Raw genomic sequence first — 72,089 nt, forward strand, 5'->3', positions numbered from 1 at the left:
AATGCGTTTATGTGCATTTGCGTTTAGAAGCGTTTTTTAAAGATAAGCACAAAAGAACCTCCCAAATGCACTCAAAAGTGGGAAATTATTAACTATTTCAGACTGTTTCATTGAAATACAGAGAGTAGAAGCAGACACAGCAGTATGTGTTGAGATTAGCTTAGGTGGGAGTTGCTCATTAACATTTCTTTTGTTTCCAAGGGTGGGAAAAGTGTCTGGTGGAGGGAGTCATTAAGGTCACCTGGCAGGGGGTCTTCATGAGGAATTTGATGTGTGAATGGTCATTAACATATCTTTTGTTTCCAAGGGTGGGAAAGGAGTCTGGTGGAGGGAGTCATTAAGGCCACCGGGCATGGGGTCTTCATGAGGAATTTGAGGTGTGAATGGTCAATAACATATCTTTTGTTTCCAAGGGTGGGAAAGGTCTGAGGTGTGAGTTGGTCATTACAATGTGTGACAAGCTTGGTAGGAACATCCTGTGTTCAGTGTTTTGTCCATTTGAGTACCTTGAAAACTCTTTGCATGCATTTTTCATTATGAAAAAAGGCTCTGGACAGCATCAGGAACTTGAAGAGTTACAAAAAATTTTCAAACGCAAACGCTTATAAACTCGATTTGCCTCGTTTAGCCACGTTTACAAGCACTTTGCGTTTGAAAAGCTGATAAAATCGACTGCTGAATGCAAGTTTTTTGCATTAAAAAAAACGACTGTAAACTCAAATGCTTGTAAACGACGATGTGTACATGGACACATAGGAAAACATTAGGGTGAGTTCAGGGGCTGCTGAAAAAAACACTGAACAGGTCCTAAATGTGAGTTTATCAGCTGCAGTGTACATGAGCCCTAACTATGTAGTGTGTGCTGAAGCTGCTACCCGTTGTCTCCATCATAAGCGTGTGTGAAAGAATGACTACGCAGGTGAACTAGTAGTCAGGGACAGAAAGAACTGGGAGTGTTGTCATCGGAAGTACCTGAACGAGGACTCTCATGGCAGGATCACCAGGTATTATTTAAATGCAAGCTGCATATTTAAAATGACTTTTGAAATGATATTACCATGATAAAGCTTATAGAAGATTTTATTCATTGACTTTACATCCACCGTAATGTAAGGGAACAAGAACATAGTGTTAATAGGTTGAATTTAATTATTCCAAGAATTGATCTTTTAAAAACAAGAAGATGCTTTTTATTAGTATCAGATCCTTCTCCAGGATTATACCGCTAGCACTGCTCTGGAAATCATTAGTATGTAGTCATAAAAAAATCAATTTACAAGTCAGAAAATACTGTAATATAAATCACATTATATAAAAATATTGTCCAGTTCATGATTTGAACAGCTCTCATTTATTGCTGAGGGAAACAATGGAGCGTCCACCATAGAGATACCCAGATGTCTGATTGAGTGTCAAACTCTTAGGCTCCATGTACACAGAACACTTCTGAACGATGGAAACTGACTGCTGGAAAACGTAGGTTAAAAAATGTCTGTTTAGCCACGTTTGCATACCACGTTTATGGGCGTTTAGAAGCGTTTTTAACCCCTTCCCACTGGCGCCTCCCGGCCCTTTAAGAGTTTCAGACGCTGGGAGGCGGGGCGTGGTTTAGGAAATCATGTGACCGCCGTGATGCGTCGTCACAGCGATCACATGATCAGCAAAGGTCCCGATCGAAAGAGCAGACCAGGACCTTTCCGTGAGTACCAGACATGTGTGCTGGGAGCGCGCAAGGCGTGCGCTCTCAGCACATATGTTTTTTCTTACCTGAACGCAAATGTGCGGCCACTCAGCGTCTAGGCCCAGATGCCGGGAGGCCACACATTTGTGTGCGGCCGGCATAAAGGGGTTAAAGATAACCTCAGGAGACCTTCCAAAATGCCCAGAATGCACTGAAAAACAGTAAAAAATTAACTATTTCAGACATTTTGAGAGAAATAGAGAGAGCAGAAGCAGAGAGAGCAGTATGTGTTGAGATTAGCTGTCTTTTTCTTTTTTGTCTTTCGTGGTGTTTGGATGTGTTCCAGCTCATTTCTGTGCAGAAATTATTACAGCAGTGTCTAACATATTTTGTTTCATGCGAAACCTCAAAGTATGGTGTGCCGGGTCCATTTGAGCCGGGAAAACGCTTTGCATGCATTTTTCATGATGAAAAAAGGCTCTGGACAGCATCTGGAAATGGAAGAGTTAAAAAACATTTCCAAATGCAAACGTTTATAAACGTGGTTAGCCGCATTTACAAGCGTTTGGCATTTGAAACACTGATAAAATCTACTCCTGAACGCAAGTTTGGTGCGTTAAAAAAAAAAACAACTGTAAACTCAACTGCCTGTAAACGACTCTGTGTACTTGGACACATAGGAAAACATTAGGGTGAGTTCAGGGGCTGCTGAAAAAAGCGCAGAAAAGCTCCTAAACGTGTGTTTATCAGCTGCAGTGTACATGGAGCCTAAAATGCTTAATTAATGCACATTCAATGGGTGTTTAGTATAGTGGCTGGCTGGTAGTTGGCAAGCGTTCACTAAGGGCTATGTCACACTAGCGATTCAGTTGCCAGTGACAAATCTCTAAGACTTGGATCACCTCCGGCACCATTGAGGTATTGCTCCATCATGGCTCCATCCACCAGTGGTTAAAACAATCAAATCTTCATGATCTTGAACAGCACCATACATAAAGAAGAAGTTGGTGGCAGTCTCATCACGCCACAGCTAGAAGACCTGTCACAATGAAACAGTCACCACCAAACAATATATATAGGGATGTTTAGTACATAGAGTAGGCTGTGCCATTTCTCATGTCTTCAGATATGAAATACGAGTCCATTGGCATTTTGATGCATCCTGATGATTCTTTCTGGTAAGAAGAGCCACTTTACTAAACGTCCTTCAGTCGTTAGATAAATGCGACTAGTTTGGGGCAGTTGGCTCTGTTGACTCTTATTGTGTTGACTATGGTCTACTATACTGTGTTTTAACAGCCAAGCTTTTACTTATAGCCCAGTGCTCTGCTTCACAAATACTCGGTCCTAATCTATTGAATAGGTGAATTTGATTACACCGACACAATTACACGTGGTGCTTGCAAAAAGTTCAGATCATTTCATTTTAGTGCCTTTGTGAGTCCACCTGTACAGCCAACTGAAGGCATAGGTATAGCCTTCAATCTGACCACAAGGCAGAGTGGTTTCATATACATGAACCTTGAACGATCAGTATGGAAGGCCCTCACTCCTGTGATTGCATGTAGACACCTACTGAACTGAACACTAGCAAGTTGGATATATTAGCTTCATTTTTTTTTTCAAGGTGATATGAACAATTGTGTATCACATTTTTAGGTTTCCATTTACGTTCCTCTCACATCTGTTTGACCTTTGATAGTATTGCCAGCCCACTTTTGCTTAGAATGAAAATCCCAACTAAAACATAAGTTGATGGGAGATCACAGCACATTACAAGTGAATTATAAGGGGATATTTCATGCTACCCGCCATTACTTCTACAGTATGTGTGCATTTTGCAACTGCTGTTGACCAGGAGCTGAAAGTGGAGCTTTGAAGGCACATCGGACAAAAGCTGTATGACAGCAGTAGTGTTCATCTAAGTGAAACATGCCAAAAAGAAAAATCGCAACTTGCACTAAGTGTTGGGTTTATGTAGTCATCCAGCAGTCCTCATGGATAATATTAAACATCTACTCTGCTTTCAATCAGTATATGAGTTGAGAACACAAAATTACATTTTGTCCAGCATCATTCAGTTTATTCATCAAATATGGCAGATTCAGTAGGAAATCTTGGACTTTTCCTCAAGTGGATACTTGGCATCATGTCTTAAGAAAGGTTGACCACCAATATAGTACATAAAGGCAGATGAAGAGGAACACTTGAGGAATCTTTTGGTAAGACATCAGTCCAAAATATATTGTTTCCAAAATTTTACAAGACCAGTGTGGGTTAAAAAGATGGTTTTATGTCATTCCAGTTATTTCTTAAATCTGGAGAAGAAGCTTTTCTTCTTATTGATGTTCTCCAAAACATCCTCCACAGTGAAAAGACAAAAATTGATCTCCTCATAAGCATTCTCGGTCCCACTCTCAAATAAGATGGCAAAGGTATTGGCCTCATGGCACCTGGCAAGATCAGAATAAGCTGCTGGGCCATCGTGAATCACCCATGGCTTGGACCAAGCTTCTGATGTCAGAGGAGATTTATTTAAGAAGATGCCAAGCTCTCTGCGGTCTTTCTTAGCAGGGTGAGAATATAGAAGCCAGTAACTGCCTTCCTCATCTGGTTGGTCAATCCCTGGGAAGCTTACAATGCTCCCGGAGCATCCTCCATCCCCGGTGTCTTTCAGCTTTCGACTTTTGTCAGTCATTTTGAATTCACCACCAGCGTTCAGTGTCAGTGCCTCCACCCTGTACTTGGATGGGGTTTTAGCATTGCAGTAGAGCATCTTCTGTTTACCTTCGCAGACTATTTCTGCAATCTGACATTCGGCACACTCAAACCTGCTGATTCTTTCTGATACATTCCACCTGCTGCCCCCATCCTTACTGTAGAGGTAAAACGAGTGGGATTTTGTGCAACAGTACTGAATACACCAGCATTTTGCGACGTAGACGTAAGCAGGGACTACCATTATTCCAGAATCTGTCTGGATACCGTGGCCAGGAGACAAGAAGAAGGTGGCCATGTTGTCAATGCCATTCAACACCTCTGTTATATTGGTCACTAAGCTCCATGTCTTCCCGCAGTCCTTACTGGTGGCGTAGCAGAGTTTGCTGGAGTTTCCCCACTTCTTCATGCGTTTCTCGGTTACCCCACTGGGTATGGAGTTAAAGAATAAGAACAGAACTTGGTTTGTCTCATTATAGACAGGACAAGGGTTCATCATGCGGTGATTCTTTGGGCAGAGATCATGCAGAGTTTGGGTACCTTCCCACTAGAAAGAAGAAATATAAGACAATGTAATTATACTTTTCAAAGAAGCCCCATAGTGATTGCGGCAGTAGCTTCAATCAGTACTTTCTGTGTATACAAGACTTCATCAACACTGCTCCAAGCCCTCATTGAGTTACATTCAAAGGTGTTGAACCCTATCTCTGCTCCTCGATAATGCAACTCATGCTCAATGCCACCACACGTGGATATCCATAAATCCACTTTATAAAAAGATGATCAAGTGACACCACCTCCAGCTTCTATAACTAATACTGAGTAACTGGGAGGGTTCAGTTTAATCACAAGTGAGGGAAATCAGATCATGCTACCTGATATATATATATATATATATCAGCTAGCATGATCTGATGTGTAATTGTAAATGGAGACGTGTTTAGAATTTTTTACTCACTTGTGTTTAAACTGAACCCTCCCAGTGACTCAGCATCGGTTATAGAAGCTGGAATATATAGAAGTATATATATATATACACGAGGTGGTATGAAAAAGTTTCAAGACTAGTTTTGTAACACGCCAATAGATGGCAGCACAAGGCTGAACGCGCAGTCACAGGGACTACCGACCTTCACAAGTCACTGTGCCAGAAGACATCGTCCTGTGTAAATCGGGAGCTGTGCAACTGACGCTATTCTGACCACGTGCATTACCACGTCTGCTATTTTATCATGGAACAAAGAGCAAATGTGAAACTGGGCAAATCTGCCACAGACATTTAACATGTTTCGGCAGGTTTACAGCGATGCTGCAATGAGTCGTTCAAGGTGTTTTGAGTGGCACGCACATATCAAGAGTGAAAGAACATCACTGGAAGACGATGAGAGATCAGGAAGACCTTCAATGAGCACAACCCCTGAAAATGCCCTCTTCCCAAAGATGAAGATCCAGCTCACAGGTGACTGTTTTGACAACATTGTGGAGATCCAGCGACTTGCCCAGTTTCACGCAGAATTTCACATTTTCTTTGTTCTTACTTGCTGTCCATGATGAAATAGCAGACGCAGTAACACACTTGGTCAGAATAGCACCAGTTGCACAGCTTCCGATGTACACAGGACTATGTCTTTTGGCACACTGACTTGTGAAGGTCGGTGCTCCCTGTGACTGTGCATGCAGCCTTGTGCTACCATTTCTTGGCGTATTACAAAAGTAGCCTTGAAACTTTTCCATACCACCTTGTGTATCTGTGTATATATATAAAATTTCAGACCCATACCAAAGGGTTATTCATATTGCAGTTCCCAACAGTTCATCTTTTGAGACAAAATCACTCCTGTCCCTGCTACTCCTCAAATTGTACTTCTTTTGGTCTGTATAATTAACAAAAGTGTTATACTACACAAGGAGTCTCCAAACTTTCTAAACAAAGTGCCAGTTTACTATCCTTCAGACTTTAGGGGGGATGGATGTTGGCCATTGGTACCATCATTGGTAGTGGGAGAAATTGTACCTCATCGTTGGTATCAGTAGGAGGAATAATGCCCAATCATCGGTGTCAGTGGCAGGAATAATGCCTGATTGTTGTTGTCAGTAGAACGTATAGTGCCCCATCGTTGGTGTAAGTGAGAGAAATAGTTCCCCATCGTTTGTGTCAGTGAGAGAAATAATGCCCCATTGTTGGTGTCAGTGGGAGAAATAGTGTTCAATCGTTGGAGTCAGTGGGAGGAATAGTGCCCTATCATTGGTATCAGTGGGAGGAATAGTGCCCCATCATTGGTATCAGTGGGAGGAATAGTGCCCCATCATTGGTATCAGTGGGAGGAATAGTGCCCCATCGTTGGTATCAGTAGGAGGAGTATTGCCCCATCGTTGGTGTCAGTGGGAGGAATAGTGCCCCATCGTTGGTGTCAGTGGGAGGAATAGTGCCCCATCGTTGGTATCAGTGGGAGGAGTTTTGCCCCATCGTTGGTGTCAGAGGGAGGAATAGTGCCCCATCGTTGGTGTCAGTGGGAGGAATAGTGTCTCGTATCAGTGAGAGGGACAGTGCCCCAGGGGCTGGATAAAGGCAAGCAAAGGGCCACAGTTTGGAGACCAATGTACTACACTAAACTTTCTAAAAAAGATTACATTTGATAAGTTACAAAGTCTGTATAAAACCCATGAGAGGTGAAAAAAGCATTTGTGGGTTTCACGTTATTTTTGTGTATTAATCTTTCATGGTTTGGGTAACTGGTGGTGCTGAAGAAGTGTGTCCTTTACCTACACAGATTGTGCTAAAAGGAGTCCCACTTTCAGAAAGTTGGCAGTTGTGGTCACCTGACTGAACAGGCTGTGTACATAAGTGGAGAGGCTGCTGCATGGAGCTACATTGTATATAATGGCTAGTTTACCGTCAAAAGCTGTTGCCAAAACCTTTGGAAAGTGATGTCTGCATACTCTCTCTAAAACCCAATTTCTGTGGACCTACCATCACATAGCCTATCTTGTTGGACCTACCGTCACATATCCCGTCTTGGACTTACCATCACATATCCCGTCTTGGACCTACCGTCACATGACCCATCTTGTTAAACCTACCGTCACATATCCAGTCTTGTTGGACCTACCGTCACATATCCCATCTTGTTGGACCTACCTTCACATATCCCGTCTTGTTGGACCTACCGTCACATATCCCGTCTTGGACCTACCATCACATATCCCGTCTTGGACCTACCGTCACATAACCCATCTTGTTGGACCTACCGTCACATATCCCGTCTTGTTGGACCTACCATCACATATCCCATCTTGTTGGACCTACTGTCACATATCCCGTCTTGGACCTACCATCACATATCCCGTCTTGGACCTACCGTCACATAACCCATCTTGTTGGACCTACCGTCACATATCCCGTCTTGTTGGACCTACCATCACATATCCCATCTTGTTGGACCTACCGTCACATATCCCGTCTTGTTGGACCTATCATCACATATCCCGTCTTGGACCTACCATCACATATCCCGTCTTGGACCTACCGTCACATAACCCATCTTGTTGGGCCTACCGTCACATATCCCGTCTTGTTGGACCTACCATCACATATCCCATCTTGTTGGACCTACCGTCACATATCCCGTCTTGTTGGACCTACCATCACATACCCCGTCTTGGACCTACCATCACATATCCCGTCTTGGACCTACCGTCACATAACCCATCTTGTTGGACCTACCGTCACATATCCCGTCTTGTTGGACCTACCGTCACATATCCCATCTTGTTGGACCTTTCGTCACATATCCCGTCTTGGACCTACCGTCACATATCCCGTCTTGTTGGACCTACCTTCACAAATCCCGTCTTGTTGGACCTACCGTCACATATCCCGTCTTGTTGGACCTACCGTCACATATCCCGTCTTGTTGGACCTACCGTCACAAATCCTGTCTTGTTGGACCTACAGTCACATATCCCGTCTTGTTGGACCTACCGTCACATATCCCCTCTTGTTGGACCTACCGTCACATATCCCGTTTTGTAGATTCCTCTTCTCATCACCAGGAAATCGGCCATGGCTTCGTCCTCACCCTTGCGTTTCTCAGCAAAGGCCAAAAATGTGTTCTCTTCTTTGATGTAGATGAGAGATGGAGTCCGAAAGACAGCGCCATTGGCCTCCTTCTTGAATAGTGTTGTTCTTTCTGGCTGTGTGGCCTTCATGATGGCATCTGCCCTTCTGAAGGAAAACAAAGGTAAGAATCCCATCAGACAAATCAGTTTATATGTCCTAAAATGCACATTATTTGTTGAAGAAGAAAGAACAATGCTCGTTAGGTGGCCTATATACATTGCAAGTGTTCTATCAAAATGTATTGCAGGTCCGCACCTGTTTTCAATATGTAGATACTGGGACAGCTCATTGCCAAAGTCTCTTTAATGTGTATGTACATCCTAACTATGAACCTCTCTTATGTGCTCCCCTATGAGATACCACTGTTTGATAACTGCCAAAAAACACCAGGTGAATGTGCCAGAAATCCTGAGAGCTGATTATTTCCTGTGCAAAAAGGAGGGGTTCTGGAGATGAAGAGGGGTCCGTGTTCTATGTAATCCATTAGAAATGAAGTAGGCAGGGCTGATACTAATTGTGTCAGAGGGAAGTAGAAGCTCACTATATTTCTGGAACATCTGTTACTACGTCAGGGGAAAGAAAGCACATGTGAGCGGTCTGAATCAGGGAAAGAGCTTGTGATAGTTAAAGTGAACAGTAACAGCTGGGAGTCTCTTAGCAACTTCCTAGCAACAAGGCAGGACAGGGGAGCGCAATCTCTGGGAGTTTTTAAGGCAGGCGTTATGAAGTATGTAAATGGCCTACACCTATAGCAGAGGTATCATTCAACTTTGGTCAGAGCTGCACAATTTGTTTGTACAGCTTGTTTGTTTGTACACTTTGTTTGTTTGAACACTTTGTTTGTACAGTTATTACAGTTTGTTTGTACAGTTTGTACAGTTTGTTTGTTCAGTTTGTTTGTACAGTTTGTTTGTTTGTACACTTTGTACAGTTTGTTTGTACAGTTTGTTTGTACAGTTTGTTTGTTTGTACAGTTTGTTTGTACAGTTTGTACAGTTTGTTTGTACACTTTGTACAGTTTGTTTGTACAGTTTGTTTGTTTGTACAGTTTGTTTGTACACTTTGTACAGTTTGTATAGTTTGTTTGTTTGTACAGTTTGTTTGTTTGTATAGTTTGTACAGTTTGTACATTTTAAGCAATAATCAATGCATCAAAGGTATAGATGAGAATTATATAAAATACATAAAGTGACTTGTGACAAGGTGCCAACATATAAAGTGACTTCAGTGATATCATGTATTCCATCACTGTAGAAGTGACTCGCGGTGGACAATAATGATGGAATAGATAGTCCAAATGTGAATATAAGAGATCGGGATATCTCCAGCAATAGGTGCTCTGTTCAAACCAGATAGCTCAGGTGAACGGCCTCCAGCTGATGTTCTGCAGCTCTCTGCAGGATTTCAAGAGATATCACATTGCCAGCTGAGGAGAGCAGTGAGGGGAATACCTGACCAGACCAGATTTATAACGGGAGCCTGGAGCGTGCCCTACATGAGCATTGTCTCTACATGCGCAGAATAACTGTGCATCTGGTGAGTGCACAGCCTTATCATATATACCGGTCACCTCACTATCTGGTTTGAACAGAGCACCTACTGCTGGAGATATCCCGAAAAACACTTTTTTTCAAAATGTTTGGACATTTTAATTTATATAGCAACAAAAATAAAAATCCCCGTGGTGAATAAATACCATCAAAATAAAGTTTTATCTGTCTCAAAAACATGCTAAAAAATTCATATGGGCACAGAGTTGCATGACCGCGCTATGGTCATTCAAAGTGTGATCGCGCTGAGAGCTGAAAATTGGCCTGGACAGGAAGGGGATGAAAGTGTCCGGACCTGAAGTGGTGAAAGCCTTACAGGGCTCAGGTTCATTGCTGAGTGGTCATCAATTCTTTCTGCTTGTGACCTGACCCTGTGCTCATGTGTATCCAGACCCGGCTTACCTGTCCTGTTTGTTCCTGAACCTCTGTTACTGACTCTGGCTTGAGACCTGACCCTGTGCTCATGTGTACCCAGACCCGGCTTACCTGTCCTGTTTGTTCCTGAACCTCTGTTACTGACTCTGGCTTGAGACCTGACCCTGTGCTCATGTGTACCCAGACCCGGCTTACCTGTCCTGTTTGTTCCTGAACCTCTGTTACTGACTCTGGCTTGAGACCTGACCCTGTGCTCATGTGTACCCAGACTCGGCTTACCTGTCCTGTTTGTTCCTGAACCTCTGTTACTGACTCTGGCTTGAGACCTGACCCTGTGCTCATGTGTACCCAGACCCGGCTTACCTGTCCTGTTTGTTCCTGAACCTCTGCTGATGACTCTGGCTTGAGACCTGAATCTGTGCTCATGTGTACCCAGACCCGGCTTACCTGTCCTGTTTGTTCCTGAACCTCTGCTGATGACTCTGGCTTGTGACCTGACCCTGTGCTCATGTGTACCCAGACCCGGCTTACCTGTCCTGTTTGTTCCTGAACCTCTGCTGATGACTCTGGCTTGTGACCTGACCCTGTGCTCATGTGTACCCAGACCCGGCTTACCTGTCCTGTTTGTTCCTGAACCTCTGTTACTGACTCTGGCTTGTGACCTGACCCTGTGCTCATGTGTACCCAGACCCGGCTTACCTGTCCTGTTTGTTCCTGAACCTCTGTTACTGACTTTGGCTTGTGACCTGACCCTGTGCTCATGTGTACCCAGACCCGGCTTACCTGTCCTGTTTGTTCCTGAACCTCTGTTACTGACTCTGGCTTGTGACCTGACCCTGTGCTCATGTGTACCCAGACCCGGCTTACCTATCCTATTTGTTCCTGAACCTCTGTTGATGACTCTGGCTTGTGACCTGACCTTGCTTCCAGCGTGCTATTCTAGTACATCTTCTACCCACTTGATGCTGACCTTGGCCTGGCTCCGACTCTGCTCCTGGTTCCTGACTTTGCACTCCTGTTGCCCGATTGTTGCCGACCTCTGCCCATCTAACTACACACCCTAGATCCAGTACCCGTTGGCCTGCTGCAGCTCTGCATCTGCTTCCAAGATATTCAGAACCAGATCCCCTACAGGCACCCGTGACTCTCTGTGCCCTGGTAAACCCTGTCATCATTCCCAGGGGAAACAGGACAAGAGGGGTAAGGGCAACCCTGCCCTCAGCTCGGCCTCGACCAGGTACGTGACAGCCGCTATCGGCAAGAGTCCACTATTTATATTGAAAGAACAGATCCTCCTTTGTTCTTTACTTGTAAAAGGGAAAAGTGATTTATACATTGTTCCAGAATGTTTTACAACAGTTTTATGAATACCCCAATGGGGAAGATTTACTAAAACTGGAGCACTCAGAATCTGGTGCAGCTCTGCATGGTAGCCAATCAGCTTCTAGCTTTAGCTTGTTCGATTAAGTTTTGGCAACAAAACGTGGAATCTGGTTGGTTTCTATGCAGATTTGCACCAGATTTTGCCCGTTCCAGTTTTACTAAATAACCCCCATAATGTCACGCTGGTGATTTATCCATAACAAAATTTCATTTTAGGTGGAGTGAGATTTTAAAGGTTCATTGTGAGGGCAAGATGCCAAGCAGGCGAGAAATGGAAGAGATGGAATTGTTTACGGGATGTGGCGGATAGATTAAGCTGCTTCCTCCTCTCTGTACATTCCCTGGCAGAGTTATGCCGTATGACTTCATATTTCTTCTATTATAAACCAAATAAACGTCAGGGCGCGGGAATGGAACCCTCGTGGCCTCTGTTACCTTTTATGGAGTCCTGATTATCCTGCCTGCAGCGAGCCGATAATTAGTATTAACCTACTATCCATGCGTTTTTGATGCAGAAAAACCCCCCACTGGACTGCATGTGGTGTGAACCGGCCCTAAAAGCTGGAGTCTTTAGTAGGTGAGATGAAGCTGTGTGTTGTCTAGGAAGGGACGGCATTCACAATATACTGTAGCTTCTTGGTGGTACATCATCAAAACCCGAGACTGAAAAATTCATGGAAAAAGAAGGATGGGAAGTGTGATAGTAGGAGATAACAAAGCTGAATTGTGAAATTGCGATATAAATATGTGAGAATTCATTTCACAGATCTACAAGAGTTCTGCGTCATTCAGTCCACACTTAGACTACCCCCTCGACATTCCTTCACAGGCTGCGACTCCTCCATACTTTTCCCTTGCACCGTGCATTCTTCACTGATAAAACACATGGAGTATGTATACAATCATATCTTCACGTTACACCCAGGGCTGCCTTCCTATTAGGAAACTGTAGGCACTGAGCCAGTCATGTAGAAAAAGAGGTTCCAATGGGGCCCTTCTGATGGTGCCCGCTCTCTTTTACTGCCCACATTCTATCTGTGCCAATGGGCTTTGGGTTTGTGTTGATGACATCTGAGATCGCTCACAACCCATTGACCTGCAGCTGAGCTCCTTCTGACTTGCATGTGACCTGCTTAAGAAGGATTTGAACATTTGTATAGGAATGCAAAATCTGTACAAAGTAAACATAAACCTGTCTATACAGGCCCTTAACCAGTTGCCGACCGCAGGTAGCCGAATGACGGCTGCACTACGGCCAGCCAGTTCTGGGAGGCCATCATATAACGTCCTCCCAGAGCGCGCTCTTCTGTGCGCCCCCAGGGGCACTCACCCGGCAATCTCAATGATCGCTGTGTCCTACGGACACAGCTGATCACGTGATGTGGTAAAAGACCAATCACAGCGGCATTTTACCATGTGATCAGCGTGTCCAATGACACACTGATCACCGGGGAATGCAATTGCCGGTTCTCAGATGCAGTTTCCTTGAGCTATCAGAGCAGGGATCAGTGCCCTGATGATCAGTGCCCAGCAGTGCCACCAATCAGTTCCGCCCACAAGTGCCCAGCAGTGCCACCCACCTGTGCCCACCAGTGTCACCCACCAGAGCCCATCAGTGCAGCCCAGCCATGCTGCCAGTAAGTGCCTCCCAGCAGTGCCGACTATCAGTACCCATCATCAGTGCCGACTATCAGTACCTATCATCAGTGCCGACTACTAGTACCCATCATCAGTGCCAACTATCAGTACCCATCATCAGTGCCGACTATCAGTACCCATCATCAGTGCCAGCTCATCAGTACCACCTATTAGTGCCGCCTATCAGTGCAGCCTATCAGTGCCCATCAGTGCTGCCTATCAGTGCCACCTACCAGTGCTTCCTCATCAGTGCCCATCAGTGCCACCTATCAGTGTCCATCAGTGCAGCCTATCAGTGCCCACCACTGCAGCCTCATTAGTGTATATCAGTGAAGGAGAAAAATTACTTTTTACCTTTTAATAGAAACAAAGACTTTTTTTTCTAATTCTTTGCTCTTTCCTTGTTTATAGAACAAAAAATAAAACACCCAGCGGCGATTAAATACCACCAAAATAAAGCTCTATTTGTGAGAAAAAACGATAAAAATGTAATATGGGTACAGTGTTGCATGACCACGCAATTGTCATTCAAAGTGCAACAGCGCTGAAAGCTGAAAATTGGCCTGGGCAGGAAGGGGGTAGAAGTGCCCGGTAGGCAAGTGGTAAAGGGGAAGTAAAGCCTTTTTTTTAAAGGGCAGGCTTTTTTTGTCTCTTCTATCACAGATGCTTCTATTTGTCATAGAGAAGAACAGGAAAGCTGATTAATTAGCACACTGATGTCCGACATTTAGGCTCTGCTCACACCAAGGCGTTTTTTTAGTGCTTTTTGCAGAAACGCACTACAGTCCATTTAACATGGTTTCCTATGGAACAGGGTCACATCTATGCTTTTGTGAGCTGCTGCACTTTTGAAAAAGGGTCAGGGACTTTTATAAAAGCAAAAAGCAGCGCTATTTCTACAATAGAGTTCAATGGAGAATCTGCTGGTAGTGCGTTTTTGCCGTGATTTGCATTTTTATTCTGCCCACATGTGAAAAACGTGTGTATAAAAATGCAAAATGAACTGCGGAAAACACTGCAAAACAGACTAAAAGCAAACTGCGTAGATGTGAACGGAGCCTTAAACCTTATACATACTATGAGAAAATCAGGCAAATGATCATCCAATTTTCCACGATGTAACGACAAGGGAAGAGGTGGACTGACAACTCATAGGGCCCCCGGGCAATAGGGGATCATGGGACCCCTGTGTCCTTGCCCACATTCAAAAAAAGCCTATAAAAAGGTACCAGGGGCATTTCATGGGGCCCCCTACTGACTCTGGGCCCTCGGGCAGTGCCCGAGTTCTCGAATGGTCAGTCCACCCCTGGACAAGGGTATTACCTGGTACGACAATTCTCGGCCTACATAGGTAAATGTACTTTTTTGCGCACGATTTCTATTCTCGTTGTCATCTTCTTGCAGGTCGTTCTTTGCTTACTCTATGCACATTTTTTCTATTCTTTTATTTTCGTACGATTACTGTACACATTGAGCAAAAACCCAACGTTATGTTCACGTACAATAAAAACTTTCTAGCTTGCGCCTACCTTTTTTTTCATCTGAACAGTTGGACTGTCGACAGCACTATACTAATGATCAGATAATCGACCAAACGTTCCCCGTACACAAATTTTCATGCTATTTTCTTACAGGTGTATGGGCCTTTAGGATGCAGAATTGAGATTCAAAGAACTACTTACAGGATCACAAAACAGTGACTTATCATTATATAGCTGTGTAACACTGGGACATGGCTGGTCTCATATATTGCTTTTCTACTGGTTTCCCTTAAAGCCTTTAAACACAGTTACAGTGAGAAACAGAAGTATTTGAACACCCTGCGATTTTGCAAGTTCTCCCACTTAGAAATCATGGAGGGGTCTGAAATTCACATTGTAGGTGCATTCCCACTCTGAGAGACAGAATTTAAAAAAGAAATTCAGGAAATCCCATTGTATGATTTGTAAAGAATTTATTTGTCTTGCACTGCTGAACAGAAGTATTTGAACACCTGAGAAAATCAGTGTTAATATTTGGTACAGAAGCCTTTGTTTGCAATTACAGAAGTCAGATGTTTCCTGTAGTTCTTGACCAGGTTTGCACACATTGCAACAGGGATTTTGGCCCACTCCTCCACACAGATCTCCTCTAGATCTGTCTGGTTTCAAGGCTGTCGCTGAGCAACACGGAGTTTCAGCTCCCTCCAAAGATGTTCTATTGGATTTAGGTCTGGAGACTGGCTAGGCCACTCCAGAACCTTGATATGCTTCTTACGGAACCACTCCTTGGTTATCCTGGCTGTGTGCTTCGGGTCGTTGTCATGTTGGAAGAACCAGCCACGACCCATCTTCAATGCTCTGACTGAGGGAAGGAGGTTGTTGCTCAAAATCTCACAATAAATGGCCCCATTCATCCTCTTCTTAATACAGTGCAGTCGTCCTGTCCCCTTTGCAGAAAAGCACCCCCAAAGCATGATATTACCACCCCCATGCTTCACAGTAGGGATGGTGTTCTTGGGATGCAACTCATCCTTCTTTTTCCTCCAAACACGACGAGTGAAGTTTAGACCAAAAAGTTCTACTTTGGTCTCAACTGACCACATGACTTTCTCCCATGCCTCCTCTGGATCATCCAGATGGTCATTGGCAAACTTTAGACGGGCCTGGACATGTGATGACTTGAGCAGGGGAACCTTCCGTGCAATGCATGACTTGAAACCATGATGACGTAGTGTTCTACCGACAGTGACCTTTGAAACTGTGGTCCCAGCTCTCTTCATGTCATTAACCAGCTCCTCCCTTGTAGTTCTGGGCTGATTCCTCACCTTTCTTATCATCAGTGATACCCCATTAGGTGAGATCTTGCATGGAGCCCTAGTCCGAGGGAGACTGACAGTCGTCTTTAGCCTCTTCCATTTTCTAACAATTGCTCCAACAGTTGTTCTATTTTCATCAAGCTGCTTGGCAATTGCCCCGTAGCCCTTTCCAGCCTTGTGGAGGTCCACAATTTTGCCTCTTGTGTCTTTTGACAGCTCTTTGGTTTTGCCCATGGCAGTAGTTGGCGTCTGACTGACTGTGGGGTGGACAGGTGTCTTTAAAGAGCTCAGACAGGTGCTACTAAGTTAGATTAATGAGTGGAGTAGAGGGGGACTTTTTAAAGGCACAGTAACAGGTCTTTGAGAGCCAGAATTCTTGCTGTTTCTTAGGTGTTCAAATACTTATGTTCAGCAGTGCAAGACAAATAAATTCTTTAAAAATCATACAATGTGATTTCCTGAATTTGTTTTTTAATTCTGTCTCCTAGAGTGGGAATGCACCTACAATGTGAATTTCAGACCCCTCCATGATTTCTAAGTGGGAGAACTTGCAAAATCGCAGGGTGTTCAAATACTTCTGTTCCTCACTGTATAAACGTTTAGCTTCATCTGAAGTGTAAGCTGTATTGTCCCGGCTGTATAATAGACAAACACATGACTCTTTCTCTTGGTTTCTATGATGGGTCAGACAGATGATGTCATTGGGTTTGTCACTGGCTACTGCCAACTATTCAGCAGATCATTTGTGTCTGTGTGCAAACCCACACAGGGGCCACATCCACTAAACTGTGTTCCATGGGATTGTTCAAGGGAAGGTATAAAGGCTCTTAATGAAATCTAGTTTTCAGTGGAAGTTTAATATTATAATATATATATATATATATATATATATACACACAGTATATACACTATATTGCCAAAAGTATTGGGACGCCTGCCTTTACACACACATGAACTTTAATGGCATCCCAGTCTTATGCCGGCCATAGACGGTTCGAAAATCGGCCGATTTTCGCACTGTTAGTGGGTTAATTGGTCAGCCGGTTTTCGGGTTTTTTGCACTTTGAGATTATCGGTCATGTTGGAACATTTGCAGCCGATTTGGAAAAACGACTGATTTTCCCGGCAATGATGTCCAAATCGGCCGATTGTTTTAACAATAAAGATTTCTGCACATGAGCCATGACCTGCAAGGGACAGAAGTTTGGCTGTTATATGGGGTGAACTTTATGATTTAGTCGGTCGATTTTTTTTAATCGTCGGTGGTAACGTCGGCTTAACGAACAACCGATTTTTTGTTTATCATTCAAAAAATCGGCCAATGTTCAACCCGTCTATGGCCTGCATAAGTCTGTAAGGTTCAATATTGAGTTGGCCCCGCCCTTTGCAGCTATAACAGCTTCAACTCTTCTGGGAAGGCCGTCCACAAGGTTTAGGAGGGTGTCTATGGGAAGGTTGGACCATTCTTCCAGAAGCACATTTCTGAGGTCAGGCACTGATGTTGTGGGAGGAGGCCTGGCTCCCAGTCTGTGCTCTAATTCATCCCAAAGGTGTTTTATGGGGTTGAGGTCAGGACTCTGTGCAGGTCAGTCAAGTTCCTTAACCCAAAACTTGCTCATGCATGTCTTTATGGACTTTGCTTTGTGCACTGGTGCAAGTCAGGTTGGAACAGGAAGGGGCCATCCCACAAAGTTTGGAGCATGAAATTGTCCAAAATGATGCCTTAAGAGTTGCCTTCACTGAAATTAGGGTGCCAAACCCTACCCGTGAAAAGGGATAAGGTGGAAACCCTAGCAGCAAAGTGCTGTAGCCAATGCTGAAAGAGCCAGGTGGCTTGGTACTTTTCCTGCTACCTCTTTTGCTGTGTGAAACCAAAACCCGTGCATGGGCAAGTTAATGGACTCTGATTTTCCTTTTTTAATAAAAGTGGGCTACCAAGCCCTTAAAGCGATATTAGTGTGTGCGTGCGTGCGTATGTCATAATTGTGGGATGCCCGTGGAAGCTGGAAATCATTGTAGTAGGAACCACCACTATAGTGATTGCTGCTAGCTTTCAGTTCTCCAGGAGACATTCACAGAACACCTTGATTTCTTTTTTTTTTCTTCTCATTGATGCAATGCACTCTCTGAATGGCTGAGTTGGAGATTGTGATGGCACTGCCCAGTCTCTCTCCCTTGTTCAATCAGAGAAAGCTTTGGATTTATTAAGAAAATACAAAGAGTTTTCTGATAGCCACTTGCCTAATGGGTGACCTCCTGTGTTCATTAAATAGAAGGGCAGCCACTTGGCACGGAGGCTAACACCAATGGATGTAATAGCCTTTCCTACAGTAATCTTTGGCTTCAGAGGAATCCCACAGGTATGGCACAATCATACTGACATTGGTCCAAGCTGGACCAATTAACTACGCAAAAAAGCCTCATCTGAAATTCATCTTGAATTAGGGCTGATTAGAGTTAATTACGGGTTAATGAGGTGTTGTATATAGGAACAATTTTTCTTTTTTTATTTACTTTTTTGCTTTAAATTATATCATATGGAGATCTAAAATCACCTCTTTCATCTGGACATAAATGAAACCGTAAATACCAAATAACATCAAGGTTGTCACACGATATTTCTAAGTGAACAGTGATCAGAACTGGGGGAGTCAACATTGATGAAAAGTTGAAATTCAGTACTCTTCAAATGCATAATAAAAAAAAAGAAAAAGAGAATACCGATCAGATATAATAATATGACCACCCACTATAACCCATTGATGCATGAACTCCACTAGACCTTTGAAGGTATGCTGTGGTGTCTGGCACCAAGCCGTCAGTAGCAGATCCTTTACGTAGAGTAAGTTGCGAGGTAGGGCCTCCATGGATTAGACTTTTCCAGCACATCCCACAGATTCTTGATTGGACTGAGATCTGAATATCTTAATCCTCTTCTTGTGTTCCTCAAACCATTTTTTAATCCATTGGACCAGGCCACCTTCTTCCATTGCTCTGTGGTCCAGTTCTGATGCTCACATGCCCATTGTAGGCCTTTGTGGCTGTGGACATAGGTCCACAAGAGCTACGGTTCTAGAGTCACTCTGACCCAGTCATGAAGCCATTACAATTTTGTCATTGTCAACGCCACTCAAATTCTTGCGATTGTCTATTTTTTCTGCTTTCAATACATCAACTTCAGGGACACCATGTTCACTTGCTGCCTAATATATCCCAACCACTTTCAGATGCCATTGTAACAAGATAATCAATTGTATCCACTTTACCTGTCAGTGGCTGATATGGCTGATATGTGTGTATATATATATATATCTGTGTACACTATATACTGTATATACAGTACATTTCAAATGATATTTTGCTTGAAAACCCAACAAAGATAAGATTGATTTGGTCAAGCCTGATTGTACTATTCTGCCAGTTTCAAGGAAGACACTCCTTTAAAGCAAACTGATCTCTGATGAAAATTACTCTCTTTCTTTAGAACGATGATTAAATTGAGCCATCATATCAGGGGTGGACTGACAACTCATGGGGCCCCCGGGCAATAGGGGATCATGGGGCCCCTGTGTCCTTGCCCAAACTCACAAAAGCCTATGAAAAAGGTACCAAGTGCATCTCATGGGGCCCCCTACTGACCCTGGGCCCTCGGGCAGTGCCCGAGTTTCCAAATGGTCAGTCCACCCCTGGATCATATCAATATGCCTGTAGGGTGCTACTCGCAGCTGATTTTCCCTGCCCGCCTACTGTTCCAGACTTGCAGAATTCAAGCTGCCACACTGTGCGCCCGCCCGCTTGCCCCCTCCTCCTGTCAGCATGGGGGAAGCCAGACAAAAAGAGAGAGAACAGAGCGGCTGTTACTGAGACTGCCGCTTGCTCTTTCACTCCCTCCTGCATAGCAACAACAAAGGCCAATGAGCAATCAGGAGTGGAGCATGATGGGACATGTAGTCCCCAGAGACAGTGTTGCCCATTGGAAATATTGGGCTCTGGACTACAATACCCACAGACCTTGGTAAAAGGGGGAGATAGCCAGACTGAACCAGAGGATTCCCCAGCTGAGTGTGACGGGAGCTGAGTGTGACAGGACCATGTCAAGGAACTTCACCTTGAGAGAGAGAGTCTCTGTCAGTGGAGCCCTCAACTGTGTGAGGGACGGTCAAAAGGTACAGAGCGTGACCCGAGTACAAAGCTACCCATCAGAGTGAGCGGATACCTGATTCTAGAGACATAAGAAAGACACAAGGGGGCGCCAACCTAAGTGCAGTATATATAAAAAGTTTATTGATAAAATAGCCAAATAGCTACTCATAAGAAGGTAATAAGATAGGGCGTTGAAAGACGTGTCCTCGAAGGGGCCAGTGTAGGGGCAGATTGTATTCAGTGCTGCCTGGGTTCCAGGAATGGGATGTAGGTAGAGTGTCAGCAGTGGACGCCGTGACAGGCACCGTAACCAGTGTGGAACGCACGGACGTCCAGAACCAGAAGGTGCACGCCTATGCCCACATCCATTCATATCTGCCCACGTCCATGCACATCTGAACAGCTAACACTAACTTGTCACCACTGTTAATGACTGAACCATTAGGAACTACGTTCCAGCTACTCCATAGTTCTAATACTGCCTGCAGGTCCTATTGACTGAAGAGTCAGGGCTAAAGATTGCTTCTAACAATTGTTAACCTGAGGTCTTGTACCTTTTATTTAGTCCAAGAGGTACCTCTTAACCTCTTGTCGTCCGCCTGCTGTTTATAAACGGCAGGGCGGTGGCAGTCCAGGGTCGGGTTGCTGTTCATAAACGGCACCCGCCTTTTCTAGCTGTGCGCGCTCCCTGGGAGCGCACACCACCGCGATCCGGTGCCCGCTGTGTCCTCCGGACACAGTGAAACACCGATCGTCGGACGGGACCTCTGTACGAGGTCCCGATCATGTGATCACTGATTGGCGAATCAGTGATCACATGCAAAGTAGTAAGCAAGATGTCACTTGTGACATCATTGCTTACTATGTGTGAAATCTGTGAATGATCAGAGGTCACATGGTACAAGGCTATTCACAACAGCCTTGTACCGTGTGACAAGCTGTGACCAATCACAGCTCACACAGTATTTCTCAATGGCTGCAAGAATGCATACAGAGAGAAAGAGAAATGATTGCTTTTACATCCTATATGGGTGTAAAAGCAATCAGTGTAAAAAAAAAAAAAAATCTTCATCACCCTCCACAAGTAGTACAGTGTCACCATGGTGACAGTGTACTGCTAGGGTGACAGTATGTAAAAAAAAAAAAATAATAATAATAATAATATAAAAAAAATAAAATAAAATGTAAAAAAAAATGTTTAAAAATTATAATTTTTGGTTATAAACTAATTTGGATTTTTTTTTTACTAAAAAAATAACAGAATAAATTTTGGCTAAGATTTATGATGAAATATTATTTATTTGCAAAATTTTATTTAAAAAAACACTTTTTTTCAAAATTTTTGAACTTTTTCATTTACATAGTAAAAAAAATAAAAATCCCAGCGGTGAATAAATACCACCAAAATAAAGCTTTATCTGTCTCAAAAAAATGGTAAAAAATTCATATGGGTACAGTATTGCATGACCGCGCAATTGTCATTCAAAGTGTGATAGCGCTGAAAGCTAAAAATTGCCCTGGACAGGAAGGGGTTAAAGTGTCCGGACAGGAAGTGGTTAAGAGATGCTGTGTCCTATCCAATTTGTGTGTATTCTAGTCTAGTGCAGCATTATTGTCATTTATACTACTTCTAAAGTGTATTAATATTGGTTATTGCTGATTTACTAACTTACCATTTTGCTTCTAGTTAGTGCTATCAAACCTACATTTTTAGCAATTTGGCATAGTTGATCATCTGTTCAATAGTGTAGTAATCGACACTATATTGCCAAAAGTATTGGGCCAGTCCTCCAAATCATTAGATTCAGGTGTTCCAATCAACTCCATGGCCACAAGAGTAAAAAAATCAAGCACCTAGGCATGCAGACTGCTTCTACAAACATTTGTGAAAGAATAGGTCGCTCTCAGGAGCTCAGTGACTCCAAGCGTGGTACCGTAATAGGTTGTCACCTGTGCAATAAGTCCATCCATGACATTTCCTGGCTACTAAATATTCCACGGGCAATTGTTAGTGAGATTATAACAAAGTGGAAGCAACTGGGAACAACTCAGCCACCAAGTGGTAGGCCACGTAAAATGACAGATTCAAACCGTTCCTGATTTAATCGACTTTAGGCATTCCAGTGCTCAGAGTGTCCTGTGGGCTGGTACAGGAATACCCCCCAGAGTCAATTGCCCAAGAACTAATGTCCCGCCTACGTCCATATCCCCATAAATTGAGGACCCTGGATATGGGACAGGGTGATTCGTATGGAGCTGGTTCAATCGACTAACGGATTACGTACTTTTTCTGACTTGCTCCAGTCGTAGGATACATCTTGGTAAAAGTTTTATTTTTGTTTTTTATTCCCGTTACTTTTATAGTGAATAGTCAATGTGTGTCTTGTATTTTTTGTATTTTCTGTAACTTTTTATACCTTGTACATATTTTATGCACTGCCCACTTTCGGGATATTAAATCTTAAAATGAATAAGTGACTTCTGGGCTCATATCTTTGGAGAGATTAGATTGTATTGTATGTAAGTGCCTTTATATGCTCGGTCAAGCTCATTGCAATCTGTAAGCAATTGCACTGCGTGTTGGCAGATTGCGTGCAGATTGTAAAGGTAACAGATCTGCCAGACGGAGACCTGTGTGTGTGTGGTGTCCCAACAGACCGTTCTGCGGATAAACTGTTGGGTGGTGGCAAGCTACCGGTTGTGGTGTGTCTGGTGTGGGGGGGTGTGGACAGTGGAAGAGTGATTAACACCGGGGTTCTGGCTTGTAGGATAGCTGGAGGAACCCTAAAAGGGTGTGTGACTGCTCCTCAAATCTAATTAGTGCACCAGATTGTATATAAGATTTGTATCTGCCAGTGTGTGGTCGACCAGCTGGATTGGAGTGGAGTCTCCCTCCGATGGTGGCCAAGAGGTAGTGCGGGCTGTGGAAGTATATCACGGCCGGTCTTATATACGTAGATATATTCAAAGTCAAGTCCCCCTTATTCCCTCTTACTCCAAGTCACGGCCGCACATGCGCGCCTCGTTTAGCTAGTCACTGTGGGCGTGGCGTGTGGGGTGAACCGTGACACCTGCGTCATCAGCTCTTTACTGTGATTGGTGATACACTGTGTCTGAGGGACACAGAGCACCACTAATCGTTGTGCACCCCCAAGGTCGCTCATGCTCAGCTATAGTGGAAGCACGTGGACGTCCTTGCAGAACAAGAGAACTCCTGTCAGTCTGTCATTTCCCTATACAGCAGGTGGGGCACCGATATGTGGCATTGATGAGCACTGATGTGTGGCACTGATAGGGGGCAATGATGAGCACTGAAATACAGCACTAATAAGGCTGCACTGATATGTGGCATTGATGAGCACTGATGTATGGCACTGATAGGCGGCAATGATGAGCATTGAAAGGCGGCACTGATGGGGCTGCACTGATGATCAGGGCACTTATGATCAGTGCCCTGATTATCAGTGTAGTTGTCCCCTCTGAGATTTGTCGCTGTCAGCATGAGGAGAGGACTGTGGATGACTGGCATTTTCTGTTTACATGTGATCAGCTGTGATTGGACACAGATGATCAAATGGTAAAGAGCCCGCGTCATCGGCTCTTTACTGTGATTGGTGATACACTGTGTCTGATGGACACAGAGCACCACTGATCACTGTGCGCCCCTGGGGGTATGTGTCAGGAATGGACTCGCCAATGGTGGTGGGACTCACCTGCCTTGTGGGTTGCAGTACCAGGGCTGGCCAGCGGGTGCTCTCAGCAACCAGAAGCTCACTCCTGCAATCAGCCATCACCTGAGGCTGATTGCAGGAGGTGTATTTAAGGAATGGCCAGACCTGCAGTCAGTGCCTTGGTGTTTGTTTCCCATGTTCCCTGTTTCCTATATCCTGTCTCCTGCCTGCTTGACTCTCCTGCTTGACTCTGATAGAACTCCGCCTGCACTGACCCCGGCTATTCTTGATTATTCTTCTGCCTGCTCCCATTGTACCTTTCTGCCTGATTGTTCCTGACCCGGCCTGCCTGACCATTCCACCTCTCCAGCCCTGACTGCACCTGTACCTATTAGTTTAAGGTTTGTTTTGTTTTGCACTGTGTTTGTTTATTTTGTGCAGCTCATAATAAATATTATTTAATCATTTCTGAAGCCTGCTGTTTCCCTGTGTCAGTCCACACATCGCTGGTCATACCTGGATCCCTGACAGTATGCATGCGGTGCTAGAGTGGGAGCACGTCATATGACGTCTTCCTAGAACAAGAGAGCTCCTGTCATTCCATCATTTCCCTATACAGCAGGTGGGAGACTGTTAAAGAAAAGTTCTAAATGCCCCAACTACCCACCTAAATTGGTGGTCATGTGAAGCTCCAGAGTCAGAGTCTTTTATTTTGTATCCTAGGGGAAGTGGGTCCTTCTTTGGGTGTCCAATATTATTGCTTGTTTAAGACGGACACTTCTCATTGGGTATCCAGCAGTGGAGTCCTCAGACAATTACATTGGCGTGGTCACATCAGGAATGAGCAACCTGTCTACTGAGGTGCTGGATACACCAGTCATGACTATCGGTAGTGGCAAAGGACATAAATTGTGAATTTAGGTGAGAATTAAACAAAAGTATTTGTGACAGACCCAACCGAGACGAGGGGCTTTGGAGAAGACTGCAGACTAATCTCTTGCCTACTGACTATGGGTTCTGGCATCTAAGTGGGCTCCATTCTTTGGGAGGTGTATGCCTAAGGGACCTTTTTGGAGTAGTTTAACTTTGGAATCAAGTCGATGTCTCCACGAAACACACAGACTTAGAACTGGAGGACCAGGATATAGATGGGTCTCTGTGCCCAAACCAGCAATGACTGCTTCAACTCTTCTCCTAGACTTAAAGACTCTAACCAGACTCTAAAGTAATCAGCTCAATGCAACCTGATTCTGAGGTCTCTTGCTCTGAAGCTGTGATGTGTTTTTGTTCCATTGTTAAAGTGGTAGCAAACCGCGTCCATTATAAAAAAGATAAAAAATATCCCCTGCAAGGTAAAGGTAAGGTATGCATCGTAAACTAGCACATTATGTAAAACTTACCTTAAAACAAAGCCCTCCAGCGGCGCGCTGTCACCTCTGTAGAGGCTTCCATCTTCACCCGGTCTTCCTTCTGGGTTCGCGAGCTCTGGCCATCTGACTAGCTGGGCCGCGATGATGTCACTCCCGCGCTTGCACATGGGAGTCTCGGGACACGACATAGTGCTCTGAAGGAACGGCATGGGCATGCTGTTCCTTCAGAGCGCATGCACCAGCTACAAAAACACTTGAATATCTCCTAAACGGCGCACATTTAGGAGATATTCATTTTACCTATAGGTAAGCTTTATCATAAGCTTACCTGTAGGTAAAAAAATATACAAAGTGGTTTTACTACCACTTTAATTGAGTCCCTTATTGTTTCTGTCTGCTGGCTAGTCCTCCTGGAGGTTCCTACATGATGGGATTAGTCTGGTGTCAGCTTTTCCTCGTTATCCATTCAGTGTGGGATGTTTATCCCAATGTGTAATTTTTCTTTTTATTGTTCATGTGGAGGCTGCCTCTACTTCTGAAGTGTATAAAAACCTGTATTTCTGTTCAATAAAGGAGCACCAGTTTGCACCTAAGCTAATGTAATTTAGTCCTTAGGTGCAGTGCCCAGCTACAATACCTTGGTCCTGTGTCCCAGCGGCGAGGAAGAAGTTCTCTGATGGAAGCACCTAGGTGGGTTTTTTCGGGAAAAAACTATTAATAGGTGAGAATGGGCAGGAGGGATGAGGGATGGGATTGTCATGGCTGTAGAGGGGCCATTATGTAACAATTATGGTTTTTATTATTGGCATATTGGGAACCCAAATTACAATCATTTAGATGGCCAGTTCAATCATTTTCCACATTGAAAACGTAGTAAAACGCATGGAAAATTCCACTCGAAGAATGGCGGGCTGACTGCCTGAGTATGCATGTTTATGAAAAGTTCTTGTGAGCAACATGCATAGTTGCTGGCAAGTTGGAAGCGGATTGTGCAATTATTATTATTATTATTATTATACAGTATTTATAAAGCGCCAATAGTTCACTCAGCGCTGTACATTACAAAGGGGGACAGAACATGTGACAGAACAATACCAATACAATGCAAAACATGAGGGGATCGAGGGCCCTGCTCTTTCGAGCTTACAATCTAGGAGGGAGGGGATGGTGGTACAGGAGGAGATAGCTGTGGGGGATGGAGTGGTAGGAAGAGTGGAGGAGGTCAGCAAGTTAGCAGGGGGTGAGGTAGGCTTCCCTGAAGAGATGGGTTTTCAGGGTGCGCCTAAAGGAGAGGAGAGTAGGTGATAATCTGATGGGTTGGGGCAGGGAGTTCCAGAGGATGGGTGACACCCTGGAGAAGTCCTGGAGGGGGGCATGGGAGGAGGAGACCAGGGAACTAGAGAGAAGGAGGTCTTGTGAGGAGTGGAGTGTGCGTGCTGGGCGGTACTTGGATATTAGGTCAGTGATGTAGTTCGGGGCAGTATGGTGGACAGCTTTGTACGTCAGTGTTAGGATTTTAAATTTGATCCGTTGCGCAAGCGGAAGCCAGTGGAGGGATTGGCAGAGGGGGGTGGCGGAAACGGAGCGGTTGGAAAGGTGAATGAGTCTGGCAGCCGTATTCAGGATCGACTGAAGCGGGGATAGCCAGCGGCGAGGCAGGCCAGTGAGGAGGGAGTTGCAGTAGTCGAGTCGTGATATGATGAGGGAGTGGATGAGCTGTTTAGTGGTTTCTGGGGTTAGGAACGTGCGGATTTTGGCGATGTTGCGGAGGTGGAGTCTGCACGAGTTTGTTAAAGATTGGACTTGGGGCTGGAAGGATAGGTTGGAGTCCAGAATGACACCAAGTACTCTGGCCTACAGAGCGGGTTTGATATTGGCGTTGTTGGATGTGATGTAGAAGTCAATGGGGGGTGGGGTTCGGGCTGGGGGGAAGACAAGGAGCTCGGTTTTGGAGAGATTCAGTTTAAGGAAGTGGAGCGACATCCAATCTGATATGTCGCTCAGTAGGTGTGTGATTTGGGCAGAGACCGAGGGGGTGAGGTGGGGGGTTGAGAGATAGATTTGTGTGTCGTCGGCATAGAGGTGGTAGTTGAAGCCGTGAGAGTGTATGAGTTGGCCAAGGGAGGAGGTGTAGATGGAGAAGAGAAGGGGCCCAAGGACAGAGCCTTGAGGGACCCCAACAGAGAGGGGAGTGAGGGGGAGGTGGTAGCATTATAGGTAACGCTGAAAGAGCGTTGTGACAGGTAGGATGAGAGCCAGGAGAGAGCAGAATCTCTGAGGCCGAGGGAGTGTAGTATTTTGAGGAGGAGGGGGTGGTCAACTGTGTCGAAGGCCGCAGAGAGGTCAAGGAGTAGGAGCACTGAATAGTGGCCATTAGCTTTGGCGGTTAGAAGGTCGTTGGAGAGTTTGAGTAAGGCGGTTTCGGTGGAGTGTAGGGGGCGGAAGCCAGACTGTAGGGGATCGAGGAGGTTGTTGTCGTTGAGGTGAGAGCATAGGCGGGTGTAGACGAGGCGCTCGAGGAGTTTAGATGTAAGTGGGAGCAGGGAGATGGGTCTGAGGTTGTTCGGGTCATTGGGGTCCAGGGAGGGCTTTTTAAGTATGGGGGTGATGTGTGCATGCTTCAGTGGGGAGGGGAAAGTGCCGGAGGAGAGGGAGAGATTAAAGATGTGGGTGAGGGAGCGTAGGATGGAGGGGGAGGGAGGTCGTAGGAATTGTGAGGGGATAGGGTCGAGGGGGCAGGTGGTGAGGCGGGCATCAGAGAGGATCTTGGAGACTTCCTCGATGGTAGTAAGGTCAAACGTGTGGAGTGTTGGGGGAGCTTCAGTATGAGGAATGTAGGGTGGGGTGGGAGTGGAGGTCAGAGCAGTGGTGGGGCCGTGGGAGAGGGGTGATGAGGGGGTAGCTGAGTGAGGGGGAACGGGGTTGGAGGGAGTTTGAGCAGTGACGAAGTCCCTGCGGGTAATGTCGAGGGGGAGGGGGGATGATGGGGTAGCTGTGTGAGAGGGGACGGGTTGAGAGGGCGTGTGAGTTGCAGCAATGTCCTTGCGAATTGTGTCAATCTTGTTTTTGAAGTGATTGGCAATCTCAAGGGCGGTGAGTGAGGTGCTGGGTGGAGGTGGGGGTGGAGAGAGTAGAGAGTTGAAGGTGGAGAAGAGTCGGCGAGGATTGGAGGAGAGGGCCTTGATGAGGGTCAGGAAGTAGGCTTGTTTGGCTGCGTGGAGGGAGGAGGTGTAGGTGCGGAAGGCAGATTTGTAGCAGGTGAAAGCTTGTTGGGATTTTGTTTTGCGCCATAGTCGCTCCAGGGCACGACTGCGTCGTTTGAGGGTTTTGGTGCGATCAGTCTGCCAGGGCTGGAGCGGTCGGAGTCTGATGTTGCGTGTGGTTAAAGAAGCTAGTGAGTCAAGGGCTGCTGACAGCGCGTTGTTGTAGGCAGTCATAGCCAAGTCGGGGCAGGACAGGGGGAGGATGCGGTCGTGGAGTTGATCAGCTGCAGAGTGGAGGGGGGCAGGGTTAAGGTTGCGGAGGTTACGGCTGGTAGTAGTGTGACATTTGGAGGGGTAGGCGTTGGAGGACGAGGAGATAGAGAAGGTGATCAGGTTGTGGTCAGAGAGAGGGAAGGGGGTGTTAGTGAGGTTGTGGGGAGCGCAGCGGTTGGAGAAGACAAGATCAAGGATATTACCGTCGGAGTGGGTGGTGGATTGTATGCACTGTGCAAGTGCAAAGGAGGAGGTTAAGTGGAGGAGACGGGCTGTGTCCGGGTTGTCAAGGTTGACAGGGATGTTGAAAGCAATTAATTTGTAAGGTGTTTGACCACCTTTAAAGCTGAGGTTTATGTAAAAACAAAAACACCCAATGTCCCCCTTGTCCTGATACCTCCCACTGCACTGTAAAAATGAATAGAATAGTAACAACAAAATAATACATACACTGAGCAGTGCCATCAGTGGTACTTCCTCTTCCCCTTCAATGGTAGGTGATCCTTACTGCTACAACTGAACATCTTCCCATAACGACCTGTACACTGTACTCATTGCTGGAATACTCTGAGCTCAGGCAGCATGATGATGCCTCTCCAAGGGGAAAGGTGCCTGACAACCTGGGCTCAGAGGTAGTGGACTGCATGACACTGGCCATCATGAGGACATCTAGTGGCAGAAAGGAATTACTGCGAGGGAAAGCTCTGGATTGATAGTGATATTACAGTAAAAGCTTCTTTCACTTTTACTGGAAATCATTTAAATTCAATTCTGGAGAGGTAAGCTGACTTTTTTAAATGTGAAAAATAGAAAATGAAAATACAAAGAGATATTCTGAAAAAGCATTAAAATCTAAAACTTTGTTTTTGAAGTCTCTATCTATTAAAAGCATAATTAAAGACAAATGTTATTTTTAGTTTTGGATAGAAAACTCTTGTCCGGTTTTTATTGCTGTCTGTGCCCCCATTATGGAGATTCCCCCTCCCTATTTGTCCTGTTTACTGTTATCATCGAAATAGAAATGAAAAGAAAATCCCACATTTTTGGGGTGACAGCGGAACAGGAAGTTGGGGGAAATCTTCCAATGGGAATGCTCGTTCTACTGACAATTAGGGATTCCCTCGATTTGGATGGATTTCCTCTTAGTTCCTTTTCTTTGGCAATAGGACAGGAAGTGAAGAGAAATCTCCCCAATGGGACACGGATGGCAAAAAAAACGGACCGGGGTTATAACCCTCCATTACTCTATTCAAAATGAGAAAAAAAAGTTTGCCTTTAGTTCTATTTTAATGATTTGGCTGCTTCAGTCCAGATACAGCGATGATTCCTTTATGGTTATGGACCTCTTTACAGACAGCAGATAAAACCTGTTTCATGGCTCCTCCATCGGAATGTGAAGTGTTATTGTATTATGTAACCACAGCTATCTTCTAGACACACCCAAGGAGGCCCAGATACAGAGATGACAGTGCTTCGGCCAGAGAGAGATAATTCTGCTGTGAAGCCAAGTGTTTGCTTTTTTTTTTTGAATGCTTTCATATATTTTGAAGCGCTATAGATTTGCAAAGGGCAGGTAATATTATACTGTAAATACATACCATATATATATATATACACACACACTATATTGCCAAAATCATTGGGACGCCTTCCTTTACACCAGTGTTTCTCAACTCCAGTCCTCATGGACCTCAACAGGTCATGTTTTCAGGATTTCCCTCAGATGAAACGGCTGTGGTAATTACTAAGGCAGTGAAACTGATCAAATCACCTGTGCAAAATAATGGAAATCCTGAAAACATGACCTGTTGGGGGTCCATGAGGACTGGAATTGAGAAACACTGCTTTACACGAACATGAACTTTAACCACTAGCCTACAGGGCACTTATACTCCCTTCCTGCCCAGGCCAATTTCCAGCTTTCAGCGCTGTCACACTTTGAATGACAATTGCGCGGTCATGCAACACTGTACCCATATGAAATGTTATCATTTTTTTGAGACAGATAGAGCTTTATTTTGGTGGTATTTAATCACCTCGTGGATTGTTTTTTTTTCCTAAACAAACCAAAAACCACTGAAAATTTTGAAAAAAAAGGTTTTTCTTAGTTTTTGTTATACAATTTTTTAAATAAGTGATTTTTCTCCTTCACTGATGTGCGCTAATGAGGTTGCAGTGATGGGCACTGATAGGCTGCACTGATGGACACTGATAGGTGGCACTGATGAGGAGGCACTGGTAGGTTGCACTGATGGGCATTGACAGGCATCACTGATAAGTACTGAAAGGCAGCACTGATACATGACACTGATATATGGCACTGATAGGCGGCACTGACTGGCACTGTTAGGCGGCACTGATGCGCACTGATAGGCAACACTGACTGGCACTGATAGGCGGCACTGATTGGCAGCACTGATAGGTGGCACGGATTGGCATTGATAGGTGGCACTGACTGGCACTGGTATGCACTGATATGTGACACTGATGGGCACTGGCACGTGGCACTGAAAGGCAGCTCAGATAGGCACTGATATGTGGCATTGATGTGCACTGGTATACACTGATATGTGGCACTGATGGGCACTGGCACGTGGCACTGATGAGCACTGACTGCTGGCACTGATTGACACTGACAGGTGGCACTTCTGGGGCCACACTGATCATCAGGGCACATTGATCATCAGTGCCCTGATGATCAGTGTACATGTTCCCACCGCAGAAACCCGATTACCGGCTCTCCTCTCCTCTCGAGCTGTCAACGTGACAGCTCGAGAGGAGAGAAATGCCAATAACCGGCAATCCTGTGTTTACATGTGATCAGCTGTGATTGGACACAGCGGATCACATGACCGAGCCGACATCTTCGGCTCTTTCCGTGATCCGCTGTGTCCAAGGGACACAGTGCACCGGCGATCGCTGCGCTGTGCTGCGCGCTCCCTGAGCCGCGCATGCGTGGTGAGAATGGAAGGAAGTCATATGACGTCCTATCAGAATGAGAGAACCACCTTGCACCCGTCATTGTACTATATGGCGGGCGGAAGGTGGTTAATGGCATCCCAGTCTTAGTCCATAGGGTTCAATATTGAGTTGGCCCCGCGCTTTGCATCTATAACAGCTTCAGCTCTTCTGGGAAGGCCGTCCACAAGGTTTAGGAGGGTGTCTATGGGAAGGTTGAACCATTCTTCCAGAAGCCCATTTGTGAGGTCAGGCTCTGATGTCGGGGGAGGAGGCCTGGCTCCCAGTCTCCGCTCTAATTCATCCCAAAGATGTTCTATGGGGTTGAGGTCAGGACTCTGTGTAGGCCAGTCAAGTTCCTCCACCCAAAACTTGCTCATGCATGTCTTTATGGACTTTGCTTTGTGCACTGGTGCAAGTCAGGTTGGAACAGGAAGGGGCCATCCCACAAAGTTTGGAGCATGAAATTGTCCAAAATGGTGCCTTAAGAGTTGCCTTCACTGAAATTAGGGTGCCAAACCCTACCCGTGAAAAACAACCCCACACTATAATCCCTCCACCAAACTTTACACTTGGCACAATGCAGTCAGGAAAGTATCATTCTCTTGGCTATTGCCAAATTCAGACACGTTTATCGGATTGCCAGGCAGAGAAGCGTGATTCGTCACTCCAGAGAACACGTCTCCACTGCTCTAGAGTCCAGTGGTGGCGTGCTTTACACCACTGCATCCGACGCTTTGCATTGAACTTGGTGATGTAAGGCTTGGATGCAGCTGCTCGGCAATGGAAACCCATTCCATGAAGCTCTCTACGCACTGTTGTTGTGCTAATCTGAAGACCACATGACGTTTGGAGGTCTTTAGCTATTGACTCTGCAGACAGTTGGTGACTTCTGCGCACTGCGCGCTTCAGCATGCGCTGACCCCGCTCTGTAATTTTACGTGGCCTACCACTTCGTGGCTGAGTAGCTGTTGTTCCCAGTTGCTTCCACTTTGTTATACCACTGTTGACCGTGGAATATTTAGTAGTCAGGAAATGTCACGGATGGACTTATTGCACAGGTGACAACCTATCACAGGACCACGCTTGGAGTCACTGAGCTCCTGAGAGCGACCCATTCTTTCACAAATGTTTATAGAAGCAGTCTGCATGCCTAGGTGATGATTTTATACAGCTGTGGCCATGGAGGTGATTGGAACACCTGAATCCAATGATTTGGAGGGCTGGCCCAATACTTTTGGCAATATCTATCTATCTATCTATCTATCTATCCATTCAGTCGTATCCAACCCTTGGCGATTGCATGGACCGTCACTCGTAAGCAACTTTTTCCATGAATTCTCTTAGCAATTATTTTTATAGGGTAGGTTGCCAGGTCTTTCCCCAACCCCTACCATGCAGGAGATCCCGCATGGTTTGGCAATATAGTGTATGTGTAAATCAGGATTTTTTTAACCTTTGTCAGTGCCACCTGTATCGTAGTTGGGAAAAAATCCTTTAACTTCCTGTTCAGGTGGTCAAAACAGGAAATAAAGAAAGATCACCTGCGACATAGACAGCAATAGAAACTTAACACGGATCCTAACCATTCTCAATTATTCAAAGATAGCAAAGATTTCAGTATGAGTAATTTGATAACTCTAGACATACATCATGTTCAAGCAAACCTGTACTTTGCACACACTATACAATGTTAAAGGTCCTCCTTACAGTAGGCAATGTAGGCTGGCTGCATTCACCTTCTTTGCTTTTCTAATGCCCCAGTCTGGTGGAATAAAGGATCACTATTCAAATTAAGACTATAAAACCCAATTTCGGGTTTCTCCCCTTCAACCATATCTTTTGCACTTGTATCCAAACCAGTCACATGGGATGCAGGGTCCTCGCTGGATTTTTCCAGCAGTGAAGCAAAGAGCGGTGCTGACTAGTGACTCTGCACTCTTAGTATGTCCTCAGTCTTCCAGGTTGAGTAACATCAGGTGTCATTAATCTGGAAGACTGAGGACATCTTGTGGCTGAAAGGAGGTACTGCGATTCAGATCACCAGAGAAGAGGTGAATATTGCATTATTATTATACAGTATTTATATAGAGCTAAAAGGTTTGCTCAGCGCTGTACATTATAGTGGGGGACAATACAGTAACAAATCAAAACACGAGGGGTTCAAGGGCCCTGCTCTTTCGAGCTTACAATCTAGGAGGGAGGGGATAGTGGTACAGGAGGACGTGGCTGTGGGGGATGGAGTGGTAGGAGGTGTGGAGGAGATCGGCTGTTAGGTGAGAGTGGGGTAGGCTTCCCTGAAGAGATGGGTTTTCAGGGTGTGCCTAAAGGTGAGGAGGGTAGGTGACAGTCTGATGGATTGGGGTAGTGAGTTCCAGAGGATGGGGGAAGTCCTGGAGAAGTACTGCAGTCGGGCGTGGGAGGTGGAGACCAGGGAGCTAGAAAGTAGGAGGTCTTGTGAGGAGCGAAGATTATTTTTCTTTCTTCAGACATTTCAAAAACATAAATAATATTTTATTATTATTAAATTATATATAATTACCGGATTATTGTATAAATTATTAATAATTATTGTCATTATTAATGTATACACTAATTTAGTAAATATATGCAATTAATTATTATTAATAATAATAATAAATTGAAGTTTAGCTTTAAGAAACGCAAAACCTGCACTGCTTAAGGAACGCAAAACCTGCACTGATTGCTCACTCAGTGCTCCATCATAGGGAGGTGTTCCTTTTTGACTTGTTTTTTTCTAGCTGCCCTGATGAACTATAGCCATTCACTTTTATGGACCAGAGCGTGATACTTGCATAACAATCATACATACAGACAGTCACCTGCAAGTTGTGCATCACAATTGTTCAATTCATAAAGTTAGCCCTGGTTAACACTGAATGTGAATTTGAAATTGCACAACTTCACTTAAAGTAGCGCCATTTCAAAGTTGCAGGTCAGTGCAATTTCATGTGCAACTTGCCTGAAATCTGTGTGTCTTCATGCACAGATGTCTATGCAAGTCGCACATTAAATCACAAAAAATAGTGCAGAAACCTTTTTTCCACATCGGTGCGGCACGGCAAAGTCAGAGTCCCACAGATCTGAACGGTTCCGTAGTCTCAAGTAGGGTGCACCTTGTCATGCGATTTGGAACTGTCAAATTACATGACAGGTCGCACCAGTGTGAACCATGGTTTAGTCACAGACAATTGTAGCTGCTTGAGATGACCACAAATCTTTCAGTTGCCTAAACTGGAATCTGATCTGTAGAGAAGTATACAGGTTTAAAGTAGAACTCCAGCCAAATAATTTTTTTGGACTATCCATAGAGTGGGAATGAATTTACAAAAGCGAAAGAAATTCCACTTCTGCTTGTTACCAGAATGTGTGTCCTTCTTGGAATATTTTCCCTTTATTCCTGTACCAACGGCAACTGTATAATTTTGGATTTCTCAGCACTTTATGACAATGGTCACCAAGACGATTAGAGAAGGCAAATCTGCCCAGCAGTGATACAAAAACCTGTCAGAGGGTATAAACTTTCTACACTACGTACAAATACGAGTTTCTACGTTATAAATTCCAGGAATTAGATACAATCTACACCCCCCCCCCCCAGAACTGCAAAGATTAAATGCTCATTTAGACTGCGGGTGCAGGGATAAGCTGCATTGCTTGCCCTGTCCTGCGATTTGGTAAGCTTCAAGGCCAATGCTCTGGGCGGTCCCTTGGCATCATCACCTAGAATGCAGGGTGAATAACCCAGCATTCTATGTAGTTAGGCAAGCATGCGACCACGGCTGAGAGCATCTTAGAGAAATGTTATACCACTGCACCCCTAGACAAAACCAGCATTTAACCCTTGTAGTGCGGGGGGGGGGGGGGGGTGTTAAGTTTTGGCTTGTTCCCAGAGTTCAGCTTTAAATAGAAAATAATTTTATTAAATCATTTTCTTATACTTTGCAGGAATCTGCAACAAAAATTACTTAACGGAAGGAAAGTAAAAATGACTGCAAATTACTGAACTGAAGGAAAGCAAAAAATACTGAAAATTACAGCAAAAATGACTGGACTGAAGGGAGACCCACTCATCTGATCTCCATACATCACAAAATAGTTACAATGTTTCTATCAATGTAGCAAGTTGTTACACTGATCATTGAAGAGGAGCAGTTGAACCAACTGTGAATCCCGGTGAGACTGCACAGGTGTACACATGACAAAAAAGATAACGGGTGTGTGCTTTTTACATACTTGGTTCACAGCTGCTTATGGCCCCTTTCACACAGACATTTCAATCGGGTCCAGCTGCCCGTTTTTCAGACCTGATCAGAACCTCTATTCTATTCTATGGAGCGGCAGGTGTAAACAGATGTGTCCATTTACACCCGCCGACATCCAATCTGCCAAAAAGAGACGGATGGGGATTGGTTTAGTTTCAGTCCATTGGATCAGATGGCAATCGATGAAAGCGGACAGGTGGTCTGTTTCCATTCGACCACCCATAGCGAGGATAGCGAGCTGTGTCTGTATCCGCTCTGCAGCTATGGAGAGGACACGGACCTGTCATCTGCTTGCTCAGTGGGAATCAGCGAAGAGACCCCCCGCTGAACAAGCGGAGCCGTTGATGGGTCCACCCCATGTTAAAGGGCCTTCAAAACACCATTTAGATCAGTTCTCTATACTCACTGAATACATTTTTTTTAAAAAAACTGCTGTAAAAGAAGACAGCAGACAGCATTATGCTCAGTTGTATAGTGCAATGCTGTCATCTAACATGTTACAGGCACTGGGAGCTGAAAGAGATGACGGGTCCACCTCATGTGAAAGGAGCCTTCAAAACACCATTTAGATCAGTTCTATACTCACTGAATAAATGTTTTTTTTTTTAAAACTGCTGTAAGGCAGAAACCAGACAGTATTATGCTCAGTTGTATAGTGCAATGCTGTCATCTAACATGTTACAGGCACTGGGAGCTGAAAGAGATGAAGAGGACATAGGGGGACCTCAGCTACCGTATGTAATGAAAATCTTCTGTCCTACAATAGGTAGACAGATGACATGGGAAACTGCAGAGCTGCGGTAAGAAATAGTGCGCTATGGAGTGGGCTGAACAGAACTACAATCATTTCTAAATGGTTAGCACTTCCGCCTGGCAGTACTCGGGTCATTTGTTTGAATCCCAACCACGGCACCACCTGCCTGGAGTTTGCATGTTCTCCCTGTGCCTGCGTGGGTTTCCTCCGGGTACTTCGGTTTCCTCCTACACTCCAAAGAAATGCTGGTAGGTTAATTGGATCCTGTTTAAAGTGGCCCTAATATGTGTATGTATGAATGTGAGTTAGGGACCTTAGATTGTACACCCCTTGAGGGTTAGGGACGGATGTGAATGTAATATATATGTAAAGTGCTGCGTAAAATTGACTGCGCTATATAAGTACCTGTAATAAATAAATAAATACATTTCCCCAACTCAGTTTCCCCTAGGACAGGGGTCTGCAACCTTTAAGACATAAAGAGCCACTTGGACCCGTTTCCGAAGGGAAAAAAAAGACTGGGAGCCGCAAAACCATTGCAACATTTATAACAAATCCGACACTGCATATATTGCAAAAAGCACTCTGGTCATGAAGGGGGTTTAAGGGCCCAGTAAGCAAAGGGTTAATCAGGGCCACAGTGTATCTTCATAATCACAATCATAGCCTTAGGTCAGTGGTGGGCAACCTTTTTTTTCAACTGAGCCAAATCTCGCCAAAACCACGATTGAAATTTATTTTGACAGCCACATTTTTAAAACTGAAAATACATCCCCCATATAGTAATTCATCCCCCATAGTAATTCATCCCCCATATAGTAATTCATCCCCCATAGTAATTCATCCCCCATATAGTAATTCATCCCCCATATAGTAATTCATCCCCCATATAGTAATTCATCCCCCATAGTAATTCATCCCCCACATAGTAATTCATCCCCCATAGTAATTCATCCCCCATATAGTAATTCATCCCCCATATAGTAATTCATCCCCCATATAGTAATTCTTCCCCCATAGTAATTCATCCCCCATATAGTAATTCATCCCCCATATAGTAATTCATCCCCCATATAGTAATTCATCCCCCATATAGTAATTCATCCCCCATAGTAATTCATCCCCCACATAGTAATTCATCCCCCATAGTAATTCATCCCCCATAGTAATTCATCCCCCATATAGTAATTCATCCCCCATATAGTAATTCTTCCCCCATAGTAATTCATCCCCCATATAGTAATTCTTCCCCCATAGTAATTCATCCCCCACATAGTAATTCATTCCCCATAGTAATTCTTCCCCCATAGTAATTCATCCCCCATATAGTAATTCTTCCCCCATAGTAATTCATCCCCCACATAGTAATTCATTCCCCATAGTAATTCATCCCCCATAGTAATTCATCCCCCACATAGTAATTCATCCCCCACATAGTAATTCATCCCCCACACAGTAATTCATCCCCCACATAGTAATTCATCCCCCATATTGTCTCAATTCACTTACCTTTGCTCCGCGCGTTCCTCTCGCTGTGTTCCCGCGCCGTTCTGGTCTTCAGGGCGGACTGAGAGAGGAGTTCGTCACTCTGCCCCGCCTACATCCTGGCTGCCCCACCTACATCCTGACAGCCAATGTTCCACGCTCCGCGGGCCGGATTTTTGAGGAGGGAGGGGAGCGGGCGCCCGGCACACAGAAGAGCCGCATGTGGCTCGCGATCTGCGGCTTGCCGACCACCTGGTGGGCAGTGTGCTCCGGAGCCGCAGCAAAGATGAAAAAGAGCCGCATGCGGCTCTGGAGCCGCGGGTTGCCGACACCCGCCCTAGGAGTTCCAAGCACCCCCAACCCTGATAACTCAGTCTACTTGCTTAATTCTCCATAGTGCACAATAAACTGAAAAATTCAGCAGCACAAGTGAGACTCCCTGAAAATAGCTGCAGCATGTGATCAAAGTGTAGAGACGTCCCAGGGAGATATAATAATCTGATTGCAGATTCGGCCTCCTACCTCCTGAATTAATGGACACTTACTGGTGGCCGTGTCTGGAGTCTTGATGGTGATCCTGGTCCTCGGCTGCTGGGGCCCCCTGTTATGAGCGTCCTGTAGATGTGGATGGGGTCCTGTGTGCTCTGCTGACCCTGACACTCAGCTGATGTCTGAGCTGGGATGGGAGGCTGCTGGATTTTCCTCTCTTCTATTCTGCGTATGGGAACCTCCCAATACTTTGTTGACTTTTTACTGGCTGCAGCATCCTGACCCGGAGTCCTCACACCGCCTAGCACAGCTGTACACAGGAATCCCTCCTTGTGTGCTGTCAGTGCAGTGCTGGCTCTTTCTCTCCATTGTCAGTGTGGATGTTATCAGTACTGGCTCTGTTCTCACCAGGAGAGACGCTCCGCAAAGAAGGGACATGGACTCCGCAAAGAAGGGACATGGACTCCGCAACGAAGGGACATGGACTCCGCAACGAAGGGACATGGACTCCGCAACAAAGGACATGGACTCCGCAACGAAGGGACATGGACTCTGTAACGAAGAGACATGGACTCCGCAACGAAGGGACACAGACCTAACTAATTTGTCTGTCCCTCCTTCCTGAACATGCCCTTAAAGTGGACCTTCACCCCCAAAACCCAAATCCAAATTTGTTAAGTGCATGAATGCTATGCTGACCTAGAAACATGTTCGTTTAACCACTTCAATACCAGACCAGGGGTGTGGACATTTAAAAAAAAAAAATACTTGTCCAAGTGACTAAATTGGGGTCCCAGTCTACTTGTCCCTCATGACAATCCACTTATCCTGTTAAAAGAAATAATGTTTTCCCAGGATGGAAAATATGAAGGGTTGAAGTTTTTTATTAGGCAGAGGTGCTTTTATTAATGTCAGGGGCTTTTAAAAACAAAACTTGAACTTTTAATGTTTTTAACCACTTTCCCTCCAGAAGAATTACGCCCCTTCCTGACCAGGCCATTTTGTGTGATACGGCGCTGCGTTACGTTAACTGACAATTGCACAGTCATGCAACGCTGCACACAAATGAAATTTATGTCCTTTTTTTCACACAAATAGAGCTTTCTTTCGGTGGTATTTGATCACCTCTGGGTTTTTTTTGTGCTATAAACCAAAAAAAAATACCGACAATTTGGAAAAAAAAACAATATTTTTGATTTTTTGCTATAACACATATCAAGTAAAAAAAATTAAAACATCAAAGTTCTTCATAAATGTAGACCAAAACGTACTCTGCTACATGTCTTTGCTAAAAAAAAAAAAAAAAATCCCAACAAGTATATGTTGATTGGTTTATGTGAAAGTTATAGCATCTATAAATGGGGGTATATATATATATATATATATATATATATATATATATATATATATATTGGAATTTACATTTTTTTATATACTAGTAATGGCAGCGATCAGCGACTTATAGCGGGACTGTGGCAGGCATTCTGACACTGGGGGGAACTGACTAACTGTCACTGACATCCCCAGTGACATTAAGCCCCGGTTCACATATATGCGGCCATGCGGGCCGCGTTTTGCGCAGGCACGAGAGCCCGTTCATTTGAATGGACTCCCGTGCCCCGTGACACGCAGAGAAGAATTCCCTGCACTTCTTCCAAAAACGCAGCCCGCACGGGAACCTCGGTTCCCAGTACGGTTGCGTTTTCCTGTGCGGGCGGTGTGCCATTAGAACTATTGGCACTCGCCCGCAGGTCCGCATTTCTCTGTGCGAATACCCAGCGGCCACACAGATGTGAACCTAGCCTAATACAGTGATCAGCGCCAACAAAGAGTGCTGACACTGTTCTATTGGCACTGAGCAGGAAGGGGTTAACATCTGGGGGCGATCAAAGGGTTAACTGTGTTTCGTGTATTTTACATTGTTTGCTGTGTGCTCTTTTACTTGTAAGACATCTCCAGAGGGGCACTAGTGGCCCCAACAGTGTTAGGCAGGAAGGGGCCAACATCTAGGGTGATCAAAGGGTTCACAATGTGCTGTGTGTGTTTTACATGATGTGCTGTTCTACTTGGGAGACATGCTGCTTTGTATCTCTGCTGTGCAGAGAGATACAAAGCAGCATGTCCATGCTGGCAGGAGAGAGATATGCTTTGTTTACACACAGATCTCTCCCCTCTCAGCTCTGCGGATGATCACCAAGTTTCAGCCGGGGATCTTCGGCTGGGACCTGGTGATTGACATCCCCAGCAGCCAATGGCATTGCAGAAACGGTGGCACGCATCCCCTACCTGGAAATGCAAATCATGTGTATGTAATGTATATATATATATATATATATATATATGTGATTTTGCACAGCCATGCTGCCCTGTAACAGTACTCCTGCTATAGGGAGGAGGGCTAGTGGTTAACGTTGCGCTGTTTTATCTCCTACTCATCTCCACGGCGGGGAAGCGGGTACATCTGTATTGGATTGGAAGGCTGTGGGGGTTGGGGTGCTTGTAAAAGATCCAGCAGCTAGTTACAACTGATCCAGGAGGATGTAATGATTGGTCACTATAACCATCATGGTGAGTATCATATTAGATGCTGCAGTGTGTTCTGATAGTATGGCGGCAATCAGCTCCTCTTTGTAGGGCAATCTGCTGCCTTTTCATCAGAGTAGTTCTAGCAGGGCAGACAGATGACAGGTGCTCTTACATGGTTAATGGGAACATGTGGGAATGAATACACATACCAGTTTGTAGAGGGCGGCAGAGCCCCTCTCCAGAGCGGCACTAGTGGCCCCAACAGTGTTGGGCAGGAAGGGTTAACATGTGGCTAGTTACAACTGATCCAGGAGGAAGTAACAATTGGTCACTATACTCGTCATGGTGAGTATCATATTAGATGCTGCAGTGTATTCTGATAGTATGGGGGGGAGGCGTCAGCTCCTCTTTATAGGGCAATCTCCTGCCTTCCCAGCAGATTAGTTCTAGCCAGGGGTGCACTGACCATTTAGAAACTCGGGCACCGACCAAGGGCCCCGGGTCACTAGGAGGCCCCATGAGATGCCCCTGGTACCTTTTTCATAGGCTTTTTTGAGTTTGGGCAAGGACACAAGGGCCCCATGATCCCCTATTGCTCGGGGGCCCCATGAGTTGTCAGTCCGCCCCTGGTTGTAGCAGGGCAGACAGATGACAGGTGCTCTTACATGGTGAACGGGAATATGTGGGCGTTCATACACATACCAGTCTGTAGAGGGCAGCAGAGCCCCTCTCCAGAGCGGCACTAGTGGCCCCAACAGTGTTGGGCAGGAAGGGTTAACATGGGGCGATCAAAGGGTTAATGGTGTGTTGTTTTACTTGGGAGACACTAGTTGCCCCAACAGTGTGCAGTTTACAGGGCCCCAGGGTCTATTCTTAGAATTAGAACTTACACGGAGTCAAACACTGGGTGCCCCTGGCACATCCTTGCATACCACCTGATCTTTCCCCCCCCCCCCCTCAGCCAATCAGTGTCCTCCGCTGCTAAACAGCATCAGCGTGAAGGATCATGCCCTCCGCTTTTCTACGCCTCCTGAGGTGGCCAATCAGTAACGTGGCTGGAGAGATTGTTGGGCTGCAAAAAATTGAGACTCCGTCAAGCAGCAAGAGATAGATGGCGGGAGCTTTGGTTGCCGCATCATCCCTTTAAAACCGCCAAATATTAATTACACAGGTTCTGGGGCTAATTTGATGCAGATAAAGTACTAGGTGAGTTTAATACCAACTTCAGCCACAGGACATGTGAATTTATTTGTGTCATTTTAACCACTTCCAGTCCGGACACTTTCACCCCTTTCCTGTCCAGGCCAATTTTCAGCTTTCAGCGCTATCACAATTTGAATGACAATTACGCGGTCATGCAACACTGTACCCATATGAATTTTTTAACATTTTTTTGAGACAGATGAAACTTTATTTTGGTGGTATTTATTCACCACTGGGATTTTTATTTTTTTGCTATATAAATGAAAAATTCCAAAAAATTAAAAAAAAAGTGTTTTTCTTAAAAGTTTGCAAATAAATAATCTTACTTCATAAATCTTGGCCGAACTGTATTCAGTTATCTTTTTAGTGAAAAAAATATAACCCAAGTTAGTTTATAACTAAAAATTATAATTTTTCAAAATTTGTTTTTACATTTTTATTTTTTTACATTATTATTTATAGTTTTTGATTTTTTTTTTTTTTTAACATACCGTCACCCTAGCAGTACAGTGTCACCATAGTGACACTGTACTACTTGTGGGGGCTGATGAAGATTTTCTTTTCTTTTTTTACACTGACAGCTTTTACACCCAAAACGGCTGTAAAAGCAATCATTTCTCCTTCTCTCTGGCTGCATTCTTGCAGCCATTGAGAAATACTGTGAGTGCTGTGATTGGTCACAGCTTGTCACATGGTACAAGGCTGCTGTGAATAGCCTTGTACCATGTGACCTCTGTGATCATTCACAGATTTCACACGTAGTATTATTATTATTATTATACAGTATTTATATAGCGCCAAAAGGTTTGCTCAGAGCTGTACATTATAGTGGGGGACAGTACATGAGACAATACAGTAACAATACAATACACGAGGGGTTCGAGGGCCCTGCTCCTTGGAGCTTACAATCTAGGAGGGAGGGGGTAGAGGTACAGGAGGAAGTGGCTGTGGAGGATGGAGTGGTAGGAGGAGTGGAGGAGATCAGCTGTTAAGTGAGGGTGGGGTAGGCTTCCCTGAAAAGATGGGTTTTCAGGGTGTGCCTAAAGGTGAGGAGAGTAGGTGACAGCCTGATGGATTGGGGTAGGGAGTTCCAGAGGATGGGGGAAGTCCTGGAGAAGTCCTGCAGTCGGGCGTGGGAGGAGGAGACCAGGGAGCTAGAAAGTAGGAGGTCTTGTGAGGAGCGAAGATTACGGGTTGGGTGGTATTGGGGTATCAGGTCGGTGAGTTAGTTTGGGGCAGCGTTATGAATGGCTTTGTATGTCTGTGTTAGTATTTTGAATTTAATACGTTGGGCAATCGGGAGCCAGTGGAGGGAATGACAGAGGGGGTGGCAGAAGAGGAGCGGTTGGTAAGGTGGATGAGTCTGGCCACTGAGTTCAGGATAGACTGAAGCGGGGATATCCTGTGTTGGGGTAGGCCGGTCCAGACGTGAGATAATAAGGGAGTGAACGCGTTGTTTAGTAGTGTCTGGGGTTAGGAACGAACGTCATCAGAAGTGACATCTTGCTTACTACTATTCATGTGATCACTGATTGGCCAATCAGTGATCACATGATCAGGACCTCCTCCGAACACATCGGGCATCGGATCGTGGTGCTGCGTGCTCCCAGGGAGCGTGCACACAGGCAGTGAATGCGGGTGATGTTTAGAAACGTCAATCCACTTTGGCACTGCTCCCGTCCAGCCGTTATAGACATGGGCCGGACAGGAAGTGGTTAAAGAGATGGGGTGACAACAACTCACTGGTGCATTTGTCACTTACTGCTTTCCATTCTCACATCCAACTGTCACTATTTTTGTAGTCAGCTGCCAGACTGCCACATTGCTGTGAATAATATGAATCTACATCACAGGTGTCAAACACAAGGCCCGCTGACCAAATCTGGCCCTCCAGGTCATTTCATGTGGCCCTTGCACCTCTCCTGCAGGTACCCCTTGTCTCCGCCCCCACCTTGTCTCAGCAGTTGGAAGCAGAGAAGAGAAAAGAACTCCTCTGCCAAATCCTGCACCTCTCAGTGCAGCTGCAGCACCCCTCATCTCTGCCTCCCCTGGTCTCAGCATTCAGCAGACTCTAGTAACTGACTCCACTCTTCCTCTGGTCCTCCTCCAGATCCTGCACTTTCTGCTTTCCAGCTCTGCCCCCAAAGGGGGTGCACAGTGATGTTAGGGAGGGGGTGGGATTCTTGACATCTGATGTAATGGGGGGGGTGGGTTGCTCTGGACATCTAGTCTTACAGATACAACCAGCCCCTTGAGGGCAACCATAATACTAATACAGCCCCTGATGGAATGGAGTTTGACACCCCTGATCTATATGGAGGGGAGTCAGCGGTATTGCAGGTTAGTCAGTGTAAGTGCTGCCCTGAGCTTGATTGATCGGGAGAGGAGAGGTCTGTTCTGGTGTGGAGGAGGCAGCGGGAACACCCTCAGCTAGAGCCAACAATGACTGTATGGAGGAGGAGGCGGCAGGGTTGAGGCTGGGGGGGCGCATCCTGAGCTTGATCCGCCAATGACACCTGGGAGGGCAGGACTATCCTGGTGTGGAGGAGGAGGGACGCCCTCAGCTTGACTGGTAGCTGCTCGGATTGCTTTTACAGGGAGCCGACAGTCAGCTCAGTAAGCCCTGCTGCTTGCCCGCATCAAGGCTGAATGTAAAAAACCCTCCTGCCTACACATGTCCCAGGCGTCAGGAGATAGGATTTGGACATCCCTGTGGGCACTTTTACCTCATTCCTGCCCAGACCAATTTTCAGCTTTCAGCGCTTTTGCACTTTGAATGGCAGTTGCGCGGTCATGCAACACTGTACCTATATTACATTTTTATATTTTTTTTCACACACAAATAGAGTTTTCTTTTGACGGTATTTAACTGCTTACCCTCCTGAGGATTTACCCCCCTTCCTGACCAGGCCATTTTTTGCATTACGGTGCTGCGTTACTTTATCTGACAATTGCGCGGTCATGCAACGTTGCACCCAGATAAAATTTACATTCTTTTTTCACCATGAATAGAGCTTTCTTTCTATGGTATTTGATCGCTGGTGCGGTTTTTTTTGTTTTGCGCTATAAACAAAAAAGAGCAAAATTGAAGAAAAAAAAAACGTTTTTCTTTGTTTCTATTATACAATTTTGCAAACAGATAATTTTTCTCCTTCACTGATGTGCATTGATGAGGCTGCACTGATAGGCAGCACAGATGGGCACTGATAGGTGGCACTGATGAGGTGGCATGGATAGGCAGCACTGAGGGCACTGATAGGCGGCACTGATGATGCTGCACTAATATGCAACAATGATAGGCACTGATGAGTGGCACTGACTGGCGGCAATGCTGGACAGCACTGATAGGGGGCACTACTGGGCACTGGTGGATGGCACTGCTGGACACAGGTGGGTGGCACTACTAGGAACTGATGGGCACAGGTGGTTGGCACTACTAGGCACTAATGGGAACAGGTGGGTGCCACATGCACAGATCTGAACCAATTCTTACATCAGCGATGTCCTCACCTGACTCAGCTCTGTGCTCTTTGGTCCAGCTGTCAGCATTTTAACTAGTGGACAGCCGACTGTGACTCTTTTCAGCTTCACAGCCGGCTGCCCACTGCGCAAGCCGTGCTGCGCTTAATGAATGGTCCTGCAGTCTCCTGGCACCTGTGCTGTGGATGGATAGGCAGCACTGAGGGCACTGAAAGGTGGCACTGATAGGTGTCACTGATGATGCTGCACTAATATGCAACAATGATGGGCACTGATGAGTGGCAATGACTGGCGACACTGCTGGGCACTGACTGGCGGCAATGCTGGACAGCACTGATGGGGAGCACTACTGGGCACTGGTGGATGGCACTGCTGGACACAGGTGGGTGACACTACTAGGCACTGATGGGCACAGGTGGGTGGCACTACTAGGCACTGATGGGCACAGGTGGGTGGCACTGCTGGGCACTGACGGGCACAGGTGGGTGGCACTGCTTGGCAATTGTGGGCGGCACTGGTGGGTGGCACTGCTGGGCACTGATCATCAGTGCTCTGATGATCAGTGCCAATCTGTTTTCTGTGACAGCGTGAGGAAAGTGCAACCTATAACCAGCAACTGCATTTACCCGGTAATCTGCTGTGTCCACTGGACACGGCTGATCATGTGGTAAAAGGCCGCTGTGATTGAACTTCTACCACATCACGTGACGAGCTGTGCCTGTAGGACACAGCAATCACGAAGATCGCCGGGTGCACACCGCTGGAGGCGCACGGGAGGGTGCATTCTGGGAGGATGCCATATGATGCCATTCCAGAACTGGACAACCGCGCTGTAGCCGTCATTTGGCTAGTGGTTAATCTGAAAAAATATTGTAAATTTACTTTGAAGATCCCACACATTTACTTGCTGTGAATTCTCTAACACGTAGTCACTATGCTGTGTGAGTAGGCACTGCTGTGTCAAACATTTCACAAAGCCTGCCTTCTGAACTACAGAGGTCCTGAGAGGAGGGGCTTCAGGAGGCGGAGTCAGAACAGGAATCACAGCTTGAAGGCAGCAACGTACCATGGGACATGTAGTCCTTTAAAATAAAAAGTATACAACAGTGGAGAAGATGCAATGCATGCAAAGAATCCAGGAAGTTGTGGGAAGAGATGACCGGCAGACAGAAGACTGTTCAAGTAACCTTATACTGCAGGGGTATTGAATTAAAATTTACTGAGGTCCGGTCAGTAAAATTATCTTCCAGGAGTGGTCTGAATCTCATGTCGGCACCTGTGGCACATTTTCATTTGTGGAGCAATTTTGAAAAAAGGGTCAGGGTCTTCCTTCTCTGTTTCTCGACGGTAGTGCAGCCCATTAAAACGTATAGGCTGACCTGCCCATGAGGTGAGAACCAATTCTAACATCAGCGATTGAAGGAATTAGCCTTTCAGCATTACCATACCGCCATTTTGTCTCTTAGCCTAAGATCTGCCATTTTAAAGATAAGTATCCATCTTAAGACTTATGTCAGTACTTAAAGATGAATTTGTGTTTTAAGACTGTTTCTTACTTTCGATAAGAGTCTGAGGTTCCTCTTTTCCCTTCAGATGTAACTTCCTTTTTTCCTCTACCTAGCACAAGACTGAAAGTCTGCGGTGGGCTTTTTCCTGTTGCAAGAGTATTAATAACTTTAGCCAGTGTGAAATAGGGAAGTTGTCTACTTTCTATACTAATGCTTGACGCATATAATAATAATTAACATAAATGCTAAATGATTGGGCATTACTGACGTATGTAATATTCTGATTGGTCAATGCATACCTGTCAATTGATTGGTTCTTATATTTCCATGTATTGTTTTAAGTTTCATATATAAGTTTGAACACGGAAGAATAAATTCAGTTCCTTCTGAGATATCACCTTGTGTCTGTGTGCAATTTCCTATGTCTCAAAGGGAACTCCGGGCCTGAGGACAGACATTGATCAGGGCCAGGGGACTGACGGGAGTCGGTAGCTACAGGAAGGAACGAGAGGAGCCAATTCCTTTCAATTGGGGGCTCGTGTCCGGGATGAGATAATCATCCTTTTCGGTAAGTAAGATTTTTTGTCATTCTGTCAATTAGTCTGTCTTGCCGGTAAGGCTCTGATTGAAATCTCATGCCCTTAGGTAGCACTGGGCTTCGCGTCTTAAGACGCCAGTGGCCAGGCGCAAAGTGCTGTGGGGAGCACAAGGTCTTTTGGAAAAGACCAGGAGCAGTTTTGGGAACTGCACAGTCTCTTATGAGAAGGGGCTGAAAAGAGTTTCTCTGAGAAGAAACCAGAAAAAGTCCGGGGTTGATCAGTTCTGTCCTGCAACTCTTTGCTTTTCTTCCTATCGCATAGAAGTATAAGATAATTTGTTTGTGTGACACAAGTGCCCAGTTGGTAAGTGTATGGGCCAGCGGTTACTGAAGGTATTGTCAACTTCCGTTGTAAGACGCACCACCCCTTTAGCTAGGCCTTATTGGCTGATGACCTAGAGAAGGTGATAGCATGGTGACACGGAGTTGGGTGCCTATGTGAATGTCTTCAAATTGTGTTGTAGGCTTATTGTTAGAAAAGTGGGAGTTAGTCAGAATCAGGATATTATTAGAAGTATTGTATATCCAGGTTATAATCTCCACTTTTGGTCAACCACTAGAGAAAGACCCAATAAATATCTTAAGTCCAGACATTTTTATAAAGTAAATTGTCATTTGGAAGTTGACCCCTGTTTTTTGGGACAGCCTATAGGACAGATTTGTAACACAGACCTTTGTAAGTGTAAAAATGGGAAGTGGTCAAAGTAAGTATAAACTCCCTCCCCCAAATGTTGGTGAGACATGTAAAGATTATGTAGCCCGTATCTGTGGGACAGATTACTATCTAGTTAACCCCTGGGTGGATAAATTAGCAGACTGGAGTGAATTCATGGGAAGTGTTGACCCGTTCCCCCGTGATGGGAGTAATGATACTTTTCATACGGATATGATTAGGGGTCTCTGTCTGGGGGATAAACAGGCTTTCCCATGGTATAAGGGAGATCCTGTGTGGGATCAGAAATACATGACCAAAGGTGGACAAAATTGGTTAGAATTTGCCCCTCTCTGGTTTCATAGACAAACTGGGAAACAAAATAAAGCCAAAGCTAGAAATGTAGATGCCACTAAACTACATGCATTAGAGTCAGAAATAGACAGACCCACACACCCTCTCATGCCATTCCCTCCCCCATATGTCCCACCTGTCCCACAGCCCACAAAACTTTATCCATCTCTTACTGAAGAAGATATTGATTTTTTAGCCGGACATTATGCAGTCCAACACCCCACTGCACCTCCAGCACCAACACTTCCACAGACCCCTCAAATACCTAGTGCTGTTCACATTTCTACCACACAGCCTAGTACAGTTCAAACTCCCGCAGACTCCCAGGGTGTGGTTCAAAGTCCTACCACACAGGGAGCGACAGGGGGAATAGCTGTTTCTTCAACTACTGAAGCAGATGACTCACTTGTTGATGAATCCGCTAGTTCAGGCTCTCTGCTGTTCAGAGCAGCTAATAGTCTAGGTATAGTGGACATGCTAAGTCCATCACACACACGCCATAATACCCAATATGGTATTGATTCCAATACACAACAGATGCCCTTCATGACAATAGGAGACAATCTATTAAAGAAACCCATTGAGATAGAAGACATAAATAGGATTGTCAAACATTGTCCAAGACCCACTGTTTCTTCAACGGCTACTGTGAGCTATTTGAAGAAAGCATGTAAAGGTAGAAACTACACACAAGGGGATATGCGTCTTATCCTCGATGGAATATTGGGACAAACTTCCCCTTGGAATTGGGGTAATGTTGGGACCATATCCATCCTAGAAGCAGGCGACATTACTGCCACAAATTATAAATTAAACACAGAAGATGGTAGGGACAATATGTGGAGAGAGGTCTCAGAAGAAATGGAACGAGCTTTCCAATCTAGATCCTCCCTCCCTACCGCAGTAGCCTGCAAGCAAAAGTCAGGAGAAACTGTGTTAGATTTTTGGAAAAGGTTTAATGAGACATGGACACAAGAGGCAGGACTGACATTGCAAGACACCATGCATAGTCTACTGATTCAGACTTTCCTGTCCAATCTAAAACCCAGTGTCATGTTAACTGTAAAACAGATGATTTCTGAATGGCCCACTTGTACCAGAGAACAATTTCAATTGAAATTGACTGAGAAAGATGCTGCCGGATGTCTAGAGATACCCAAGGCGGTGGCCACTCATTTTCAGGAAGATCCCTTTCCCCACACAAACCCACCGTACAAGAGAAGGGGGGGTTTCAATAACCGAGGCAGAGGCCGGTTTAGGGGAAGAGGGAGGAATAATAGGGGACGGGACACGGGTTGTTTTAACTGTGGGGCTGAGGATCATTGGAGAAATCAATGTCCATATGAAACTCAGGACCACGCCCAGCATAGCCCCTCCCCAGGCCAACCACAAAGGGACCTCCCACAGCAGAATGTGAGGTTTCCTATCTCTTGGCAGACACAATCACAAAATAAATGAAGGTGCCCAGAAGGTGGTATCCCAGCATTCCCGCTTGTCTCTCACTCTTATAAGGAACAACCCTTTGTATCCTTGCATATACAGGGCAAATTAACCCCATTTTTGTTGGACTCTGGGGCAACTCGTTTGAGTCTGAGTGAGGATTATTATAAGGGAGAGGTAATGAATGCTGAACCTTCTATGGGAATAAATGGGATACTGACCAAGACTTATAAAACACCGCCTCTTCCAATTTTTGACCCCATACAAGGAATCACTCTGCTAGATCACTCATTCAGAATCATACCCAATTGTCCAGTTAATTTGTTAGGGAGAGACCTCCTGGGAGAGTTGAACATCAACTTGAAATCCACAAGGAGAGGTGGTATAGTGGCTCACTCTGCCAAAATGCCAATCATCCCTGCCATGACAATGATTACTAAAGAAGACCCCTCATTTCCTGCTGGAACAATTAATGACATAGTTTGGGCAAAAAGTGCCTTGGATGTGGGATCCATTTCCTGCACTCCATATAAGGCCACACTGAAGCCATGGGCTCAACCTGTGTTTCACAAACAATACCCTTTGTCAAAAGAAAAGGAGGAAGGAATAGCGCCCATGGTGGAACACTTTCTCAAGGAAGGAGTCCTTGAAGAGGTGAGTTCACCATACAACAGCCCAATAAATCCAGTTAAGAAGCCGGACGGCTCTTACAGATTTGTGCAGGACCTGAGGGCCATTAATGATCTTGTGATTCCCATTGCCCCAATAGTGCCTGATGTACCAACACTCATTTCCTCCATCCCAGCTGATGCTGAGTTTTTCACAGTGATTGATCTGACAAATGCATTTTTTTCAATCCCTGTTGCCAAGGAGACACGCCCAATTTTTGCGTTTCATTACAGGAGAAAGACCCTTACTTGGTGTAAATTACCGCAAGGGTATGTAGATTCGCCTGTGGTCTACTCTGTTGTCCTCCAGGCTACCTTAAAGCCATGGACTCCTCGCCATGGTTCAGTATTGGTTCAATACGCAGATGATTTGCTTCTCTGTAGTGTTAATCAGGCAGCCAGCCAAGGGGATAGTGTAGATCTCATGAACTGGTTATGTGAATGTGGTCATAAAGTGTCTAAGAAAAAGCTACAATGGTGTCAGAAAACTGTTGAATACCTTGGTTTTGTTCTCACAAAAGGTGAAAGGAAAGTCAGCCACAAAAGAGCTGCGGCTCTCATGGGTCTGCCCCCGCCCATTGACCAAGAAAGACATGCTCACCTTTCTTGGTATGATTGGTTACTGCCGCCAATGGATACCTGACTGTTCCTACTATGACAACATTTTGAGACAAGCCACAGGTTCAGAAATGTCAGATCTTGTGAAATGGTCAGATGATATGTGCAATGCTTTTGTGTATCTGAAAAATGCTATGGTAGTAGCCCCTGGTCTTGGTCTGCCCGCATATAATCAAATGTTTCATCTGTATGCTAGGGAAAATTGTAAAACTATGGCAGGGGTCCTGGCACAGGAGCATGGAGGAAAACTCCGCCCTGTTGCTTTTTTCTCAAAAATGGTTCCAGTACAGGTCCAAGGCATGCCTGCGTGTCTCAGAGCACTAGCATCATGCGCTATGGTGGTCCAAATGGCTACGTCACTCACTCTGGGACATGAGACCACCTTACAAACCACCCACAATGTGTCTATTCTACTCAAGAATATACATACCCAACACATGTCAGCCCAGAGACTTAGTGGATATGAGGTTATATTGTTGTCAAACCCTAAGTTGAGAATAAAATATACCTCTCCCACTTCAGGTCCAGCTCCAATTTTAAATGCCTTATTAGGCTTAAAGGGAGAGCAGGATGAAGTTGTTCCACAGCATGATTGCCTGGAATTGATTCATCAGGACACCTCCCCAAGACAGGATATGTCTTCTGTGGCTCTTCCAGAGGCACAGAATGTTTTTGTAGATGGCTCTTGCTCGAGACCCACTGACACTGTTTACCATGCAGGATATGCGGTGGTGCAGTTGCCAGATAAAGTACTTGAAGCAAAACCCATCCCATACCAGTCAGCTCAGGCCGCTGAGCTGATAGCCCTTACAAGAGCATGTCAGCTTTTTGAGGGTCAGGATGTAAATATTTACACAGATTCCAGATATGCGTTTGGCGTGTGCCACGATTTTGGAATAATTTGGGAAAAGAGAGGATTTATTGCAGCAGATGGAAAATCCATCTCACATTCATCTCTGGTGAAGGCTTTACTCAAAGCCATACAACTGCCAAGATCCCTTGCTATCCTACACTGTAGGGCACACACAAATGAACAAACTGATATTGCAAAGGGAAATGCTTTAGCTGACAAAGTAGCAAAAGAGGCGGCCCTTACCCAGCCTGCCATGATCCAGATGCCAATGCTCACCCCTGAAATTCCACTGTTGGATCAAACATTGCAGGATTTACAGACATATGCTACCTCAGAAGATATTAAGCAGTGGAATGCAGCTGGTGTGACAAAAAATCCACAAACTGGACTTTGTGTCACAGAGGGGAGACCATGCATTCCAAAGGCCAGTGCACCTCTGTTCATCTCACAGTATCATGGAGTAGGTCACAGGGGATGGCAGGTTACATGTGAACTGCTGGATAATGATTTTTCATTCCTGGCCTTCCCTCTTTGGTAAAATCATATGTGTCTAGATGCATTACATGCATAAGGAATAACCCAAACAATCCTCACAAGGCAAGACATGAACACCTGACATACCCATCAACACCTTTTACTCACCTACAGGTAGATTTTACACACATGCCAAAGGAAGGAAAAAGACAAGAATATCTTTTGGTAATTGTGGACATGTTTAGCCGCTGGGTAGAAAGCTTTGTAACCACAAAAGAAGATGCCCAAACTGTAGTGAGGATCCTTACACGGGAAATTATTCCCAGGTGGGGATGTCCACTCCAGATTAATTCTGACAACGGTCCAGCATTTGTGGCCAAGGTATGTCAGGATTTGGTGAAAACACTCAAAATTGAGTGGAAGTTTCACATTCCTTACCACCCTCAGAGCTCAGGTATAGTGGAAAGGATGAATAGGACCCTCAAGGATAAAATTAGGAAGGCTACTGGAGGTACCTTTGCAAACTGGAAGAAAATACTGCCTGCAGTTTTGGCAGAGGTAAGAATGACTCCTTCTAAAAAGACAGGTTACTCCCCCTTTGAGGTTCTAATGGGTAGGCCCTTTCCCACTCCCTGGGCCAGACAGCCACTCATGGTAGAAAGAGGGGATTTGGAATTGATTCAGGAGGAATATGTGAGAAAACTTATTGAAACTTTGGACAAGGTTGAAAGAAATGTTGCTCGCACCTTTCCTCTTTCTTCACAGGAACCAACTCACTCTTTCCAAGTCGGGGACCGTGTGGTGATACAAGCCCTCCATAGGAATCGGAAGCAAGAGTATCCCTTTGGGCCCCCCACTTCTGTGATCGCTGTCACCAGGACCGCTGTCCTGACTGAGGATTCCAAGGCCTGGATCCATGCCAGCCGTGTAAAAAGGGTGAACCAAGCCCCTAAGAAGCAAGACAAAGGCAAAGACACAGATACAGAAGAAGAAAAAGGAAGTGAAGCCGGTGTAAAAGTCTTTGAAGAAGATGACCTTTCTGATGCTCTCACAGAACTCTGGGCAGACATTTTGCTTCCTCATACTAGCAGCCCTGACTGTGTTCCTGACAGTATGGACAATAACTAACTGTATTTATCACCCAGATGATTATGGAGTGATTAAGAGTATATGTAATACCTCCATCCAAGCTAGTGACCCAGATAATGCAGAACCAGTGCACACACAAAACCATAGTACACAACATTCTAGTGTCAGAAAGAAACGAGGTCTAACGCGCACTAAGAGAAGGTTGAGAAGAGTGTCCTTTGTACCAGATAAGGGATGGGGGGTACAGGAAACACCAGTCTTGACTACTGAGGATTCAAACCAGACCATAGTGTTTACTCTGACTAAGAACCAGGTGTTTGACCCGACTAAAGTTACTTATGATCTTGGACCTCATAATGTATATATGTGTGGGAAGGATAAGTCATGTGGTGACTGGGAGAATGTATGGTGGACAACAGACCCCCATAAATGGGAGACCAAATCAGCTAGAATTTCCCCAGATGACGTAGGCACCTATCAAAGAATCTCTATAGCAAAAGGCCAAGGGAATATCATTTTCACAATAAGGAACCCACAGGTCAGAGATAGTGGGGAATATAGGTTGGGAATAACTGTGTCAGGAACAGACCCCTGGGCCAACCTCATATTACAGGTAAAACCCTCCCCAAGAGTCCATGTCAATACCATAGACAATTCATTCCCCAAAGTTAGGAATCGACTGGATAATGAGGTGACAGGAGTAGTGATGCAATCAGAAGACAGATTAAGCATTGAAACTGGTTACTCTGACAAAAATGAATGGATTGAATGGGTGAGATGGACCACTAAAAGTAAGGGACAGGGAGACTGTGTTTCATGTGCCAATCCCCGCCCCCTACTTGCCACAGTTCCTTTGTTAGAAGAAGAAACTAATATGTCCTGCCTAATTAGAATGTATAAAGATAACATCACTGAGAAGGAATGTTCTGATTTTGTTAAGAAGTTCCCTGTTACCGGATTACGAAATTTACCTTTGGCCTCTAAACCGGTACCAGGAAATTTTACCTGCTTTGAACATGATGATGCTAAGGGTAAAGATTTAGGTACATTCCCACCTAATTACTGTGTTAAGACCATCCGCACCTCCGCAGAAGGCTACCGGAAGGAATGGTTTCAGGACCACCGGCAGCAACTGTCAGATGTGTGGTGGCTGTGTGGAGATATGAGACTCAGAGCCAGACTCCCCAGCAGATGGAAGGGAAGCTGCGCTCTGACCCATCTTCTCATGCCTTTCTTTATGATCAAGGTAGAAGATGGGATAAGAAGCTTGCCCATCTTGGAAAAATCCAGATCTAGAAGGTATAAAAGAAATGCACCCCGTGGTTCCTTTGATAATAGAGTTTACATAGAGGCTATAGGTGTACCAAGAGGAGTCCCTGATGAGTTTAAAGCTCAGGACCAGATTGCTGCAGGGTTTGCCTCTATTGCTATATGGGTACAGCCTAACAAAAATGTGGATTGGATTAATTACATTTATTATAATCAACAAAGGTTTGTTAACTATACTAGAGATGCTCTAAAGGGGGTCTCTGCCCAACTTGATGCAACATCCCTTACTGCTTGGCAAAACCGCATTGCTCTTGATATGTTATTAGCTGAGAAAGGAGGAGTATGTAAAATGTTTGGTTCCTACTGCTGTACTTTTATTCCCAATAACACCGCTCCTGATGGAAGCATTACTAGAGCCCTTCAAGGCCTCCAAATGTTGTCTGAAGAATTGGCTGAAAACTCAGGAGTAGAAAATCCACTAGCTGGTTTATTTGAAAATTGGTTTGGTAGATGGGGAACTCTGATGAAAACTATGCTGATTTCTATAGTAATGGCTGCTGCAGTATTAACTCTGTGTGGTTGCTGTTGTATCCCCTGCATCCGAGGTTTAATGCAGAAACGTATTGACGCCACCATTACTAGAACCATGTGGAATCAGTATCTTGATAAAGGACCTACTAAGGGCCCCAGGTACCAACCTGTAAAAAAGGTGTAAGGTCACGTGCGTGACCTAAGAGGGGGTTTGAAGGAATTAGCCTTTCAGCATTACCATACCGCCATTTTGTCTCTTAGCCTAAGATCTGCCATTTTAAAGATAAGTATCCATCTTAAGACTTATGTCAGTGCTTAAAGATGAATTTGTGTTTTAAGACTGTTTCTTACTTTCGATAAGAGTCTGAGGTTCCTCTTTTCCCTTCAGATGTAACTTCCTTTTTTCCTCTACCTAGCACAAGACTGAAAGTCTGCGGTGGGCTTTTTCCTGTTGCAAGAGTATTAATAACTTTAGCCAGTGTGAAATAGGGAAGTTGTCTACTTTCTATACTAATGCTTGACGCATATAATAATAATTAACATAAATGCTAAATGATTGGGCATTACTGACGTATGTAATATTCTGATTGGTCAATGCATACCTGTCAATTGATTGAATATAAAAGTTGATGCAGCGCTAGAGATTCTAATACCTAAACAAAATACAACATAAAATATATGAATATATATAGATGTATATAGATGACCCAAATCCACAGGGGAATACGCCGGGAACAATGACCCTCAATGGACAAATAACAGTGGTTAAGTGCAGGATAGCGTGTCCATAGTTCATATATCTAAAGAAGTGCAGGTGAATCACAGCACACTCCAAACGTGATCCCAGGCAGTCTAGCTGCAGTGGCCTCTCACCTCCACTCTATGACCCCACAGGGCCACAAAGCATACTGTAAATCACCTCGAGATCCTCCAATTCAGTGACTCTTTAGATAGGATGGCATCACATGAACCAGGACAGTATTCATCCAGACCAGTAGGCAAACGGAAAGCACTCTCCTCCGATGTCACAACCGCTCATAAGCTCATAAATGAGGAGATAAACACAGTCCTCATAGTATATTACCGCTTTAATGGCAAAAAGGCAATATATATCCAGGAAAAGGAGATAATCCACTTACATGGCAACAGCTTGTATAACAATGTGCTGGGTGTACAACAAGATCACAAAGGTGCACCAAGATGGCGTCACGCCGGAAGTACGTCACCACGCTAATGCCGTCGACGCGTTGCGTCACGTAACTCGTGACTTCATCAGGACAGCGTGATTGGCCAGCAGTACTTCCTTATAAAGGCCAGAAACCGCACCCATCCAGACTACAGTGGGCGGTGCGATCGCGGCCATATTCTAATGGTCCAATATACAAAAAGCCTATACAGCCATATTACTGTGGTTCAGTGTGGGCAGACCTTCTCCCATTAGGTCTGGCGGTCCAAATAGGATAACAAAACTTAGATGAAAAGCACCACACGACCAATACCTCTCAATAATGAGCACATAAATCATGGGGAGACTAATATTAAAAATTAGATGTGGAAAACCACATACTTTAATAGTAAAATGAATAAAATAAAACGAGCATGTCCATATAGAAATATATATAACATGCCCTGTATAGATAAATATAAGATATCATACAAAAAATGTATGAGCTGAAATATGTAAATAATATATAAATAAACCAAATAAATATTAAAAAATTTAAAAAATATTTGAAAAATATTATAAAAATTTTTTTTTAATTAAAAAAGAAAAAAAACGCTCCTTTGTAATCATGCATGAACTCTTTGTTATCCTATTTGGACCGCCAGACCTAATGGGAGAAGGTCTGCCCACACTGAACCACAGTAATATGGCTGTATAGGCTTTTTGTATATTGGACCATTAGAATATGGCCGCGATCGCACCGCCCACTGTAGTCTGGATGGGTGCGGTTTCTGGCCTTTATAAGGAAGTACTGCTTGCCAATCACGCTGTCCTGATGAAGTCACGAGTTACGTGACGCAACGCGTCGACGGCATTAGCGTGGTGACGTACTTCCGGCGTGACGCCATCTTGGTGCACCTTTGTGATCTTGCTGTACACCCAGTACATTGTTATACAAGCTGTTGCCATGTAAGTGGATTATCTCCTTTTCCTGGATATATATTGCCTTTTTGCCATTAAAGCGGTAATATACTATGAGGACTGTGTTTATCTCCTCATTTATGAGCTTATGAGCGGTTGTGACATCGGAGGAGAGTGCTTTCCGTTTGCTGGATGAATACTGTCCTGGTTCATGTGATGCCATCCTATCTAAAGAGTCACTGAATTGGAGGATCTCGAGGTGATTTACAGTATGCTTTGTGGCCCTGTGGGGTCATAGAGTGGAGGTGAGAGGCCACTGCAGCTAGACTGCCTGGGATCACGTTTGGAGTGTGCTGTGATTCACCTGCACTTCTTTAGATATATGAACTATGGACACGCTATCCTGCACTTAACCACTGTTATTTGTCCATTGAGGGTCACTGTTCCCGGCGTATTCCCCTGTGGATTTGGGTCATCTATATACATCTATATATATTCATATATTTTATGTTGTATTTTGTTTAGGTATTAGAATCTCTAGCGCTGCATCAACTTTTATATTCTATGTATATTGCCTTTGCTTGGTATGGGATAGATGCTGGCTGCTTTTTAGCCTATCCTACTGTTCACCATAAGAGCGCAGGAGGATATATATCTATGTGATTTGTCTATTATTCTTACCAGTCTACTTCCTGCTGCAGATTATGGATGTATTTGGTTTCATTGATAGTAGACCCAATAATATTGAAGAAGTTTTTTCCAAACCTCCTAATGATCCTAATAGTGACCTAGATACTCAGTTCAGGAGACTGGGTCACCTTATGGAGAAAAAAGTCACCACTTGGTGGGATATGATTACGCATGAGAGATACCTCAAGGATAAATTAGTCCCTAGGCGTCTTAGATGGGATGTCCCCATCAGTGATGGGTTATTAGATACAGAAGATAGAGATGAGTGGTTTAACTTTTTCCAAGAAAGAGGGTTGGAACTGGTTAAATTCCTCCTTAAGAGGAAACAAAAGAAAATGAAACATCTGGAAACTTTGATTTCTGATATTAAGTGTAAACTAGACCCCCTCAAGGATAATCCAGAGGTTATCAATCTTACTAATAGATTATATAAAGACTTGGAGAAAGTAGACCAGGAGGTAAAATGTAGGAAAATTAAGAAGTATCATAGAGATCTGAATGATTTCCATAAAGATCAGGTCTTTAAGTGGCAAAATACCATTGCTGAGACTGAAGCAGCATCTATTAGTACCACACCAGTGAAGGAAATTAGATTTAATACTAATCCTGGACCATTGAAATCTCCCAATAATGGTCCCAAACCTCCTTATAATTATTCTTCCAATCGTCCTATGAACTATTCCCCCAAAAAAGGTTGGCAACCACGTAGTGGGGGACAGCCTAAGAAAAAGCCTTATAAAAAGGGGAAACAATGGAAAAATACCAATTACACACAGGGAAATTACTATCAGCAACCTTATCAGGATTATGCTAGACGTGATTATAATATACCCCAGAGATATAATCACTATTCATATGAAGCTCCACCCCGACCATATTGCGGACCTTCACAAGGTAGAAGCCCTGTATCCTCACATGGCAGAAGCCCTGGTCCGTACTATGGTCAGAGGAATTATCACCATCCCTACGCTAGCAGTCCTATATCTACGCATAATAGATATGAACCTTTGAGAACACAACATATTGAGTCTCAACAGAATGAAGGTTTTTTAGAGAGGGGCAGAACCAATCTCAGCCCAGTCCGGAGAAGTTTCGACAGAGGAGGGGATGTAGAGGGGGTTGGAAGGCCAAAAAGAAAAAGAGAGTTGTAGGGGAAAGGGTGTTCAATCTTAGCCCAGTCACACTTACCACTGAAGAACTGTTGGTGTTAGACAAAGGCCTTAAATACGCTCCCCCTATAGCTGCGAATGGATTTAATGTATATATAGACACTCTCAAATATGTTAGAAAACTTAATATTAAGAAATACTTCTATAGTCTGCCAGGAGCCAAGAATGTGATATCTAATGCGAGTAGTGATGTTTTTGCCCATACGGGATTAAGGAATAAATCTCTATTCAATCCTCAAATTACTAACAACAATCAGCTAGAGGTTTTTAAAAAAATGGTCAATAGTGACATGAATAAACTTAATCCGGGGAAAGTGAGGCAAAATAAAGCATTATATATTGGACAGAAGAGGCTGTCCAAAAGGGACAATATAGTTATCAGACCTGCTGATAAAGGGGGGAGTATAGTGATACTTTCAAAAGAGTATTACGAGAAAGAACTGGAGTCACAATTAGAGGACACCAGTACATACCTCCCCTTATCAAAAGATCCGACCAGTCAATTTAGAAAAGATCTTGTTGCATTGGTCAAGAAAGGAAAGGATAATAAGATACTAAATAAAAAAGAAGCCCTATATTTGGTTCCAGATGTATGCAGATTACCAGTTATCTACACCCTACCGAAGATGCACAAAGACCCCTTGAACCCACCAGGGCGACCCATTGTCAATGGGATACAATCTGTTATGTCTAGGATGGGTCAATATATCGACATTTTCCTTCAACCCCTTGTCATCAAAACTAAGGCCTACCTGAGAGACACTAAACACCTTATACAACTGTTAGATGGTATTAACATAAAGGATGGTATCCTGCTTGCGAGTGCAGATGTTTCTGCTTTATATACCATCATTGATCATAAAGATGCAGTGGATTCAGTAGGCTGGGGTATTAGAGTATTTAGTGACCTTCAATGGCCACAGAGGAAATTCATTTTGGAAAGTCTTGAGTACTGTCTCTCCCATAACTACTTCTGGTATAAAAAACAGTTTTATAACCAAATGAAAGGAGTAGCTATGGGGGCCAGGTTTGCTCCCAGTGTGGCCAACTTGTTTATGGCCCACTGGGAGGAGGAGGCAGTGTATCGGAATCCCCCTAGACAACTACTTCTTTATAAAAGATTTATTGACGATGTTATCATTATCTGGGATGGATTGGAATCTGATTTATTGTCTTTTCTAAATCAGTTAAGCAGTAATGATAAATGTATCAAGCTCTCGTGGGAAATAAGTGGTACTTCTATTAATTATCTGGATTTGTGCATCTCAGTGAGGGATAATAATCTCCATACCAAAACTTTTTTCAAAAAAGTAGATCGGAATGGATATATTCCATTAGATAGTTGCCATTTCCCTCCTTGGCTGATGAATATCCCGAAAGGACAGCTGGTCAGACTTAGAAGGAATTGCTCAGATATTAAGGAATATTATGAGCAAGCTAACATTATGGAAGAGAGATTTTGTAGTAAAGGGTACTCTAGAGAAACAATTAAAAATAAGATCGTAGAAGTGGGAACAATGACGAGGAGTAATTTCCTTATGGATAAACCCAAATTAGAAGACTCGGGGGACCATACAGCAATTATTCTGGACTTTACTAGTAACTATAAACAGATAGAAAATGTCTTTAGACGTTATTGGCCGATTTTAAAAACTGATCCCATTCTCTCAAAATTGTTACCGGTCACACCCAAGTTTATATATAGGAAGGCTCCTTCCCTTAGGTCCAAATTGGTTCGTAGTGTACTGGACCCCCCCACTAAAAGTTCTAAAGCCACGTTTCTTGATCAGAAAGGGTTTTTCCCGTGTAAGATTTGTTATGCTTGCAGAGCCACAAGGGGTTCGAACACTAGATTGAGCTCCTTTACAGCCACTAGTAATGGTAGGTCCTTTCAGATCAAGGATTTTATATCTTGTGGGACGGAGGGGGTAGTATATGTTCTCCAATGTGGATGTGGTTTGCAATATGTGGGAAGGACAAAAAGACCCTTATGGGTCCGGTTGAGAGAACATGTCCAGAATATAAAAAAGGGTTTCCCGAAACATTGTTTATCCAATCATTTTCGGCTGTACCATAATCAAGACCCTTCTGGTCTTAAATTTTGGGGAGTTGAAAAATACAAGAAACATTGGAGAGGTTCCCACAAAGTGAGATCTTTAAGTCAGACAGAATCTAAATATATTTTCCTTATGGATGCATTTGCCCCGATGGGACTCAATATTGAGTTCGACCTAAATTGCTTTATCAGTGATCGATAAATTCCCTATGTCGATTTATTGTGTGTTATGGTATTTGAAGCAAAGAGTCATGCATGATTACAAAGGAGCTTTTTTTCTTTTTTAATTAAAAAAAATAAAAAAAAATTATATTTTTCAAATATTTTTTAAATTTTTTAATATTTATTTGGTTTATTTATATATTATTTACATATTTCAGCTCATACATTTTTTGTATGATATCTTATATTTATCTATACAGGGCATGTTATATATATTTCTATATGGACATGCTCGTTTTATTTTATTCATTTTACTATTAAAGTATGTGGTTTTCCACATCTAATTTTTAATATTAGTCTCCCCATGATTTATGTGCTCATTATTGAGAGGTATTGGTCGTGTGGTGCTTTTCATCTAAGTTTTGTTATCCTATTTGGACCGCCAGACCTAATGGGAGAAGGTCTGCCCACACTGAACCACAGTAATATGGCTGTATAGGCTTTTTGTATATTGGACCATTAGAATATGGCCGCGATCGCACCGCCCACTGTAGTCTGCATGGGTGCGGTTTCTGGCCTTTATAAGGAAGTACTGCTGGCCAATCACGCTGTCCTGATGAAGTCACGAGTTACGTGACGCAACGCGTCGACGGCATTAGCGTGGTGACGTACTTCCGGCGTGACGCCATCTTGGTGCACCTTTGTGATCTTGTTGTACACCCAGCACATTGTTATACAAGCTGTTGCCATGTAAGTGGATTATCTCCTTTTCCTGGATATATATTGCCTTTTTGCCATTAAAGCGGTAATATACTATGAGGACTGTGTTTATCTCCTCATTTATGAGCTTATGAGCGGTTGTGACATCGGAGGAGAGTGCTTTCCGTTTGCCTACTGGTCTGGATGAATACTGTCCTGGTTCATGTGATGCCATCCTATCTAAAGAGTCACTGAATTGGAGGATCTCGAGGTGATTTACAGTATGCTTTGTGGCCCTGTGGGGTCATAGAGTGGAGGTGAGAGGCCACTGCAGCTAGACTGCCTGGGATCACGTTTGGAGTGTGCTGTGATTCACCTGCACTTCTTTAGATATATGAACTATGGACACGCTATCCTGCACTTAACCACTGTTATTTGTCCATTGAGGGTCATTGTTCCCGGCGTATTCCCCTGTGGATTTGGGTCATCTATATACATCTATATATATTCATATATTTTATGTTGTATTTTGTTTAGGTATTAGAATCTCTAGCGCTGCATCAACTTTTATATTCTATGTATATTGCCTTTGCTTGGTATGGGATAGATGCTGGCTGCTTTTTAGCCTATCCTACTGTTCACCATAAGAGCGCAGGAGGATATATATCTATGTGATTTGTCAATTGATTGGTTCTTATATTTCCATGTATTGTTTTAAGTTTCATATATAAGTTTGAACACGGAAGAATAAAGTCAGTTCCTTCTGAGATATCACCTTGTGTCTGTGTGCAATTTCCTATGTCTCAAAGGGAACTCCGGGCCTGAGGACAGACATTGATCAGGGCCAGGGGACTGACGGGAGTCGGTAGCTACAGGAAGGAACGAGAGGAGCCAATTCCTTTCAGCGATGTCCTCACCCGACTCAGCTCTGTGCTCTTTGGTCCAGCTGTCGGCATTTTAACTTGTGGACATCCGACTGTGACTCTTTTCGGCTTCACAACCGGCTGCCCACTGCGCATGCGCGAGCCATGCTGCGCCCCATGAATGGTCCTGCAGTCTCCTGGCACCTGTGCTGTGTCTCAAGAGGCTGCAGAGATAGGAGGGGGGGAACTTCTGTTTAGATAGGTACGGTGCTCTGACTGGAAGTGGGAGCAGGTACCTGTCAAAATCAGATACCTACCCCACCCCCCAAAACAAAGACATTCCAAATATGGGAGAGAAAGGGGGAGGGAGGAGGAAAAGTGGACCTTCCCCTTCTGGGTGAACTTCCACGTTAACCACTTGCCGTCCAGCCACTGTATATAAACGGCCGGAAGGTTCATAAACGGCACCCACCATTTTGGACTGTGCGCTCCGGACACAGTGGAACACCGATCGTCAGACGGGACCTCTATGCGAGGTTCCGATCATGTGATCACTGATTGGCCAATCAGTGATCACATGCAGAGTAGTAAGCAAGATATCACTTGTGACATCATTGCTTACTATGTGTGAAATCTGTGAATGATCACAGAGGTCACATGGTACAGGGCTATTCACAACAGCCTTGTACCATGTGACAAGCTGTGACCAATCACAGCTCACACAGTAGTTCTCAATGGCTGCAAGAATACAGCTAGAGAGAAGGAGAAATTATTGCTTTTATAGCCTTTATGGGTGTAAAAGCAATCAGTGTAAAAAAAAAATAATAATCTTCATCAGCCCTCACAAGTAGTAAAGTGTCACCATGGTGACACTGTACTGCTAGGGTGACAGCATGTAGAAAAAAAAACATAAATAATAAAATAAAAAATAAAATAAAAATGTAAAAAAAATTATTTTAAAAATTATAATTTTTGGTTATACACTAATTTTGGGGTTTTTTTTTTACTAAAAAGATAACAATAAATTTTGGCCAAGATTTATGAGGAAATATTTATTTTATTTATTTGCAAAATGTTATAAGAAAAACGCTTTTTTTCTAAATTTGTGTGAATAAATACCACCAAAATAATTATGTCTCAAAAAAATGCTAAAAAATTCATATGGGTACAGTGTTGCATGACCGCGCAATTGTCATTCAAAGTGTGATAGCGCTGAAAATTGGCCTGGACAGAAAGGGGGTAAAAGTGTCCGGACATGAAGTGGTTAAGCACATTTAGGCCATTCTACAAGCGACTGCTTGAGACCACAATGAAGGAACCATAGAACTAGGGACCAATACAGGCCTTGGTGTGCATACACAGTATGAAGTATGTATTTTCAGAAGAATGTCTGTACGACTCCATGTAGAACCACAGAGTAAAGGTTGCTGGTTGTATTTCACCCAGTGGCACTCTTGGGGAGTGGGGTGATCTTATAAATCGGACAACTGAAAAATGGAAAATAGAAATAATATAGTAGACCTGTATCAGGGGCGGACTGACCATTTGGAAACTCAGGCACTGCCCGAGGGCCCGGGGTCAGTAGGGGGCCCCATGAGATTCCTCTGGTACCTTTTTCATAGGCTTTTTTGAGTTTGGGCAAGGACACAGGGGCCCCATGATCCCCTATTGCCCGGGGACCCCATGAGTTGTCAGTCCGCCCCTGACCTGTATAGATAATACAAGTCCTATTGCTGGTGACTTTGATCTTCACTCTCTTGTAGAGTTATACTGGTCTTCAGCATTGAACACTGATGTGTCTGTTCCCCGTATTTCCTTTTTATGTGTTGTGGTTCCACCTGCTGGCCAATACTATTTCACCGCAGAGCCATAGCTCTGTGGCTGCAATCAGGTGGGACTACAGTGTGCAGAAAAGAATGCAGGTATCTGACATACCTGGAAGTGTCAGATGTAAAAGATTCTTCAGCTACTGTAGCTCTGCATGGGTCTAGTTTGTTACAGGCTGCTTATTATTTTTATCAACACTCACCAGCCACTCTATTAGGTACACTATGCTAGTACTAGGTTGGACACCCTTTTTCCTTAAATGCCCAAATTCTCCGTGGCGTAGATTCAACAAGGTATTGGAAACATTCCTCAGAGATGTTGGTCCATATTGACATGATAGCATCAGTCAATAGTTGCTGCAGATTTGTCGGCTGCACATCCATGATGAGAATCTCCCATTCCACCACATCCCAAAGGTGTTCTATTGGATTGAGATCTGGTGACTGTGGAGGCCTTTGGAGTACAGGGAGCTCATTGCCATGTTCAAGAATCCAGTCTGAGATGGTGCCAGCTTTGTGACATGGTGCATTATCCTGCTGGAAGCAGCCATCAGAAGATGGGTACACTATAGTCATAAAGGGATGGACATGGTCTGCAACAATACTCAGGTTGGATGTGACATTTAAAAAATACTCAATTGGCACTAAGGGGCCCAAATTGTGCCAAGAAAATATCCCCCGCACCATTACACCACCACCTTCAGCCTGTATCATTGAAACAAGGCAGGATGCATCTATCCTTTCATTATTATTATTATTATTATACAGTATTTCTAAAGCGCCAACAATTCGCTCAGCGCTGTACATTACAATGGGAGTCAATACATGAGACAGTACAATAACAATACAATGCGATACACGAGGGGTTCGAGGACCCTGCTCCTTGGAGCTTACATTCTAGGAGGGAGGGGATAGTGGTACAGGAGGAAATGGCTGTGGGGGATGGAGTGGTAGGAAGAGTGGAGGAGGTCGGCAATTAGCAGGGGGTGGGGTAGGCTTCCTTGAAGAGATGGGTTTTCAGGGTGTGCCTAAAGGAGAGGAGAGTAGGTGATAGTCAGATGGATTGGGGTAGGGAGTTCCAGAGGATGGGTGACGCCCTGGAGAAGTCCTGGAGGTGGGCATTGGAGGAGGAGACCAGGGAACTAGAGAGAAGGAGGTCTTGTGAGGAGCGGAGAGTGCGTGTTGGGTGGTATTTGGATATTAGGTCGGTGATGTAGTTTGGGGCAGTATGGTGGACAGCTTTGTACGTCAGTGTTAGGATTTTGAATTTGATCCGTTGGGCAATCGGAAGCCAGTGGAGGGATTGGCAGAGGGGGGTGGTGGAAATGGAGCGGTTGGTAAGGCGGATGAGTCTGGCTGTCGTATTCAGGATCGACTGAAGCAGGGATAACCTGTGGCGGGGCAGGCCAGTGAGGAGGGAGTTGCAGTAATTGAGTCATGATATGATGAGGGAGTGGATGAGCTGCTTTGTGGTTTCCGGGGTTAGGAACGTGCGGATGTTGGCGATGTTGCGCATTGTTGGACGTGATGGAGAAGTCAATGGGGGGTGGTGTGCGGGCTGGGGGGAAGACTAGGAGCTCGGTTTTGGAGAGGTTCAGTTTCATGTTGTTTACGTCAAATACTGACCCTAACATCTGAATGTCGCAGCTGAAATCAAGACTCATCAGACCAGGCAACATTGTTCCAATCTTCTATTGTCTAATTTTGCTGATTCTGTGTGAATTGTAGCCTCCATTTCCTGTTCTTACCTGACAGGAGTGGCAACCGGTGTGGTCTTCTGCTGCTCTAGCCCGTCTGCTTCAAGGTTCGACGTTTTGTGCATTCAGAGATGGTATTCTGCATACCTTGGTTTTAATGAGTGGTTATTTGAGTTACTGTTGCCTTTCTATCATCTCGAACCAGTCTGCTCATTTTCCTCTGACAACAAGGTATTTTTGTCCACACAACTGTCACTGGATATTTTCTCTTTTTTGAACCATTTTCTGTACACCATAGTGATGGTTGTGCATGAAAATTCCAGTAGATCGCCAGTTTTTAAATACTCAGACCAGCCTGTCTGGCACCAACAACCATGGCACATTAAAAGACACTTAAATCCCCTTTCTTCCCCATTCTGATGTTCGGTTTGAACTTCACCAAGTCGTCTTTACCACATATAGATGCCTAAATGTATGGAGTTACATAGTTAGTCTGGCTGAAAAAGGGGACATGTACAGGGACATGGACATGTACAGGGACAAGGGAACATGTACACTGATCATCAGGGCACTGATGATCAGTGTACCCTGATGATCAGTGTAGCCCCATCAGTGCCACCTGTCAGTGCCAATCAATGCCAAATAGTGCCTACCAGTGCACATCAATGCTACATATCAGTGCCCATCTGATCTGCCTTTCAGTGCCACCTATCAGTGCTAGTCAGTGCCACCTATCAATGCCAGTCAGTACCACCTATGAGTGCCGCCTATCAGTGCCAGTCAGTGCCACATATCAGTGCGCATCAATGCTGCCTATCAGTGCCCGTCAGTACTGCCTAACAGTGCCAGTCAGTGCTACCTATAAGTACTGCCTAACAGTGCCAGTCAGTGCTGCCTATCAGTGCCGCCTAACAGCGCCCACCAGTGCTGCCTAACAGTGCCAGTCACTGCCGCCTATCAGTGCCAGTCAGTGCCGCCTATCAGTGCCGCCTATCGGTGCCATATATGAGTGCTGCCTTTCAGTGCCCATCAGTGATGCCTATCAGTGCCCATCAGTGCCACCTACCAGTTCCTCCTCATCAGTGCCCAGTGCCACCTATCAGTGCCCATCACTGCAGCCTCATTAGCACACATCAGTGAAGGAGAAAAATCGCTGATTTACAAAATTTTAAAACAGAAACTAACAAAAAACTTTTTGTATTTAATTTTCAGTTGTTTTTGGTTTGTTTAGCAAAAAATAAAAACCCCGAGGTGATTAAATACCCCCAAAAGAAAGCTCTATCTGTGTCCAAAAACATGATAAAAATTTACATTTTTTAAATAGCCAAGTTTTTGCGGAGCGTTAATACCATTAAATTTCATTATAGGCGTTTGTGGTGCAGTTTTAATGCTTGGCAAATGCCTCAAAAACGTGCACAGGGCGCTTGAGAACCGCTTCCTGATCGCCTGTCTAATGCTATAGGGGCGTTTGGCAAGCGTTGGAAATTAGTCAAGTGTGAACGAGCCCATAAGCATCAAGAGAGGTGAAGCTGTACACCCAATTAGAGGAAAAGGCCTTCCTGCCCCATGATTGGGTGCCTACGGTGAACACCGCTCCATTTCCCACTTTAATAAACCCAGCAAATCGGGACACAGCTCTACTTTGGTCAGTCATTACAGGGTTAAATGTGAGAGGGTTTTTTTTTTTTGCCTTTTTCATATTTGGCTGCAAGCCGCAGATGAATCATGCAATCAGCAATCCAAGTCCGGTATATATACTGGGATCAACTGTACACCCATTCTTTTTTTTATAATTTAAATATTTATTGATTTTCATTTTAAATACATTTCATCATCATGATATACAAACATATATATATATATATATATATATACATTATAGTATCCAACATTTCTACTTTATTTACTTTATTCCAAACTCCCCCCCCCCCCCTCCTCCACCCCCACCCTAATCCCGTCTTCCTACTTTTCCTTTTCTCTGCGTCATTTTATCTCGGCAAGTGCAGTTTTCCTATTATTTTCTTTATTCTTTCCTATATTTCATATATAACTTAGCTTTTTCCCAGTTCTCCCAATTCCTATTATAAATCTCCATCCTATCTTCCTGGACATGACACAACCTTTACATCTTTTTAATCTGCTCAACTCCTTCAATCCAGTCTTCTACCTTCGGCACCTCTATTTGCCTCCAGAACCTGGGTATCAGAGCTTTTGCAGCATTTATATAGTACCATATCCCTGATTTTTTATATTTATTGACTGATATATCCATGTTATGCAAAATACACACTTCCGGGTCTAAGCCAATGTCTATTTCTGTTATTTTTCTTATCAAATGGGTAATTTTCTTCCAGAATAACTGAATTTTTGGGCAACCCCACCATATATGATACGTTGTGCCTATTTCACCACATCCCCTCCAACACCACGATGAACTCTCTTCACACATCTTATTTTCAACGTTTGGTGTAATGTGCCATCTTGTCAAACACTTATAGTTCATCTCTACTTCTCTCATAGAAATGTTTTCGTGAGTTAATCTATAAATTCTCCTCTGCTTCTCCTCATCTATCACGCTTCCCATATCAGTTTCCCATTTTGTTATATATGTTGGCTTTGTGTTTGTATCTAATTCAGTGAGTATTTTATATACCTTAGCAATCCCGTGCTTCCCATCACCTTGTGTTCCCAAAACCTTTTCAAACAAGTTCCAATTGTCTCTTGTCCTTAAAGGTTTTGGCAGACTTCCAACAAAACTCCTCAATTGAAAATACCGCCACTCATCTAATTTAGTGAAAATCTCACCCTCTTTTTTTTTCAATTCCCCAAATGATCCTATTTTATCCCCCACCAAAATGTCTCTTAATTGAACCTCTTCCTTTTTAAACCACCTACCACCTATTTCTTCTCTACCAGGGGGGAAAAACTCCGTGTTTTTTAGTGAAATCAGTGTTGAATTGAAAGTCCATTTCAAACTTTTGTGTAAATTATCCCAAATTTTTAAAACATTCAAAGTGTATGTATTTACATTGTCATTTAAACCCCTATACTGTGTTGGTACCCATATCACCTTACCCAAATCTGTTCCACTAAGTTCATTCTCTATTCTCACCCAACTTTTTTTATAGTTATGTATCCAATCTATAGTTCTTGCCAATATTACAGCTTTGTAGTATCTTTTAAAGTCTGGGAGCCCTAAACCACCTCTTTCTTTCCTCCTACTCAACAACTCATATGACAATCTTGGTTTTTTATTCCTCCATATGTATTTTGTTATCAGTTTCTTAATTACCTTAAAAAAGATCTCTGGGAGTTTAATTGGTATCATTTGATATCTATACATGATTTTTGGTACTATTATCATTTTTACCAGATTATTACGGCCTATCCATGTCGGAGTTCCCTCCTGCAATATTTTTAGCTCTTCTGTAATCTTGTTGATCAATGAAATATAGTTTAATTTATATAGATGTTTATATGAAGCTGTAAGTTTTACTCCTAAGTATTTTATATCTCTATCTTTCCATTTAAAGGGAAATTCCTTTTGTATTTTTTCTTTTTCATTTTTTAAAATATTTATATTTAGAATCTCCATTTTTGTTGGATTAATCTTTAAATTTGACAGTTCTCCATATTCCTTTAATAGCTTCATTAAATTTGGAAGTGTTATCCTGGGGTTTCCTACATAGAACAACAAGTCGTCAGCAAAAGTGGCGACTTTATGTTCTGTGTCCCCTATCTGGATTCCCTTTATATCTCTATTCAGCCTTATTGTTGACAGCAGTGGTTCTAATGATATAACATACAACAGTGGGGACAATGGACATCCCTGTCTTGTACCGTTTGACATCTCGATCGGTTCTGACCTCTCCCCATTCACCACAACAACTGCAGAGGGGTATCTATACAACTTTCCTATCCACTCTCTCATCCTGGGCCCAATTCCCATGACTTCCAACGTATCCATCATGAATCTCCAGTTCACTCTATCAAACGCTTTTTCAGCATCTATAGAGAGTAGCACCACCGGTTCTTTTCCCTTTTTACATTTTTGGATCAACATCAATGATCGTAATCCATTATCTCTACCCTCCCTCCCGGGAACAAAGCCCACCTGGTCCTCATGTGTCCATTCCGGCATTAGCTCTTTCAATCTATTTGCCAAGACCTGTGCATATAACTTAGTGTCAGTGTTTAATAATGAAATAGGTCTATAGCTCGAACACTGTGAAGCATCTTTTCCCTCTTTTTGAATAAGCACCATTTGAGCTTGTAGCGATTCTTTTCTTACTTCCATCTCTCCGCCTAATGCATTCATATAATTTCTAAGTTTTGGTACTAAGATTTCACTATATTTTTTATAATATCTCACTGTGTAACCATCTGGTCCTGGACTTTTCCCAGACACTGTACCCTTCAAAGCTAATTTTCTTTCATCTTGTGAGATATCTGCATCAAGGGAGTTCAATTGGACTTCGCTTAATTTTAATAACCCAGCCATCTCTAGATATTTCTTTCTCTTTTGATTCTTCACACTTTCTATATTTTCTGATGCCCGCAGGGGATTTATATTATACAGATCTCTATAATATTCCATAAAAACTTTGGTGATTTCTCTGTTTGAGTGTTTCAGGTTCCCCTTAACATCTTTTATTTTTTCTATATAATTTCTATTTTTCTTTTT

The 72,089-nt window shown here is 44.2% G+C and overlaps 1 protein-coding gene across 1 annotated transcript; it reads right to left on the bottom strand.

The window, feature by feature from the left end:
* Positions 1-1,062: 1,062 nt before the first annotated feature.
* LOC149461639 (sialidase-3-like) lies at positions 1,063-39,274 on the bottom strand. The gene is made up of 3 exons (XM_089678024.1): positions 38,951-39,274; positions 8,411-8,624; positions 1,063-4,946 (listed from the first exon to the last, which is right to left on the bottom strand). The coding sequence occupies exons 2-3, from the start codon at positions 8,606-8,608 to the stop codon at positions 3,987-3,989; spliced, it is 1,158 nt and encodes a 385-aa protein (XP_089534150.1). The 5' UTR covers positions 8,609-8,624; positions 38,951-39,274; the 3' UTR covers positions 1,063-3,986.
* Positions 39,275-72,089: the final 32,815 nt, after the last annotated feature.

The sequence above is a fragment of the Staurois parvus genome, unplaced genomic scaffold, assembly GCF_062004578.1.
Source record: "Staurois parvus isolate SC_StPar_1 unplaced genomic scaffold, SC_StPar_1.0 ptg000196l, whole genome shotgun sequence".
Classification (NCBI taxonomy): domain Eukaryota; kingdom Metazoa; phylum Chordata; class Amphibia; order Anura; family Ranidae; genus Staurois; species Staurois parvus.

Excerpts from the sequence above, each read along its gene's own strand:
- LOC149461639 (XM_089678024.1), bottom strand. The coding sequence starts at position 8,608 with ATGAAGGCCACACAGCCAGAAAGAACAACACTATTCAAGAAGGAGGCC. Across the intron at positions 4,947-8,410 it reads ACAAAACGGGATATGTGACG|TGGGAAGGTACCCAAACTCT; the intron begins GTAGGTCCAACA and ends TCTTCTTTCTAG.